This window comes from Microplitis demolitor, chromosome 1 (assembly GCF_026212275.2).
Source record: "Microplitis demolitor isolate Queensland-Clemson2020A chromosome 1, iyMicDemo2.1a, whole genome shotgun sequence".
Taxonomy (NCBI): Eukaryota; Metazoa; Arthropoda; class Insecta; order Hymenoptera; family Braconidae; genus Microplitis; species Microplitis demolitor.
The window spans coordinates 15,094,042-15,166,130 of record NC_068545.1 but is presented as its reverse complement, the minus strand read 5'-3'; the positions used below and the strand labels follow the sequence as shown (position 1 = coordinate 15,166,130).

Sequence of the window (72,089 nt, the reverse complement as noted above, 5' to 3'; positions counted from 1 at the left end):
ATTGAGACGGTTGAGGTGGCAATCGACGAGTCTTATTAACTTCTAGAGCTCATTAGATTTTGGAATCAATCTATCAAGCGAATTAAAAGTTATTAAAAAAAAACATTTTTGGAAAAATTTTATTTTTGGAATATCTTCGAACGCACTCGACCGATCAAGCTCAATTTTTTACGACTTTCAGATATTAATAAGTCGCGTCGAATGACATCTCAACAATCAAAATCGGTTCATCCGTTCAAGAGATAAATATTTACATGCATACGTACGTACGTACACACATACATACACTCGGACATCATCGTGAAATTAATCAGGATAGCTTCCTAGAACCTCAAAACGTCAAAATCTGATAGAAATTCTGTTTTCGAAAATCGGACCGAAACCAATAACTTCCCGAATTTTTGAAAATTGACAATTTTCTGAGTGGGAAGTTAAGAACCATTTTTTTCTCTAACGATACCTCTCGAACGAATTGACTGATTGGGGCGTTTGAGGTGGCAATCGACGCGTTTTGATGAGTTTTAGAGCTAATTACATTTTGAAATCGATCGATTGAGCTGTTCTTACAAAATTTCGAAAAAACTATAATGACTTGAGCGAATCGTTATTTTTGTAATTTTTATTTAATTTGTATGACAACGGTTCCTCTTGAATGAATGAACCGATTTTGATGGTTGAGATGGCATGCGTCACCGCCTATAAAATTTTAGAGTTGATAAGATTTCAGAATCAATCGATTGAGCTGTTTCTGCAAAATTAAAAAAAAACGATAAAGATTTAAGTAAATCGTTATTTTTGAAATTTTTAACCGGCAATATCTTTGGGAATTATGAACCGACTTTGACGTTCCAGGTGATATTCAACGCGATTTTTTGATTACTTACGCTAAAAAAACATATTGGCAGTTAGTTCAACGATTTAGATTTTATCAGAAAAAAACACTTTCAGAATTCTTTTGACAACGTTTGCTCTCGAACTGATTTTGATGATTAAGGTGGCATTCGACGCGGTTAATAAAGTTTTAGAGTTGATTAGATTTTGGAATCAATCTATCGAGCACATTACAAGTTATCAAAAAAAAACATTTCTGAACAAATTTTACTTTTGAAATATCTCCGAACGTTTGGTACCGATTATGCTTATTTTTTCAAAAATTGTTGAAATTAATGAACCACTTCGAACGCTACCTCAATGAGCCAAATCGGTTTACTGGTTCAAAAGTTACAGAAAATTTATATACGTACGTACATTAGTATTCCAAAAAAAAAAAAAAACAAATATGTTTTTTTCAACGTCTTATGAGCTCAAAAGTTACTTTACATTATTAAAAAAATCCTCACCGAATTTCAGCGAGATATCTTTAAAATTGAGCTATCACAAAGGAGGGCTCCCTTTCCCATTTAAATTACACGCGAAAATTTTTCATTTTAGTTTTTCGTTATTAAGACTATGAAAAGATTTTTTATTTTGGAGTTTAGTCCTTAAGAATCGATTTTCATATAAGGAGCCCGGTATGGAAAAAATATGAAGTGTAAGATCTACTCAACGAATGACCTCGTTACGTTTTTATGCGCAGCTTATTCTGCACACCTTACACTTTTCAGGCGTGAGCATATAGGGTATCATACGGGGCAGCGTACGAATGCATAGTATGTATACAACATACCTATATATATATATATATATATATATATATATATATATATATATATATATATATAAATATATATATATATATATATATACATATATACAAATTTTCTTTTATGGTATACAAAAATTTAAAGTATAATTAAAAATAAAAATTTTTATACCAATCCGGACTCTTAATAGTGATGTTAAGGTTTGCCTCAATCTATTTTTCTATTTTCCATTTAAATAATAAGGAAAAAAAAATTTTTTTTTAGAATTTTCTAGCTCCCAAACCAATCGACGGATTTTTATGCCCAGTGAATATTTTTGTAGAAAATTGAACGCTCTAAAAAAAAAGTCTCCTATCATGTTTGATAAATCCCACTGTTCAAAAGTTATTTAAGCTTCAAGTCAAATTTATAGAAAATTTTGGGATATTTTTACTTTTCCGGCCAATGTATCAGTCTTTTAAAAAAATGTCGTAGGAACTATTTTGTAGATAATTTTATTCCTTACAAATTATTACGAACAAAGTTTTTCGGAATTCCACATTGTTCACAAGTTATTTGTATTTCAATGTCAAGCTCTTAAAAAAATAAATTTTTAATTAATTTTGAGAAATTTTTCCGCGTTATTCTTGAGTTTTAAAACTTTAAAGTCGTTTTCTGAAAATCATGCATATTTTAATGTTCCTGAAAATTTGTGTCAACAAACTATTATCTATTCTACAACTTTTCAGGAGGTTCCGGTCGTGGGACCTTCATGGCTACTGTATTTTTTCGATTATTGAAAATTAAAAAAATTTTTTTTTTCATTATAAATTATTGTCCGTACCAATTTTTGACAATGTACACTTGTTTTTCTTACATATTAAACATTGATTTCCGTATTTTTTTTGTTCTGAGTAGGGATTTGGAAACAGTAAGCAAAAGCTAATGCTATTTATGAGCAGTGATAACAAATGTTTTCATTTATTGAGAAACAACTATTTTGAAGCAAGGAAACATTAGATTTGCTATATAATTCAGCAAAGACCATCACAGGAGATCAAAAATAACATACAATTATTCGATAAAGTGACGGAGCTATATTAACTAAGGAGTACTCTAGTTCATAAGACAATCGTTAATGTAAAATTTTTCAAAGACCACGAAAATAATTAAAAACATTTGTAATACAGTTTCGTTGCTTTTTCGAATAATTGTATGATATTTTTGATCTCTTATAATGGTCTTAGCTGAATTATATAGCAAATCTCATGTTACTTTGCTTCAAAATAGTTGCTTCTCAATAAATGAAAACATTTATTATAACTGCTCATAAATAGCATTAACTTTTGCTTACTGTTTTCAAATCCCTACTCAGAACAAAAAAAATACGGAAATCAATGTTTAATATGTAAGAAAAACAAGTGTACATTGTCAAAAATCGGTACGGACAATAATTTATAGTGAAAAAAAAATTTTTTCAATTTTCAATAATCGAAAACAAACAATAGCTATGGAGGTTCCACGACCGGAACCACCTGAAAAGTTGTGGAATATATAATAGTTTGTTGACACAACTTTTCAGGAACATTAAAATATGCATGATATTCAGAAAACGTCTTTAAAGTTTTAAAACTCAAGAATAACGCAGAAAAATTTTTCTAAAAAATCATTTGTATTTTTTTTTTTCAAAAATACAAGGAATAACGAAACTTTTTTATTCTTTGAATTTTTTTAATTAATATATTTTTCAAGAAGTTATGAGCAAAAAACCATGAAAAGAGCGGTTTTTTTGATAATTTCATATCTTTTGAACCAATGATCAAAAAAATCTCAAAATTTAGGAGAATGAGTTTTTTGATGAGTACTAAAAAATATAAAAAAATAACGGAATTCAAAAATTAAAATTTTTAAAACTGTCCAATTTTGCGTGGAATGGCCCATATATATATATATATATTAGGGTGGCGCAAAAAAACCAATTATTTTTTTTTTTCGATCTCGCATGAAAATTTGTTGGTTTATGATGTTTTAAGAAGCCTCTCCAAAAATTAGCTCGATAAAAAATTTTCAAAAGGTCGCTCAGGAATTTTGAAAATATTAAAAATGATTGAAATTCGAATTTTTAATTTCTAAATTTTTTCTTTCTCGTGGCAGCAATAGTTTATACTTGTAAATTGATGACTATGCTGAAAATTTCAGCCCAAAATTTAAATATTTAAACAGCTCTCAAGAATTTTGAATATTAACTGATAATTCGTAATTGATAGTTTGAATTTGTTGTTGTATTTTTTTATGACTCAATTATTTTCATTTCAGTAAAATATAACTTTTGCATAACCAAAAATATACAGGACAGTTTTAAACAATAAAATTTAGTAAGTTTTGAATAAGCGAAAAACCTACAAATTGAATTAAAAAATAAAAAAGTATGCAAATAACTTATTATTTCTATTTCTCGGGTTATATTCCGTTCACTGTGATGCCAATTGATGGTGAAAAAATCGAGAAGCTTTATTACCAATATTTCAGGGTCGCTCGAAAACGTTCAAAAGACAGCACTCGGAAACATTCAAAATTCTTGAGTGACGTTTAGAAATCTTAATTTTAGGCTTAAATTTTCAACGTAGTCATGTTTTCACAAATATAAACTATTGCTGCCATGAGAAACAAAAAAATTTGAAATAAAAAAGTCGAATTTCGATCATTTTTGATATTTTCCAAATTCGTGAGCGACCTCTTGAAAATTTTTTATCGAGCTGATTTTTGGAGAGTCTTCTTAAAACATCGTAAACCAACAAATTTTCATAAAAGACTCGAAAAAAAAAAATATTCGGTTTTTTTGCGCCACCCTAATATATGTACGAAATGTGTACGTGCAAATACTTGCGTGTATAATAAAGAACTTAGCATAAATCTGAATTAATAAAATAATAGAGAATATTGTTAATATTTGGCATGGCCTTACGCTTCTGATCCATAGATAATAATAATATAAGATATATAATTAAAGAAAATTTTCATTAAGACTCTGGTGGCGCCTGGATGTTGACCTTGGATGATAATTCACATCCATGCCTGTGGTAGGATGTAACCCAACGACGTCTTATGAAATTCTGATTAATTTGCCTCTAGATTTTCGGATAAAGGGTTGAAAAGTGACGAGGACGTAAAACATGCATGGCCGTATATGTTTTATTTTCACGGGTAAATATATGGTTAAAATTATATTCAATGTAGTTTAACAGATTTCCATCCTAAAAAATATGTATCGTACATGAAAAAAACAATATAGTAATGGCAGCTCTCTGGGATAGAGCTGAGTTTTTTCTGTAAAAGAAAAATTTCAGGCAGTACTGTATGCTATCTCGACTGTATCCGTTACTGTCCGGGAAAGTACTCAACACTACAACTATGCATGGCCATACATGCCCATCCGTGTACTATGTACGGTCATATACGTTCATATATATTTAATCAATCACGGGCATACATGGTCATATATAGTCATACGTTTTTATGTATGGCCATTAGGGTGTTCGTTATTTACCAAACTGATTTTTTTTAGCGACGCCCCCTAAATTATTCGTTTATGGCCTAAAAAAAATTATCAGACCCATATAAGCCCTTAATATTCATGTTAAACCGTGCCCTAAAGACATTACATTTCCCATTCAAATAACATGGGGTTTCGACGCGTTTTAAATTTAATTTTTTTTCTCCTAGGTTAGTTGATCTAAAGATATCAGAGATACATATTTTTGTCGGAAATTGAACACTCTACAAAAAAGGTCTCTTATGGTTTTTCGATATATTTACTGCTTTAAAAGTTATTTAAAGTTGAAGATAAACTTATAGTTAATTTTTGATTTTTTTACTTTAACCACAAAATTATCATTATTTCTGTAAAAGTAAACGGTTTATTGTGAAAAATCTTCAATTTTAACTGTGTTATTGAAAAAATTACCGCCAATAATTCAGATAACTGAAGAATAATATGAGTGGCGTGTTGAGTTAATTACAAAATTTTTCAATTTAACGGAAAAAATATGACAGATTAAATAAATTTTTTTACATATTCATCAACATTCTATTTCATCAAATATTCTTTGATGGAATTTGGAAATTTTTATTTGAAAATTGCTAAACACCTTCAAATAGTCATTGATACTGCAGAAAGAGCTGTCAAATTGACTGAAGAATATATTAATACTTTAGCCAAGAATGAAGATCGAAAACCATATGCCACCCGGGTCATAATTAAAACTTGATTTAGACTTGGTTTACCAAATCGAAATTTGGAGACGTTTTTCACAAGACAAACTGGACTTTTTTTACGAAGATTAAAAATACATTGAGTTTTCGCCTTGGTTTAGACTTAATTGGCTTACTTAGTCACGACTTAAGACGAAAAAGTTGCAATCAAGTCAAAACTGACTTGATGTAGACTCATTCGACTTCAATTATAAGGCGAAAAAGTCAAAACTAGGGTGAAATAATTTTTATATACTAAGGCGAAAGAAAGGCGAATAACTAAGATTTTTTCGACTTGGTTCATCAAGTCAAAAGTAAGGTGAATGATTATCGTGTTTGACATTAAGACGAATAAGTTCAAACTAAGACCAGAAAATACAAATTAGTTGAATATAAAACGATAAAAGTTCAAAAGTTGAAAAAAATTGAATTTAAGTCGAAAAAGTCGAGATCTTATCGAAAAATCGTCGGCAAATCGATAACTTCAAAAGAAAATAAGGTAAAGTGAGCCTGAATCAATTTTTATTTTTGACCCAGATGTTCAAATCGTACAGTAACTTTTTCTGTAACACAGTTAAAATTGAAGATTTTTCGCAATAAACATTTTACTTTTAAAGAAATAATGATAATTTTGTGGTCAAAGTAAAAAAATCTAAAATTAACTATAAGTTTATCTTTAACTTTGAATAACTTTTAAACCAATAAATTTATCGGAAAACCATAAGAGGCTTTTTTTGTAGAGTGTTCAATTTTCTACAAAAATATGTATCTCTGATATCCGTAGATTAACTACACTGAAAAAAAAGTTTTCTACGCCGCACGATCCAGTATCGCTACTGTCACTATACACACTTTACGGAACACCGGATCCTGAAATGGTGTCGCTCCTAGCACGATCTACGAATCGTAAACGTGAATCGCTATGGTCACTATCTAGTTTCGCTAATTTAGCGATCTATTGAATCGTACACCTAGCAGTATCGGAGAAACTGACTTTGCATAATTTATTATTTATGTTTTAAATAATGAATTATGTTATCAAGCTATGTTTTAAATATTTTATCCAGTTACAATGTTTAGTTAGTACGAAAATTGTTGTAAAGTTTTTTAGATAAATTATATTTCGTGTCTCATGAATCAAAACAGAAGACCTAACCTCTACCTGTCACAGCAAATAAACATCTTGTTACAATGTTATGCAAAAAAATTATTAATGAGTACTTTTCATTTAACAATATACAATATTGTCTAAGGAAAATGTGGAACCAAGAAAAGCACGATTTTATTATTTTATTAATTCTCCAAAAATTAACAGTAAGAACAAAAAACTAAGTATTATGATTAAAAAAATAACTGATATAATAAACTTTGACAATTAAAAAAAAAAAAAAAATTTTTGTCTGCAAATTTTTTTCTTTCTAAATTAATGTTAATTTCAAAATCATTAATTATTTATAATTTATTAGATGATAATGATAAAAATAATAATAACAATTATTGTTATTATTATTATTATTATTACTATTTTTGTTATTGTTATAAACATAATACTCAAAAATAACGAAAAAAATTAATACCAAGTGATAAAAGATTATTCAATTTACAAATATAAATACATGCATGTGCAAAATATAAATTAATTTAACTTACCTACAAATACACCCACCAATTTTTCAATATTCCATTCAATTAATTTATTTTTCACCCAATCATCCATGTTTATATAATTATAAATGATAAACAACAATAAATATTTTTTAATAAACAACAAATGAGGTTAGAAACTGACGCCGATGACTGGCGCTTCAAGCCTCGATCGTGACCGTCAGGATTCGTTTCGTTATTTTCGCAATTCGTTCGCTCACGGTAGCAGTACGGACCAGTATATTTACAATACAGTTGAATCGCTTTAGGAACTATTTATTAAATAGTGTCTCGTAAAAAAAGTAGTGTAATAATTACGAAACTTTATATCCCTGATGTTAGGATCTTAAGTATAGTTCATGTTCGTATTTAAATCGTTGATGTTATAATATAGTTTGGCGTTGATCAGGATTCGTTGCATGATTATAGCGATACGCGGTTCACGATACAACGGATCGTGCAGCGTAGAAAACTTTTTTTTCAGTGTAGCTTAAGAGAAAAAAAATTAAATGTAAAACGCACCGAAACCCCGTGTTATTTAAATGGGAAATGTATTGTCTTTGGGGCACGGTTTAATATAAATATTAAGGGCTTATATGGGTCTGATAATTTTTTTTAAGCCATAAATGAAAAATTTAGGGGGTGTCACTAAAAAAAATCAGTTTAGTAAATAACGGACACCCTAATGGTCATATATACTCATACATGGACTATAAACGGTCATATATGGCCATATATGTTTGATTAATCACGGACATACGTATAGAATGCCATGTTTGGCCATAAATGCTTTATATATGAACTATATATGGCCATACATGGCCATATATTTTTCATTTCTCACGGATAGTTTATTAATGAGCATATATAGAGCATGCATGGTCATATATAGTCATACATAGTTATATATGGCCATATATAGTAATATATGTTTAATAAATCACGGGCATACATGGTTATCTATAGTCTTACATGACCATATGTGCCCATACATGGACTATATACGGCTATATATGACCATATATGTTCAATTAATCACGGATATACATGGCCATTCATGGATTATGAACGTCTATATATGGTCATATATGTTTAATTAATCATGGGTATACATGGCGATATATAGTCATACTAAACCATGCATGGCTTTGTAAGGTTCATATATGGCCATGCATGACTGTATTAACATAGTTTGTATGCCCATATATCCTTCATATATGAACCATATACTGTCATGTATGACCATGTATGATTCATTTTTCACGGGCAGTGACTAGACTCATATGAAATACACAAAATTTTGACAGTAAAATTACTTCACCTATTGATACTCGGAATTACTCGTTGATCGAATCTTTCGTAACCTTGACTAGGCGATGACAAATATATATCAACGCTTTTCCTGTTATGCTTGTATTCGTAACACACATGGGATAATCCTCCATAAATAATGACATTAATTACCTACAGTGGTGTCCTATTTACATGTCATTATTCAGAATAATTGATGACTATTGGTTTTGGTCGTATTGAGACTCATTACCATCTAGGATATAGGCATTGGGTCATCACATCACATCATCCTCAATTCTAACTATTGCTTGTTCTTGAAAATGGAAATTTCATTAAAATATAAAAAAAAATTGGCATGCAAGTTGAGTACAGGGGTTAATGAACGATGATTTCAAAACATCGCGTATTCGAGTTATAGGGAAATAAAATATCGTTAGTAAATATCCGATTTTGTAATGTGTGCATCAATGCCTTAGAATTGGAATGTGTCGATAAAAAAAAAAAAACGATTTTTTTTAGCAAACAAGTCTTCCCTCACCATGCGACTAGCGATGTTCGGTAAAGAATCCGCGATGGACGAAAGATTAAAGAAAAAAGTTTACATGTATGGGGAATTTGAGCTATAATTTCGCTAGTATCAAATAAAGAGCTATTTTTTTGTATGTCTATTTCTTTAGTCAACTTTTTCCTAAAATATTAATATGAAGTATAAATCGTATTTATATGAAAAAAGATAAAATCAAAGTTTGATGAATAAAAACGAAGTAAAAAATGCTGAGCCTTGCGTTTTTTTAAAAATACAACTGCATTAGTTTAAGAAATGAAAAACTTTTTGCGAGAAAATATGCACTTGTATACACAATCGTTAGAATATATGAAGCTTAGTTTGATAAGAGTACATGGAAGATGAAAGCAGTAAGATGTAGACGCTTGGATAGATATAAGATACGAATAAACATACATGCAGTTCCAACGATATTGTAGCAGCAGAGCTCGTGTACTTCTGCATCTAATCTCACAATTCCCGGCTTACCCTCTGCTTATCCTAGTCTCCCTTTTTTTCTCTTTTTTCCACCTGACAAAACACCACCTATTCGTTTATACCGCAATGTAACATTCCTAGCCATGTAGTTTTGCCACCCCGTTGAGTTTCATACAACATAATTTGTAATTCCAAAATTAAATCAGCAACGACATTCTTATAATAGAATTTTGGTATGAATCGTTTATTAAAAAAGGTAAGGAAGGAGTAAGACGAACCCTTTTAAGATTCTATTAGTTTATTATCAAACTAACCAGCATATTTAATGATGAGTAACCAAAAACATAAGTTTTCAGTAATTTATTTAATGGATCTCGAAAGCTTAAAAATGTAGGAGTATAGTAGCTACCTTAAAAATATAAAAACAAAATCTGTTAATCAAATGACTCTGTAAGCCAACGAGTCTGGATCCATTAATTATTATAATAAGGGTGGTAGCTACCTGTGATGGCCGAAAAAATAAATGAATTTCGAGTTTTTTTTTACCGGGACAATAAGGAAATATGGGGATCACGCACTGAAAAAAATAATCGCTAGCTACTAGCGATTTTTAATCGCTACCTGTCAGCGAAATAATTACTTGCAGCGATAGAACGATTGAAAATCGCTAGCTGCTAGTGATTAATTTTTTTAGTGCGTTTTTTTTATGTTATTGAATGTACATTCGATATAGTTTTTATAAACTTTTATTGAAAAATATTAAATTTTAATAAAGGGGGCAGAGGCAGCCGATCAGTTCTCGAGTGGCTCGGGCGCGATCACCCAAGCTAAGCAGCATCGAGCATGATCGCTATTTGGATGGGTGACCGCTTAGCCAAGCGTTAAGCTCGATCGGGGGTCTCTGGCCGTTAGGTGCGGGATAAGGAGCTAGTGATCGGTAAAATGGGAATTTTATCGATCACTAGAACGTCACCCAAACCGAACTGTACTGGCAATGGTTTTCTCTGTGGTTTCCCTTGGCCCTATACTATCACAGCCAAAGGTAGGAGGTAGGGTATCACCGTAATCGTACAGTACAGTATAAGCACAAGTCAGGCCACAGCCGCATGAAAAAAGAGGAAGGAATAAAAAAAGGTAGTAATTTGCGATTAAAGGCAAGAAGTGTAAAAGGCATAAAGATGCTATACACCGCAACAATAATAAATATATATATATATATATATTGAATTTTAATAAAGTTATCGCCTTGAGCTCGAAAACAGTAGGAAATTTTAGGGTTGGCCTGCAGGGACAACTGTTACCCAAATTTATTTATAAAACCGACTGTTATGGGACTAGCCGGGGCACTAAAAATTGCCTGTATACTATGCTATCAGTTCTTGAAACTTTTTAACTTCCCGCTAAGAAAATCGATGATTTTCAAAAATTTCGGGAAGTTATTGTTTTCACCCCGATTTGCGAAAATCGAAATTCCAACAGATGTCGACGTTTTGAGGTTCTAGGAAGCTATTCTGACTAAATTCAAGATGATGTCCGAGTGTATGGATGTACGTACGTACGTATTCGATTCAAAACCGCGAGGGTAGCTTCACGACATATGTGACGTCATTAACTAAAATTCGCTTCTTATTTCATTAATAGTTTAATAACAAACTCATGATTGAACTTAAAAAAAAATGAATGCATTCTGAAATATTTAATTATTTGATACTTAATAATTCATAGTGATCGTATTATTGTAGCAAAAACTATAGCACTTTGAAAAATGATCACCATCTACGCCCGTGTATAAGAACGAATTTTGAAAATTTATTTCTCGAAAACGGTGTAGTGAATCGGTTTGAAATTTTAACAGTGATCCTTTTTCTTATAACTCTTTCGATGAAAAAATTTCAGAATTTTGGTATTAATTCGGTATCGAACCTCCTTAACCGTTTCGCACGCTGTCCACATGTCACGTTCTACATTCCTCCGTTTTTACAAACGCCTCATTCATCGTTACCCGCATTTACGCAAACGAATCATTCTCCGTTCCTCCATTTCTACAAATGTTTCGTTTTCAGTTCTTCCGTTTCTAAAAATCTCATTTTAACCAAATGTTCAGTTTGTCGAAGGGAACTTTATTCTGACATTACGTTCATCAGAACGGCCATTATACATCCATCAAGTTCTATCATTCCTACGTGTTCCTCCGAACGTAATTTTTATCTGTTGTTCGTTTATTCATAGGTGTCGCTAAACATTATTACTTTTAATGCAAGGGTGCGTTTCGTGAAACCTCCGTTAGGTACAGATTATGGCACCCTTTCTTTACATAGAAAAGTGCGGAAGAATAAGAATATTTAAGGTTGTTCAAACGGTTAATGCTAGGATATATCAATAAAAAAAAAATCGGTCTGTCGGTTGACTCTGCGGGCCAGCCCCAAAACTTCCCGCTGTTTTCGACCTCAAAGAGCTCGAAAACATTAGTGTAGATATATTTTCGAGCTCTTCGAGCTCGAAAATGCTATCACATGCAATTGTTTTTTTACGATCTTTTCAAGCTCTAACAAGTTACCTGTAATGCTGAAGTTTGAAAATTTAAGAATCGAAAATCATCAATGAAGCGGTTTTTAAAATTTAGTTCCTGATTATGTTCAGTAAAATGAGTGTATTGAGGCAGAAATCAATGTCAGGGATCAAAATCAAGATTTAAATAAGTTTTGACTCATGTAAGAAACAATAAAATATGAAATATCCGATAAAAATATTAAAAACTACGTTTTATCGATTTTTTTGTTGATAATATGATTTAAACTGAAAACCAAGTTCGATGACATTATATGATCGAAAGAAACCATAAAAAAGATGAGTTGGTATGATATCAGGCACATTTTAGTACGTTATATTCTGATTTATCCGGAAAAAATAACATAAAATGTTATTTTTTTAACTTTTCAACGCCGATATCTTTTGAACTAATCAATCGATTTTGATAGTTGACGTGGCAATCGGCGCGTTTTATTGAGTTCTAAAGCTGATTAGATTTTGAAGTCGATCGTATAAGTCGTATTTGAGAAATCAATAAAAAACTAAAAAAAAAATTTTTTTTTTTTTCCGTAATTCGCCAATATTTTCGAGTCTATTCGATCAAATAATCTGAAATTTTCAGGAAAGTTGAAGGCCAACAAGCTCTTTCGATTGCCACCTCAACCATCCAAATCGATTCATTAGTTCAAAAGTTACAAAGAGTTTACATACATACATACACACACACACACACGCACACACACACACACACACACACACACACACACACACACACACACACACACACACACACACACTCGGACATCATTCTGAAAATAGTCAGAATAGCTTCCTAGGACCTCAAAATGTCGACATCTGATGAAAACTCGATTTTCGAAAATCGGGGTGAAAACAATAACTTCCCGAAATTTTTGAAAATCGTCGATTTTCTTAGCGGGAAGTTAAAAATATATATGGGGCATTCCACGCCAAATCGGACAGTTTTAAAAATTTTAATTTTTAATTTCCGTCATTTTTTGATATTTCTTAGTACTCATTAAAAGAACTCATTCTCCTAAATTTTGAGATTTTTTTTTTTATTATTGGTTCAAAAGATTTGGAATTTTCAAAAAAACCGCTCTTCTCGAGGCTTTCGCTTATAACTTTCTGAAAATTTGTTAGAATAAAAAAACTCAAAGAATAAAAAAGTTTCGTTTTTCTATGTTTTTTCAGAAAAAAAATACAAGTAATTTTTTGAAAAAATTTTTCCGCGTTATTTTTGAGTTATAGAATTTTAAAGTCGTTTTCAAAAAATCATGCATATTTTGATTTTCTTGGAAATTTGTGACAACAAACTACTATCTATTCCACAACTTTTCAGGTGGTTCCAGTCGTAAGATCTCCGTGACTACTATTTTTTTTTATTTTTAAAAATTAAGAAATTTCTTTTTTTCCTATTAAAAATAATTAATTGCTATCTTCATCATTACATATTATTCTTTACATCATTTTCAGTATTTTCTCACAGTTCTACGCAATCAAATAGCTCGTTAAATTTGTTTAGTTTTTTTTACTAAATTTTGTTGGGAAGAAATACGTTTTTGAAAGTAAACAAATTTAACGAGCTATTTGAAAAATCTTTTGATCCATAGAATTGTGAGAAAATATTGGAAAATGGTGTGAAAAATAATATATAATGACAAAAATAGCAATAAATAATTTTTAATAGGAAAAAAAAATTTTTTTATTTTTAACAATCAAAAAAAAAAAAAATAGTAGCCATGGAGGTCCCACGACCGGAACCACCTGAAAAGTTGTGGGATAGATAGTACTTTGTTGTTACAAATTTTCAGAAAAATCAAAATATGCATGATTTTCAGAATACGACTTTAAAGTTTTAAAAATTAAAAATAACGTGGAAAAATTTTTCTAAAAAATCATTTGTATTTTTTTTCTAAAGGTACATGGAATAACGAAATTTTTTTGTACTCTGCACAGAAAAAAAGGTTGACTTGGCCCAAGATAATTTTCGCCTTCATTTTTTTATTCTTGGGCTGAGTAATTGGGGTTTTTTAAATCCGAGAACATTTTCTTCAACTAATATTATAAAAATATTGTATCAAGAATAATTAAATTTTAATTCAAGTTAAATAATCTTGGTTTAAGAATATTTATTTCAAGTCAAATATATTTTGTTTCTAACCAAGTAAAAAAAACTATCAAAACAAGATACTTTTCTGTCTTGGTTGGTGAGTATAGTAAATTGTCACAATATATATCAACATCTCAAACCAAGAACTTTTTTTGCGTGACAGAAGAACATTTACTCTCAGTTTGAGAAAACTACATTATCAACTCAAGACAACGGTCTATTGTAATGAGAAAATTTTAATTTTGATTTAAATAAATTATAATCTTAGCTTAATAAAATAACTTTTTTTCTTAATAGAAATATTAAATATTGTCAAGCAGGAAAGTGTATGCGTATATTTAGAACACCACAATACAGCAGTAGAGAGGATAAGGAATAAACTCTCTCGATTAAATGGCTTATGAACGAATTGAGAAAAATAAATTTTTTGTTCATGGTAGGAATCGAACCCAGACCGATTCGGCATCACGCGAGAGCTTTACCAGTTATGCTACCCGACCATTTCCTGAACATTCGTTCACTTTACCCATATCTAGTTAGCACACTGTACAATGTTGAGTCTAAACTACCGTCACTTTAGGATAGTACAGTTAGCTTTCCCAAGAGAATTTTTGCGTTGAGCCGTGAGCGCAGTTGCTGTTGGTTCAAACGTCTATGCTTACTTGCCGCAACACAACAAATACTTAAGCCAAGATATTTCTTACCATTGAATCGAGTACTTTTAATTCTTGACTCGAGTCACAAATCATCTCGATTCAAAATAAATTATTCTTCAAGAAAGAATATTTTACTTTTCGGAAAATTAATTATATATTGGGGCAAAATATTTATTTTTCTCACTTTAAGAAAATATTTTTTACTTCAAGAAACATACATTATATTGGTTGAATAAAAAAAAAACTTATGCCAAGATGACTAAATTTAAGAAAATTTTGCTCTTGAACCAAGAAAATTTTCGTTTTCATTCTGAATTACAAAAAATATTCTTGCGGCAATAAAAAATTTCTTACGCCAAGATATCCTTTTTTTCTGTGTGAGTTTTTTTATTTAAAATATTTTTCAAAAAGTTATGAGCAAAAACTCATGAGAAAAGCGATTTTTTTTGAAAATTTCATATCTTTTGAATCGATGATCAAAAAAATCTCAAAATTTAGGAGGACGAATATTTTGATGAGTACTAAAAAATAACGAAAATTAAAAATTAAAATTCTTAAAACCGCCTGATTTGGCGTAGAATACCCCATATATAGTCATTTAACATTACAAAGTGCCCGGTGAAGCGGGCTGGTAAGAGCTAGTTAACTATATTCTTCAATTAGTCAAATAATATAGATTCGATAAATTAAAAATTTTTAACAAGATAAATAAGTAAATCAATTTTATTCAAGATACAATTAAATGCAATTTTATATTATAGGCAATATTTTACTGGTACTTTAGAGGCGAGAGTTAATACAGTCAGCTGCATTTAATTTATACTCATTTTTTGCCGTACTTCTGCCTTGTGAATATTCTTGCACTTTTTTTTAATATTCCGCTTTACTACTCTGTTGCTAATCTTCCGCGGTAAAGACTATTTGTCATTGAGATATTTCTTTACAATGTTTCAATTTTTTCTTCTTTTTCCCTTCCTTTCCTTATTTCTTTATCATATTTTTTTTCTAAACTAACGACATCATTGATCGTAATATTAGTTCACCATCGCTTCGAATCTTTCTTATCTTTCATTTACTATTAAAAAGGCCATTTGGCAGCCGAAATAGACTGTAGATTTTTCAATTAATCAGTATAAAAAGTTAGTTTTATACATACATATCTTGTGATACATGTTAGTGTATAGTCATGATATGAAATTAGACTCGTTTTCTAAGAGCGAGGGTAAAAAAGACAGCGATTATTTTCGATAGAGAACTTCAGATAGTTGATTTGTCATAACATTATGCAGGTAATGAACCAAACTAACCTTCACATAAATAAAATATAGAAAATTTAATGAGTATAAGATCATAATTGTAATCGCTGTTACCATATCAAGATCAGTTATAATTATAAGATGTACAGGTACGATTGAAACAACATAAATGATAAAAGAAATACTTTTAAAATATAAAACAGCTGTGAAATTTACAGGTTATTTAGTTCACAATAAATTACACGTGACAAAATTGTGTTATAATGGGAAACGCATAAGTTATGTGGAATGAAAACCATATTTTCAACATTTTTTGATTTCATTAAAAATTTCAAGGCTATCAAATTATTGGAAGAAATGGTCAAAACATAAAGTTTAAGGTCATAAATTAAGGCTTGTTGTTAGACAAACTTTCAGATACTTTCTACGGAAATCGTCTATAAGTATTAGTTATAAAATTATATGAACTTGAAAGTGGAAAAAACTGATTTTGTAGAAAAATCGTGGAAATTACGAATAGCCATAACTTCTAAACTAATTGACCGATTGAGCCCATCTTCGAACTCAATCGTGATAATTGCCCATAGAATGAAGGTATAAAATTTCATTACGATCAGATAAAGATTGTAGGCGCAATCGTGTCCTCAAAACTTAGTTCTATACATATATGTATTAAGACAATGTGAATTGCCTTCGTCGTCCTCAGCCTTGCGGCTCCCATTTTTCCCCGTCTTGTTGCCGTCTGAAACTACACAAGTCATAGTGCCGTGGTCACATGATTCATTTTCACGTTGACGCATGACCGTAAGGGTGAAGTGGGGGCAGAGTCCCGAGGCTAGTCCTACGCCCAAAATTATCGGTTAATCACTTCGATCCTGGATCAATTAGCGTACAGACGTTTTTCATAACACTTATTCAGAATCATTTCCGGCAATTGACTTGCAAAACCTAATTGTAACTCGGGTAATTAACTTGCGATATTCTGTATATTACTGGCAATTATCTTGTAATTATATTTTATTGTTTAGTTATTGATTATTATAAATAAAGTTAGTTTAATTAATTATTACTGTACGTTACTGACGATATATTCGTAACATAAAATTATACTGTGCTACGCATCTCTCTACATTACATCCAGCGCTTGTATCTTCTTGTAAGTAATTTTTATTATTATAATTGGCAATAAACTTATACATATTGTAAATCATTCATTTTATCTACTATTTATTCATCTTATTCATATCCCATTTTACTGGTGAGATCCTTCAGTAGTTTAATCGAAGTATTATTAATTAAGTAAGAATTCATAAGTTCATCAACAATAAGAAACCAATTGATAAGTAATAAGTCGTGAGGTAAGTTAGTGAGTTTTACATACGTTGCCGTGTTTAAATAAGTGCGGGTCTTTGCTTTGCAAGAACCCCAGCCCACTGCTCTGTCCAAGTAAAATCAAATATTGTTAGAGGCCAGCCTAAGCCAGAGTTCAACTCGCGAATTCTGGTGGCTGCTGTTTAAAGTCGCGAACATAAAAAGCGATTTGTCTGAATATATATAGCGGTTAAGGGTAAAAATTAAATATAACAAAAAAATTATTTAAACCAACTAATAATGATAAATAAATGTTTCATTTATCCAACGTAATTAACACAGTAAAAGAAAAGTATGCAAAATGAAAATGCTTGAATGCGTGTTCGCAGCTCAGCGGTGTATCTTGTAAAATCTAATGTCTCTACGAATGAGGTAGAGATGGAATATGTAAAAATCGATGTTCGGCGTAAATTGCCGAAATTGATCGATCGCAGTTATTGTAGCAACGCTACAGAATTCCCTTTGTTTTTTTTTTTGTTTTAAATTGAATACGCGATAATTTAAGTAATGGAATATTTACAAATGATATGAATAAATAAGTAAATGAATGAGTATAATACAGTGGTGAATTCTTACTTTGTAAAAAAAAACTTTTATATAAAGAAAAAAAATTTTAATTGTGTAAATTTTTTAAATATGAAACCGGACTCGGCGTTTTTGGGTCTCGGTTGCTGTATTATTCGGCTGGGAGTTAGTTGTCGTCATTGTCGTATCGATTGGATTCGCCTCGTAAACCGGCTTCAATCTGTCCACTGAAATAGCGATATGTCGTCCACGAAAATCGACGATGAAGTATTTATCGTGTCGGATTATTACACGATATGGACCTTCGTATGGCACTGTGAAAGATGGTCCAACCTGGTCATTCCGTACCAGTACATGACTGCAAGTACTAAGGTTCCTGAAACAGAAAACAGAATGCTTGCTGTGACGCGACATTTCGGCCGGTGCCAATAAATTAAAATGACGTTTTAGAGTATTGACAATGTTATGAGGAGTTGTTTTATTGCTGGAAGTGAGTAACTCACCAGGCAAACGAATTGGCTCACCGTACACTAATTCAGCCGGGGTCGTGTGGATGTCGTCCTTCCAAGCAGCGCGTAAGCCGAGCAAAACGGCTGATAATGCGTCATACCATGACTCTCGATGATACAAAAGTGCTGCCTTTAGCTAACGATGTAAACGTTCGACGAGACCGTTGGCTTGCGGATGATACGGCGTAGTATGTAGGTATTTTATTCCATACTTTTTTAAGAGCGATTGGAATAACGACGATTCGAATTGCGGACCTTGGTCCGAAGTTCTACGTTTCGGTACTCCGTGGCGAAAAAGCCAGTGCAGCGATAGTGCATGTGCTACCGTCTCTGCAGTTTCATTGGATAACGAGACAGCCTCAGGAAACCTAGTGAATCAGTCGATGATCCTTAAGCACTGATTAAAGCCTCTTGACGATTTTAAAGACACTAAGTCGATGTGTATGTGCTCAAATCGCTCAGTTGAAGGTTGAAAACTGGCGATTGGCGATGACACGTGTCTCTGGATTTTATTCTTCTGGCAATCGATGCAAGATTTTGCCCATTCACGGCAATCTTTATTAATCGACGGCTAGACGTATCGTGTGTAGCGAGTTGAACACTTTTTTTCTCAGCGGTCCTGAAACGTATGGACGCACTGTACCTGACGCAGTGTCACAATACAGGGCAGGTCCATTATCGAGTTGAATTGTTTTTAAATCAAAGCAATTGTCTGACGTAACAACGGCTAAAGTTTGTCGTCGGCTTGTTGAGCGTCGGCAAGTTCTTGCGACTTGAGAGCAGTAGATACTGCTTCAACACGTGACAATGTGTCAGCGACAATATTGTCGGTACCTGACGCATGTCGAATATCGGTCGTGAATTGGCCGATAAAATCGAGTCGACGAAATTGCCAAGGCGATGCTCTTTCGGTGCGCTGTTTGTTAGCGTGCTGAAGCGGCTTGTGGTCGGTGTAGATCGTAACATGCTGGCCTTCGAATATGTGCCGAAAGTATTTTACAGCCTTGTAGATGGCGTTTAATTCGCGGTCGTACGTCGACAATTTTTGAATCGACGGGGGCACTTTTCGACTGAAAAATGCCAGTGGTTGCCAGTTATTATCCACTTTTTGTTGTAAAACGGCTTCAATACCAATTTCGGATACGTCGGTGAATATTGCCCAGTCAGAATCGATTTTAGGGTGTACCAAAAAGTAGCATCCGCGAGAGCTCGTTTAGATGACTTGAAAGACTCCTGAAGTTCAGTTGTCCAGTTGACTGGATGAGAGCCTTTAACTTTGGGTCCTTCCAAAATTTTATTTAACGGTGCTAGAATTTCTGCAGCGTTCTTGATGAACTTTCTGTGGAAATTCATTGTGCCGAGGAATCGACGAAGAGCTATTACGGTGGTAGGAGGCTCGAAATTGACAATAGCCTCGACTTTTTCCGGTAACGGCTTAATTCCATCTTTAGTGATGACATGGCTGAGAAATTTTACTTTCGGTAGACCAAACTGGCATTTCGGTACGTTGATTACCAGTCCGTATTCACGGAGACGCTCGAATAACGTTTTCAGTTGCTTCATGTGTTGCTTCTCGTCGTTTGATGCGATTAAAATATCGTCAACATATGGAAAGACGACGTCCAGGTCACGAGTGACCTCGTCGATGAATCTTTGAAATGTTTGAGTCGCATTTCTTAGCCCAAACGTCATAAATCGGAACTCGAACAGTCCGAACGGTGTAATGATCGCCGTTTTCGGCACGTCTTCCGGTGCAACGGGTATTTGCAAAAATACTTTTGCAAAATCGACGACTGAAAATATATTTTTACCATGCAAAAATGCTACAAAGTCGTCAAGATAACGCATTGAGTAATTGTCGATTAGGGTTCGATCGTTGAGTGGACGGTAATCACCGCACGGCCTCCATTCTCCGGACTTCTTCTGTGCCAAATGAAGTGGTGAAGCCCAAGCGCTGTTGGATGGTCTGCAAATACCTTCCTCGATCATTTTGCAAAACTCGGCTTGTGCAATTTTCAGTTTATCTGGAGCCAGGTGCCTTGCTTTGCACGAAACTGGCGGTCCAGATGACGTTCGGATGCAGACTCGGCAAGTTTATCAAGTGTTGAGTCGCTGATGGCTTCATGACGTACTTGGCATCTCATTTGGCATGTGCAAAAACCAACGTGCTTTAATTATAGCGTCATCAATGCCGAGGACTAGTATACGCAGATGACGTAGATGTTGCGAAGGAGTCCGGTTGCCAAGTCTCTCTCTGTCGAGGAGCTGAGTAATTCGTGCTTCTTCGGATCTCGTGAAGCATTTTATCAGAGCCGTCTTGAGATCGTTGTACGGAGTTGTCGCAGGGGGCTCGTGAATTAACCGCTCTACTTCTGCGGCAACGCGAGTGTCAAGCAATGGAGTCACCAAGTCAAATTTGGCACGCTCGGTTGTTACCTGGAGCGTTGAAAATTGCGCTTTGACCTGCGCAAACCACAGTTTCGGATTCTCCGTGCTGAACTGGGGTGCTTTGATATTCACGGCCATATTTGATTCTGCTGACGTAAACGATGATCCCGATGATTGAGATTTGATTGTGTCTTCGTCAGATGACTCGGATTTTATTTTCTTGTCACTGTCGGTTTCAGAGCCTGACATCACCCAAGAAAAATGTCTGTATAATTCGGTAGAGTGCTACCGAAAGATAAAGATAAAGATTATCGATGATAATGTCACTACGAATGAGGTAGAGACGGAATATGTAAAAATCGATGTTCGGCGTAAATTGCCGAAGTTGATCGATCGTAATTATTGTAGCAACGCTACAACATATATGTATATATATATGTATATATATATATATATATATATATATAAATATATATATATTATAACACAAAATCTATGTATATGCTATACGCTAAATTTTGCGCTACAACTTCGTTCTCTGCCCTCAGCCTCTAGTATCTATACAAATAGGGCGCCAGGTAATTTTTATCACCGACATCATTAAACCAGTAAATCATTAGAATTAGATAATTTTTGATCTGTGGAATTATCTTAAAACCACGCATGAATAAAAACCGGATAATTTTTTATCTGTGGAATTATCTCAAAACTACGCAAATCTAAAACTAAAATGCTCAGAACTTATAAGCAAAAACAAATACAGAGGCTAGAAAACCAAGAGCAGAGTTACGGTATGCCATGGTGTCGCTCAGTGTGTAGGTTTATAGAGAGAGGGAGTGGTCCGGGTTACATCATTCCAAATTCCTGTAGATTATTAGCGAATTAGCAATTTTTAATAAACAACTAACAATCTCAAAAATCTCTATTTAACAATAAATAAAATACTGTAGCATCGTACAAATAATTCTTCTTTATAACAAATTACTGAATTCAATAATAATAAAATTAATCTTAACAAAAAGGTAAATTGACATCTAAATGATACGTAGCAATTAATTAATCACTAGAGCTAAATAACAATCTAATAAAATTCGGTAAACCATAACAATAAATTATAAAATCCGTATTCTAGAACATCTTCTTGAACAAAACTAGTAAAACTTACGTACATGGGTCTCATATTGCCGTTAATTAGACAACAATTGGTTTAATAATTAAACATATTTCTTATAATTATTTCATAAAATAATACCCGAGTCGAAATTCAAGAACCGGTTTAATCGTAACAGTTTCCAATCGCTTTGAAGTTTCATTCACCGCCTTAAGAAACACCTGTTTTGACCGTGCAAGATGAAATATAAGAATAAGTGCGATCAAACCAGGCCTAAAATAATAATAATAATAATAATAACAACTATTTTCAAAAGTAACTAGTGAGCGTGAGTACGAATACCACTTAGATTAATTCTTTTTTTTTTTTAATTTTTTATTTGTTTAAAAACATTTCTTTAATAATCTGTAAGAAAATAAACTTCAATTACATAAAATTTCATGAAATTTTAGGTTTTTTTTTTACAAATTTTTACACATCTCATAAAACATTTTAAAATCTCATGAAACATTTAAAGATTTAGTGATATTTCTTATATGAATTTTACTTTTTTTTTTTTATTAAAATTCATGCTATTTTTTATTCCAATTCGACATTTTTTTTTTTTTTTTTTTTTTTTTTATTATTGAACTTCTTACTATTTTTTTCGTGGTGATCTCAATTTCATTTAAGAGTAAAATTTAATTGATTTTTATAATAGTCCCCTAAATAGTACGAAATTTTTCAAAATTTTGAACGCTCAGCAAAAAAAAATCGTTATAAAAATCTAAGTTTTTATATATTAGTATGACATTTTATAAAGTTCGGTAAACTATTAAAAAATTATATCAATTATAATAACAATGTTTGAACTAAAAATATTTTTAATTTATTCTATTTCTGAATCTTCCTAAAAGTAGTTTATTAAATAATATATTTTACCCCGAATATAAATTACGGAGTCAACCATGATATCACGATCTTAACGTTTTTTCATAAGTTATTTTTTCATATTTCAATAAATATACCATTTACTTAAATGCGATCACGCACGTAGGTTAGCGCAGTGGATAGCAGCAAGGACAGAATCGGATGGATCCGATATATCTTCGCCCAATAGATCCAAGAATATGTCTAGATAAAATTTTTTTTTTTGCAATTTAAAATTAATTTCAAAAATAATTTCTATTCTTAAGATTTTAGGGAACTCTATAAAATTTATTTGGAATTTATTAAATCTTCAATTATAAAATAATTTTTCCTCGGGTTGTTATAAAATGAAAGAGAAAAAAAATTAAAACATCTTTGTGGGTTTTGAACCCACGCTTGCTAGGTACTTTTAAAGATGATTATTATTATTATTATTTTTACTAAAGCCTGGTTTGATCGCAAAGCAGTTAAAAGTGGACAGAACTCCACTAGTTACGATGAAACCAAGCGTTCTATCGTATAGACACTAATGCTGTAGAAATTCGTTTTGATCGTCAAATACGGGTATTAACAATAAATCATGAACATGACTCTAAACGATAACAATATTCTCATAATTCTCTCAGTTCTTAAATCTTTCCTTTAATTAAAACAGTAGCATATGTTACATACTGGAAAATTTCCAATATTAATTAAAATATTTTTAAATATTTAATTTTCTATTAATGTCCAGGTCTGGCCTCGTTAGAGTGTCTATAGAACCCTGGTGGGCCGTGGTCGTCGATTATTTTATAAATTATTATTTTTATTTAATTTTCGCGATTTAAAATGTAGTATCGCGCGACCCGGTTTCCATATTGTTTATAAGGGTGTGGGATTTGGATAATCCTGTACAGCCGGTGGCAGCGCCCAGGACTGGATTAATTATTAGGTCGCCAGTATCAGCGTTCCTAATAGCAGGACAGGAAGTGAGGACCGTCGGTATCAGCGTTCTCTAATGTACGGGTGAAACCTTGGAGTGCCCATGGCACCCCAAAATAAGGAGTTAATTGATTTAAAATTAATTGTGGTTTATTAATTGTTTATGGAGAGTAGAGGTTCGAGCTCTATGAGCTCTCTCGTAAAATTGACTATTTAATCATTATAAAAATATAATAAAGCCAACAGAGTTGACAAAATGTTGACGCTGCATCTCAGATTCCCTGTGAGAGAATTTTCGTGGCCCGAGTCTCATGCCTCGTCATCTGTTTTGACTACCCGTGAGCCACGGCGACTCTTCTATCGTAACCGACTTCCGTTACATTACATAAAATCAATTAATTGAAAATAATTAATTTAATTTAATCAATAAAACATTACGGGAACGTAACACATAATATATTAAGACTTTGACTCGAACTCAATTAATTATTAATAATTATAATAATTAGTTCACACCTGATTACTGATGAATAAAATATCAAGTAACGTCTTACACTGTTTTAAATAATACTTCTGTAACAATAATCTTAATCTGTAGCTTTCCGCAATGCCATGAACTGTAGCGTCATTACTGGACACGTCTGCTCGCTTCTAGCGACCAGAGCTGAATGCTCACGTCCGTACTCTTCGAAGGCTTCCCTTCACCTTCTTTCTCTCAATTCCCAAAATCCAAAACCTCAAACTAAATCTTATCATTATCTATAACTGACCTCTATATTCTTAATTCATAAATCAATTCCCAAATTCTACTATATCGGTAACTGAATGCTCAAGTCCTCACCAAACATACTCACTAACCCTGATTCTGAGTATGGATATCCTTGGTAGTTGCTCTCCTGGAACAGACTTCAGCTGGGATCGTAAAACTTATAAACTAAGTGACCTATGACTTCCTCAGCGGTATAAGTGGTCATAGCTTGTCCTCTCAGGCTTGTCAGACTAAATAATTGAAAATGACCAAATGGCTTCCACAACAGCAACAGTCACAACATTACTGTTGATGCCTGCTAAACCAAAACTCCAAAAACTGATCCCATCCTGCATCCGTCAAATTCCTTATATACTGGAGCGCTAACGGTAACACTGACTTCTCTACATATTCAAAATACCCAAACTGTAAATCCAAAACTCAATTTCATCATTTTCCAAACTTCAATCTCAAACCATACTCCATATCAAATTACCATAATTCTGATTGTAATTCTTTACTTTAATTTTCTCTTAACAAAACCCATAACTTTAGCCAAACGTTACTCCATATTAAATTCTTAAACTATAACTTAAATCTGTAACGGCTAATTTCCGGCTCAGATATACTCACCGGTGTCCAGGATATTTCAAACGGAAATTTAAAACAAAACTTTATGTAAAAATGGACATAAGTATTTATTTAGATACTAGTTAATTAACAATTCGTAAACAACAAGCATTTATTTAGATAAGAATTAATTAACGATTCTTGAACAATAACTATTTATTTAGATACGAATAACCTCTTTATTACCTAGTTACAATTTTAACCTACTGATTAATTACGCGGCGCGATATATACAACTATTCCAAGAATAATACGTGATCTATATCACCGGTTACTGGTTCCCCAGGTTGCCACGAGGGTAACTAGTCGTCACCCCTAGGCCCTAGCTCGATCCCCTTCTCAAGGAATGAGCAGTCTCCCACTCAGTCCCACCTACTCGACTACTGTCACCTACCACCCCTTGGCAGAAGGCCTCAGAGTAGGGAAGTCCACTTTCTCGTGGGTTACTAGCTATCACTTACCTGGGTCTCAGTCGGACGACGGATAACTGCAGCTTCCTAGGATTTATTCGGCTAGAAGTCTGTCGTCGAGTGGATCACCCAGAGAACGAGTTGCCTCCACGGGCTTTCCCGAGCGGTCTTATTACCTGGTCCGTTCTCCGCAAGTATGAAAAGAATTCGTTTCATCGCCCTTTAGTGTTGCTCGCACAAGTATGGCGAGAATAAAATTATTTTAAGTCCCGGGCGAATAATTCAAAGGGAAACAGAAAAACGACGAAATTGTGTTCTTTAAAAGAATTAAACGATTTAGAGAATTGTAAAAGAACGAAATAATATTCGAAAGACTGAAATTCTTCTAAGTTCTGAGCGATAAAATCAACGAGAATTGAAAAAAAATAATTTTTATCGAACGAAATCATGAAACGAAAGAAAAAAAATGCGTTTAAGAGTTTGAGTAAATTCCAAATACGCAGAACTTGGCCAGCCGAGCAAGCACTCGCGACGGTGGTCGGGCGAATGGAAAGAGAATCAAAGAATCAGCGATTAAAACTTAAAGTCACTTTACGCTCTCACATATATTTTTTCATATTTTGCCTTATTTCACAACTCTTTCAATCTCTTCGATCTTTTAAAAGATTCATCCGGAATCTATTTTTACGTTTTTTTTTACTTTTCTCTTTGACTTCACTGACTCGAGAATAATTTTCACTCGAGGCGCATTGATATTATCATAGTATACACTCGTACAAATGTAATTTTACAATAAATTCAATCACAGCCATAGTAAATAAGATAATAATAACTAATAGTAGTAATAATAGTATTAGTGTTAAGAGAAAAAATCACAAACATAGTAGTAATAAGAAAATCATAGTAGTTATATATAGTTGTCGGAGGGACAGTGGGCTTGCTAAGTTCATTGTTAGGTGGACAGGCAAATATGCAAGGCTTAATAACGATGATCACCAGGACCACGATCCTCTCCGATAACTATAAAAATTGTGCTCAATGGGCCCGGGTATAATGGCTAACATAAGCTGAGTGCCCGGTTAAATTCAATTATTATTATTATTATTATTATTATTATTATTATTATTATTATTATTATTATTATTATTATTGTAAGCGATTTTCATATTAGTCTAAGTATATTTATAATCAAGTATTTTTTCAAATTTTTTTATAATAATTACGTAGTATTATCTTTTTATATTTATCATTTTAATACAACGATTACCAAATAGTGAATAATTTTTAGTTTTATCCTAAATTTATGCATACATTATTGTAAAGTATATTAAGATTTTTTGGTTAAATAAAAAAAATATATACTTTGATTAGTATTCTATTTATTTCATAATTTATACATACATTTCGTAAAGTAGATTGTGATTTTTTTTTTGATTGAATGGAAAATTATATATAATTTGCAACATTGCTATAAGTTTAAATGGTTTAAATTATTTACAGATATAACTGTTAAGTATCTAATTTATATAATATTTAGAAATAATGATAATAATTTAAATATATATTAATCTCGATAAGCCATTTCAAAGTCATTATATTCATCGCTAAAGAAAGTGAGGTAAAGCTTATGATATATGGTATGGGGTTGCGCGACTTCGAAATAATTAAGATTCTTTGTTATCTACGCTGACGTTCTTCTTGGTAAATATACATTGGATTCGTTACTAATGGATGCAACAACTCTTAATCCGAATTTCGTATTGACATTTTCGAAAGTCGTTATTTGATAATCCCCATTTCTTTCCAATTCGTTCAGCTTTTTGGTAGGTAAAAATACCGATGTTACATTCAGGCTAATCTATTTATTAGACAGGATTTTTTTATTGACCAGGTTGACTTCGTTAGGGTGTTGATAGACCCCAGGTGCGTCAGCGATTAACTTTCTTTTATTTTATGTAAGGAAAAGTTTTAATGACTTGCCATGGTGGAGATTATGGGCCCCATAAGTCGGCCCAAATAATCTCTTTCTTACGTAGTTTCTTCTCCACCGGTGCGTACGCGTCCCTGCCGGTGGCCTTGAAATAGGCCTGTAAGTAATACCTGTAACGAGGGTCGTGAAAAGGGATGCTCCCGCTAGGCGGATGGATGGATGGAACGTCTACTGCAACCAACTGCCAACCCTCACTGATGCCAGTCTCTAATAATAATAATAATAATAATAATAATAATAATAATAATAATAATAATAATAATAATAATAATAATAATAATAATAATAATAATAATAATAATAATAATAATAATAATAATAATAATAATAATAATAATAATAATAATAATAATAATAATAATAATAATAATAATAATAATAATAATAATAATAATAATAATAATAATAATAATAATAATAATAATAATAATAATAATAATAATAATAATAATAATAATAATAATAATAATAATAATAATAATAATAATAATAATAATAATAATAATAATAATAATAATAATAATAATAATAATAATAATAATAATAATAATAATAATAATAATAATAATAATAATAATAATAATAATAATAATAATAATAATAATAATAATAATAATAATAATAATAATAATAATAATAATAATAATAATAATAATAATAATAATAATAATAATAATAATAATAATAATAATAATAATAATAATAATAATAATAATAATAATAATAATAATAATAATAATAATAATAATAATAATAATAATAATAATAATAATAATAATAATAATAATAATAATAATAATAATAATAATAATAATAATAATAATAATAATAATAATAATAATAATAATAATAATAATAATAATAATAATAATAATAATAATAATAATAATAATAATAATAATAATAATAATAATAATAATAATAATAATAATAATAATAATAATAATAATAATAATAATAATAATAATAATAATAATAATAATAATAATAATAATAATAATAATAATAATAATAATAATAATAATAATAATAATAATAATAATAATAATAATAATAATAATAATAATAATAATAATAATAATAATAATAATAATAATAATAATAATAATAATAATAATAATAATAATAATAATAATAATATAATAATAATAATAATAATAATAATAATAATAATAATAATAATAATAATAATAATAATAATAATAATAATAATAATAATAATAATAATAATAATAATAATAATAATAATAATAATATAATAATAATAATAATAATATAATAATAATAATAATAATAATAATAATAATAATAATAATAATAATAATAATAATAATAATAATAATAATAATAATAATAATAATAATAATAATAATAATAATAATAATAATAATAATAATAATAATAATAATAATAATAATAATAATAATAATAATAATAATAATAATAATAATAATAATAATAATAATAATAATAATAATAATAATAATAATAATAATATAATAATAATAATAATAATAATAATAATAATAATAATAATAATAATAATAATAATAATAATAATAATAATAATAATAATAATAATAATAATAATAATAATAATAATAATAATAATAATAATAATAATAATAATAATAATAATAATAATAATAATAATAATAATAATAATAATAATAATAATAATAATAATAATAATAATAATAATAATATTAATAATAATAATAATAATAATAATAATAATAATAATAATAATAATAATAAAATAATAATAATAATAATAATAATAATAATAATAATAATAATAATAATAATAATAATAATAATAATAATAATAATAATAATAATAATAATAATAATAATAATAATAATAATAATAATAATAATTAATATAATATAATAATAATAATAATAATAATAATAATAATAAAATAATAATAATAATAATAATAATAATAATAATAATAATAATAATAATAATAATAATAATAATAATAATAATAATAATAATAATAATAATAATAATAATAATAATAATAATAATAATAATAATAATAATAATAATAATAATAATATTAATAATAATAATAATAATAATAATAATAATAATAATAATAATAATAATAATAATAATAATAATAATAATAATAATAATAATAATAATAATAATAATAATAATAATAATAATAATAATAATAATAATAATAATAATAATAATAATAATAATAATAATATAATAATAATAATAATAATAATAATAATAATAATAATAATAATAATAATAATAATAATAATAATAATAATATAATAATAATAATAATAATAATAATAATAATAATAATAATAATAATAATAATAATAATAATAATAATAATATAATAATAATAATAATAATAATAATAATAATAATAATAATAATAATAATAATAATAAGAATAATAATAATAATAATAATAATAATAATAATATAATAATAATAATAATAATAATAATAATAATAATAATAATAATAATAATAATAATAATAATAATAATAATAATAATAATAATAATAATAATAATAATAATAATAATAATAATAATAATATTAATAATAATAATAATAATAATAATAATAATAATAATAATAATAATAATAATAATAATAATAATAATAATAATAATAATAATAATAATAATAATAATAATAATAATAATAATAATAATAATAATAATAATAATAATAATAATAATAATAATATAATAATAATAATAATAATAATAATAATAATAATAATAATAATAATAATAATATAATAATAATAATAATAATAATAATAATAATAATAATAATAATAATAATAATAATAATATAATAATAATAATAATAATAATAATAATAATAATAATAATAATAATAATAATAATAATAATAATAATAATAATAATAATAATAATAATAATAATAATAATAATAATAATAATAATAATAATAATAATAATAATAATAATAATAATAATAATAATAATAATAATAATAATAATAATAATAATAATAATAATAATAATAATAATAATAATAATAATAATAATAATAATAATAATAATAATAATAATAATAATAATAATAATAATAATAATAATAATAATAATAATAAAATAATAATAATAATAATAATAATAATAATAATAATAATAATAATAATAATAATAATAATAATAATAATTAATAATAATAATAATAATAATAATAATAATAATAATAATAATAATAATAATAATATAATAATAATAAATAATAATAATAATAATAATAATAATAATAATAATAATAATAATAATAATAATAATAATAATAATAATAATAATAATAATAATAATAATAATAATAAATAATAATAATAATAATAATAATAATAATAATAATGAATTTATTAAAAACCGTACGATGGACGGTGGAGTTAAAGTTACTTCATGATATAATGTAATTTAAGAGTTATTATACAAAAAATTACATTTATCATTAGAAAAGTGTTATTATTAGTAAAATAATAATAATAATCATTATAATAATAATGATAATAATAATAATAATTAATTTTACCATGATCGGGCTTCAACCAATCCTGCATTATCATGAGCAAGTCCTCACCAAATCTACATTATCACCAATGAGAAAAAGGTCCCAAAATATCATTAATACAAATCTAGATTATCATCAACAACAAAAAGCGCCCCAAAATATCGATAAATTAAATCTACATTACCGATATGAGCTCCAAATATCGATAAACAAATCTACATTACCAATGACGGACACTTATCCTAGGTCGGTAATATAGGCCACTGGTTCGATTTGGGGGGCGGAGTCCCTCTTTCTCATCTACTGAGCAACTCTGAAACCACTTAGGTTTCACTCTGAAAAAAAAAACACAAAACTACTCTGAAAACATTCTGAATTTATTTACATTCGGACTGTGATTCCGGTTCTTGCAACCGATTCTTTTGGTTCTACTGACCAATTTCAGGGGACAAAAAAAAATATTTCTGAGGGATGTTACACGAGTGTGTGTACGAGTTTGCGTGTGCGTGTATATGTGAGCGCGAGTGTGTCTGCACGTGTGCGTGTGTATGTGTGTGTGTATGTATGTGTGTCCGAGCGTGTGTGTGTTCATGCGTCTGTGTGTGTGTGCAAGTGCATTTGTGGGTGCGGGTGTGCTTGTGTGTGTGAGAACGTGTGGGTGTGCGTAACTGATACCAAAAAAAAGTTGGCATACACGCGTTGCGAAGCGTCCCCATTTACCACCCAGACGACACTCTTAGTCGAAAATCGACTTAGGTGGACGTTATTCGGAGGTATAATCAAAAATCCTCATTGCGCGTTTTGTCTAACTACAGCTACCACCAGTCCTACCTCTTTTGGGCCAAACATTGCTCCCATCTCAGAAAATAAAGAGACTCTGGTCACAGTAGGCTTGCAAAGGACCCCCGTGTTACCAGACTCCCAGCTCTTTTCAACATCATTGCGTAGGATTAGTGATGGGGTGTGAGTTCTGCCCATACCCTGTGTGAAGGGCATCCTCCACTTATTTCTTTCGGGTTTCCAACAAGCAATTATCCGCGTGTTCATCCTCTGTTAATTAGGTTACACTCTAATTATTCAAGCCAAATCTCAGTAAGAAAGCACTCGAGGTGCGTAACTGACACCAAAAAGAAAAGTTGGTTATAGCTACCGAAATAATCGGTAGCAGCTACCGAAATAATCGGTAGAAGCTTCCGAAGAATAATTCGTTGCCACTAACAAAGAATAATCGGTAGCTGCTACCGATTATTTTTTCCGTGTACAATTTCTCACTAACAAAGAATAATCGGTAGCTGCTACCGATTATTTTTTCCGTGTACAATTTCTGGTCCAGTATGAGGATTAAAAACGATTCATGGCGATTTGAAATTTTTAAACGTCATAAATCGTCTTTAATCGTAAAATCATATTACACTTTCTGGTTCAGCATGAGGATAAAGAATAATTAAAAATTTCAATAGTATTAATCCTCTTTAATCATCAAATGATAATTCGTGACGATTCAAAACGGTTAAAGATTTAATCGTTGTTAATCTTCGCTTATCATAAATTGACGATTCATGACGATTAAAATATTTTTAATCCTCATTAATCGTATTTTCTAATCAGGGCTTGTAAATGATTTACGTGAGCTGACTTTTAAAATATTTGAATCAGAATGATATGTGTATTATCGAAGTACAAATTTCCAATCTTTTGGAAAGCTTCTAATGATTGACAATCTTACTTTAATATAATTTATAGTGGTGAACCCTACAGTAATGACCAACTAGAGAGAATGTGAAGCATCTTGAGATACGAGCCATGTCAAGTGCGTAATTGGGTTCACGATTCAGCGAGTGAGATTATCTCGAATATCGTGACTCCACATACTGTAGCCCTCATAATATGTTTGTAAGTACCTCCGTGTTTACTCATTCACATGCACTCTAAAGAATACCGATACTTAAGCATCACCCAAGAAACATCATGAAACTATTAACATTGCGATTGACGAATTAAATACTGGAGGATACAGTTAAATAACTTAAGCTCACACTGAGCCACTTCCCTTAAAATACTCAAAAAATGAAACACAGTAAAATTCGAGAATGTACGACTACGAGTATATAGATTGTTAACTTCGTTAGGGGAGAACTGTCCATTTGCTGTCATGTCAAAACAATGGCAACGTGTGACTTATATTTTACTGTTGGCAAACTAGATTTTTTGGCACTATCAAATTTTCTGTCTTAAATGAAAATAATCTTTATATTGTAACGAATGTGAAACTGATGTTTTAAAATATTTGAATAGCTAGAAAACAAATGCCTTCTTCTCTTGTTTTTATAGATGCGCGACTAAGTCAGTCAGTCTTATATTGACATCTTAACAGGAAACATCTGTATATCAATGAACTATATATCTCTTTGCTTTCATTTACTGCTGTTAATTGTGGTGTTATTATTTCTAATATAAGTGTGTTATTATTGTAGTGTATAAGTGATATTAATTTAAGATATCAGTCACTACAATATTATTGTAATGAACCGGTTGCTATTATCCATATATCAATAATAAATGATGATTAATGATTGAGATGATTAAGGCGGCAATCGATGTATTTTTTTTTTAGTTCTAGGGCTGATTACATTTTGAAATCAATCAATTCTGTCATTTCTAATAAATTTCAAAAGAACTGAAAAAAAAAATGCTTTTTTTTTTCGTAATTCTTTTATATCTTAGAGCCTAATGAATCGATCGATTTGAGATTTTCAGAAAAGTTGACAGCCAATAAAATCTTTCAATTGCTGAAAGAACCATTCCGGTTAGTTAATTAGTTGAAGTTTTAGAAAGTTTACACAGATACAGGCGACCAGTGAAAATGTCCAGTTCCAGAATATCCAGTGACAATAATGTCCAGAAACGAAAATGTCCAGTGTCAGAATATCTTGTAGAAAATGTCGAATGACGTGTACAAGATATGCATGAAAATTACTGGCCAAACCGTTAAGATAATAATTAGATGAATGAACAATTAATTAATTCATAAATTAATAATATGTAAACGTGTCAGATTTACACTGATTATAATATCCTAATAGCGGCATACAGCTTCGGCGGTTAGAATCATGGTCAAACATCTTATCATGTTGGATATAGTCGTTATTGGATATTGTTGCCATTGGATGTTTTTGTTTTGGATATTTCCACCCAGCGCCACACATACATACAGACACTCAAGATCATCCTGAAAATAGTCAGAACAGCTTCCTAGGACCTCAAAACGTAAAAATCTTATAAGAACTCGATTTTCGAAAATCATTTTTTAAGTTCTAGAGATAATTTAATTTTGACAATGATCGATAGGATCGTTTCAGAGATATTTACATATAACCGTTTTGAACTATTTCTTTTTTCAACGATATTTTTTAAACGAACCAACTGATTGAGGTGGTTCTAGAAACCAGCACGTATTTATGACATACAGCTGATTCTCTTCTAAAATTGATCAATAAAGTCGTTTCATACGGTAATTGGAAAAAATAGACTGGAAAAAATAGATCGAAGAAAAAAAGATACAGAAAAAATAGGTCGGGAAAAAATAGACCTGGAAAAAGTAGGCTCGGAAAATCAATTTTTTAACTGATTACCGATCTATTGTGGAAATTTGCATTCTGCCTTAATATTCGATCGCATCATGTCATACATTGTCTTTCAATTCCTCGTTAATTTTTTTCACGGAAAAAAAGTATTCCAAGGGGGTCCAGGGACAAAACTCCGGTGGGGGCTGGGAGGCGAAGCCCCCCCCCCCCCGCCCTAGATGAAAATAAAACTTTTTATGATTTTGCGAACGTAACAGCATGGCCTGCCCTATTTTTTCCGATTACCTAATCTACTATTATCTAACTGTTATTATTTTTGAATGAATTTTATTATTATTATTATTATTATTATTATTATTATTATTATTATTATTATTATTATTATTATTATTATTATTATTATTATTATTATTATTATTATTATTATTATTATTATTATTATTATTATTATTATTATTATTATTATTATTATTATTATTATTATTATTATTATTATTATTATTATTATTATTATTATTATTATTATTATTATTATTATTATTATTATTATTATTATTATTATTATTATTATTATTATTATTATTATTATTATTATTATTATTATTATTATTATTATTATTATTATTATTATTATTATTATTATTATTATTATTATTATTATTATTATTATTATTATTATTATTATTATTATTATTATTATTATTATTATTATTATTATTATTATTATTATTATTATTATTATTATTATTATTATTATTATTATTATTATTATTATTATTATTATTATTATTATTATTATTATTATTATTATTATTATTATTATTATTATTATTATTATTATTATTATTATTATTATTATTATTATTATTATTATTATTATTATTATTATTATTATTATTATTATTATTATTATTATTATTATTATTATTATTATTATTATTATTATTATTATTATTATTATTATTATTATTATTATTATTATTATTATTATTATTATTATTATTATTATTATTATTATTATTATTATTATTATTATTATTATTATTATTATTATTATTATTATTATTATTATTATTATTATTATTATTATTATTATTATTATTATTATTATTATTATTATTATTATTATTATTATTATTATTATTATTATTATTATTATTATTATTATTATTATTATTATTATTATTATTATTATTATTATTATTATTATTATTATTATTATTATTATTGCTTTTTTTGTTAAATGCTCAGGGAATTATCCTCAGTAGTTTATTCTACCGAAGGCCTCACGTGAGCGCCAAATCGTTACTGCTGCGATGATTCATCAACAAGATGATCAACGTGCGCAGCAGGCCAAGTTTCGTTGCCTAAATAGACGGAGGGATCCGAGAATCACAGCTTTCTGCATCCGCGATGCCAACAATTCAACTTGCGCTGAACAAGTTGGTATTCTATCCAACGCAGATACGAAAGACTGTTTCATTCCTCCTAGGACGCCAACAATGAGTACGACAAGATTGACGCGGTCAAATGCTGGCCATCAACTTCAGTGAAAATTTCAGATCATTTGATCAAGTAAACTCGAAAATATTCGCAAATTATGGAAAAAAAAAATTTTTTTTTAGTTTTTTAGTGATTTCTTAGAAACGACTGGAACGATCGACTTCAAAATCAAATCAGCTTTAGAATCCGATGAAATGCGTCGATTGCCGCCTCATCCATCCAAATCTATTTTTTTAGTTAAAAAGTTACAAAGAGTTTACACACACACACACACACACACACACACACACACACACACACACACGCGCGCGCGCGCGCGCGCGCGGACATCATTCTGAAAATAGTCAGAATAGCTTCCTATGACCTCAAAACGTCGACATCTGATGAAAACTCGATTTTCGAAAATCGAGGTGAAAACATTAACTTCCCGAAATTTTTGAAAATCGTCGATTTTCTTAGCGGGAAATTTTTATACGCCCTTATGGCATCTGTAACGTGATATGTTATATGCCTCATTATGGAATTGTCAATTCTGCAAAATTATATAAAATCTTATCAAATTGTATCAAATTTCGTATGAAAGTTTAAACCTCCATATCTCGATAGATATACTATTTATTCATTCACGATCACATATGTGACTCGGCGCAGTGGATAGCAGCAAGGTCTTCAAGTCGAAAGGACGTAGGTTTCAACCCAGAAATTTTTATTCGTGATCTAATATTTTTTTCGAAAAATTAATGATGACTGTAGAATTTTATGAAATTTCGTAAAATTTTATAAATTTTCATAAAATTTTATTAGGCCTTTTTTCAGCATGAAATTTTATGAAAAAATTTTTTCCCGGGTCGAATCAAAATTTTTTTCCCTTAAGTCATTATATTTTTATGTGTAAATTAGAAAATTTTCACTAGTTTCAATAGTTTTTGTTTTTTTAATAAGAGGGAAAAAAAAAAAGAATTTTTTTTTAACGTCAAAATGAACTGTATTTTTTTATTGAACAATTGAAGCAGAACATAGTAAAAAGATTAGTCATTTAACAATGCAAGTAGTTGTAAGCCTCATTGTATCTGTTATAGAATCTGAAGATTGCTTGCTAATAAAACCCAAAAATATTAAAAGTATTTTTCAGCTTATAAGAGTAAGACGGCATAATCACCGTATAAATGCGGCATAACCACTATATTAATACAGTATAAACACCATATAAATACGGTGGAAATATTGTATGAATACCGTGTAACCACTGTGTAAGTGAAATATAGCAACCGTATAAATACGGTATAAACAACGTTTAATCACAGCATAAAAACCATATAAATGAAGTATAATCATCGTACAAATGCGGTATAGCAAGAGCGTAAATACGGTATAGTCACAGTATAAATAAGGTATAGTCCCTATACAATTTTGGTATCAACAGAATATCATTAAAGTATTAATACGATAATAAAATTTCATAAACATACCGCATTTATACTGTGGGTATACCGTAATACTACCTATACCTAAAAAATACTAGGAAAATATCGTAGAAATACTGTCATGGTAATTCCTTGAGGGGAATCTTATTACAGTAGACGCTCAATAAAGTTACGCTTTCAAAAATTACTTCCCCCCTAAATAAGTCCCCCCCCTCTATTTTGTTCTTTTGAAGGAATTAAGGGGAAATTGGGAATGGGCGATACTTTTTATAGTAGTGTGGTAAATGTATGTGAGTCGGTAAGCTAGAAGTCTGACATGGTTAGTAAGTAAAAACATAGCCTAACTTTTATTAGGCATTAAAATGCGATATAACTGTAGAACGTAGTAAATAATGGTTTTCAATAATTATTGTTAATAATTACTCATATTATATGATTGTTATGATCACAAATAGATTATAATTTAGTGTTTCCTTCTTTGTTAATTTTCCATACATTTTCAAATTTCGCGGGAATAAGCACATTTACAAGTTTTGATTAGGTGTGTTAGTGAATGCATATTATCGCTGGCTATTGACTACAAAATCATTTGCCACGCCTCTCAAGATCCGCTTTGAAAAGTTACACTACCCCCGAGAGTGTAAACTTTATTGAGCGTCTACTGTATTCTTTATTGAAATCAATAGAACACATTTTTATCTAAATGAATCGACTCTAATTGGAAAATTTTTCTGAAAGAAAAAACTGTTTTCTGATCAAAAATGATCAATTATAACAGAAAATTTTTCTATCGATTTCAATCAAAAAATAATATATATTTTAGGTATTATGCACTGAAGAAAATTGATTGAAATTTTTCTTGTTGGTTTTGATCAGTATTTGCGCAATACTATTTTTTTGTGAGACCGATTGGATTCAGAGTTGGATTTCAATCGGAAATGCGAGGGTGGCTTGGAAGCATTTCAAAATAACAAGTTCGACTGGAGGACGATCTCACATAGGGAATCATGTATGCCTGTGTATGCGCAAGCGTGATTATGCGTATAGTCACACACGAACGCATTAAAATAATTTATATATCTTTGTATGATGATTATCAACGCTCAATAAATACCAATGCCTGGTTATACGTGATGTGATGATTTTTCCATGGATAGTAATGAATAAGAAATCAAACATGTAAGTCGATACTCGGTTCGAAGATTGACAAGCCTACCATCAAATGTTGAAAAATTAAAATAAAATTCTTCGTTCTATTTAAAAAAAAAAAAAAAAAATATTAAAATTAGCCAAAAACAAATTTTTAGCCATTAATTTTAATGTGGTGCTCACCTGAAATAAATACAACAAATTATACTTAAAAGTACAAACTTTGGTGTCAAATTATACTATCAGGAATTCTTACACTAACTTTATACTACAAAATATTCAACAACAAAAACAAAAATTAAAGAAATTGAATTTATTGATATGTATGTACAATTGTATTATTTACATTTTTTATACTTATGTGATTTGAGAGAATTAAAAGTTAACGATGATCGTTCACATAATACTACTTATATTTTTACTGATTACTTTAGTGTATTGATATTGGGAATATTATTGGTCGTGATAGTAAATGTAAACGATAATAGTTGAATTCACCCGAATGGATGTTTGTTACTTCCTTTAAATTTTTACGGGATAGGTAATTAATTTTACATTAGTATTATATAAAGTAAAAATAAAAATATTAAATACATTGATTTAATCTCGTTGTTCTGGTCATTGCCATTTCCATGATGCATCGCAGCGGGATGCTCGTCTGTAAAAAAACAACGTATGTATGTGGAATGTATTTTTTTTTCTTCGACGAATTTATCAGACAAAAATTATAATGAGAAGCAAATAGTAATAAAAATATACCCTATCAAAAAATCTGTACGAGAATCTAGCCTAGACTCTTCTGTGGGTTCCCACATGGCGTTTTCGAATGGATTCATATATGGATTCCTATAGGAGTTAACTCCATGCCAAATTTATATGGAAATCGTATGGAATCCCATGTGTATTTTTACCTCGATTTCTCATGGAAATCTGCACCATGCCAAAATAGGAATCCAGGTACTCGCAGATTCCTATGTGGATTTCCCATATGCGAATCCAGATATACATGGTTTCCCACATGAATTTTCATATAAATCCATACACTCCTATATTAATTCCTGTGGATTCTTACATAAATCAATACTTTCCTATATGGAATTCTATGGGTTCTCATGCAATCCCACATGAATTTTTTTGCTAGGGTAGGAACTATTCTCTCTCTTTTCAAAGTAATCTTTTTAAACATCTACAGCAGACTCAATGAATGACATAACTTGAACGAAAAACCAATTTGTGAAACTAAGTAGAATATCATTTTAATTTTCAAAAATAATGATAACACAAAAACTTTTGCAAACATCTCAAAATATTTTCAGTCTAAAATTTCAAATAATTTTAGCAAAGTAAATATACTATTCTTTTGTAAAGATAAAATTTATGAAGACCCGAAAACAATAATGTGAATATTGAATAAGCTTACCTTTGACCACATGCACTCTTATGCTACCAGGATTCGCATTGCTCGGCTTACAGGTGTATAGCCCTGAATCGCTTGACATCGCATATTGTATCATCAACCGACTTGAAGTTTCTCGGCCTTTTTCCGTGACAAGACTGATACCACCCCGTGGTGAATCAAAATTGATATCCTAAAATGTTAAGAAATTAGACAATATACTTTTCATAAATCTAAGAATAAAGTCATACTTTTTTCAGTGTCATTTATTCAACTACAACAGTTTTAGTTTTATCATCGCCCGTCTTAATCGAAAAAATTATTTTTTTCAAGCATATCGAAAGTCAAAACCTTACCTCACTATTGTGACGCCAGGTCATCGTGGGCGGTGGATCTGGAGCATATTTGACGAGGCAAGTTAAATTAATGGTGCTTCCTTTATTTACAAAAAGATCGGGTTGACCGACTATGATAGTGATAGGTTCTGCAACATATTTTTGCCTATATGAGCGATGAAATTAAATTCGGATATTATATTTACAAAACTTGATCAGATTTATATCTAAGATTTGATCTAATGATCTATTGGTTAGCATGAGTTCGATAAAAAAATTATAAAAACTACACAATTTTTACCGTTCAATTCAATTTTCATGTTTCAATTCAATTTTATGGTCATATAGTCAATATTCTTCCTTTACTTTCCTGCTTAAAAAATCCGATAGATACTTATAGCTGTATGTATAAGGCCCTCCCTGGCAGATCCAATATTACGGCAAATTACGATAGGTTACAGTATATTACCGTAGTGCCTTAATCTATCGTAATCTGACCGTAATTTACCGTAGTTCTACCACAACTGTACCGTAGTCGTACCGTAATCCTACCATAGTACTATCGTAATTTACCGTACTCTTACCGTGGTGTGCCGTAGTCCTACCGAAATTTACCGTTTTTCTGCAGTAATCTTACCGTGATCCTTCCGTACTTCTACCTCGATCCTGTCATTTGATGACTGCAAGATACGGTAAATCGACGGTTCAACTATGATAAAAATACAATGCCCATTTGTTTCCAGATTCACTTTCAGTCTGATTGCGGCTGTTTCCAACACAATGAAAAAACTATATATAAACATTAAATAAATTCATTTTTGCGGAAGTCATTTCTTTATCTTTCATTTCTAAGTCTTTTACTGTACTATCATCGTAACTCTACCGTAATAACATCAGAATAGATCTTTATCGCATTTCTACATTTAAAGAAGCAACCGTACGTTTAATTAACGCCGTTGCTTTATCGTTAGTTTACTGTATCTTATTCTGTAATTCCAATCCGACAGGGCTATATCTGAAATATTTTTAGTCAACGAACCATCAATTTTTTCTTTTTTTCATTAACTCCACTGTAAGCTACACTACAAACTACCGTAATATTAGGACCGTCAGAAAAAATTGTACTGTAACTTTACGGAAAGTCTGCTTTTAACTATGGCACAGCTCTTAATTAACCTAGAAATGTCGGAATTCATGGTCCACCAAGATGCTCACAGTAGTTTTACCGTGAATGCTTTAAGGAGATTTACCTGATTCTTACGAAAAGTTTACCGTTGAATTACAGCATATTGATAGTACTGCTGTGGTAACTGTACAGTAGACTGACCGTAACACTATTGTAATTTTACAATAACCCTGCCGTAAAATTACGGTAGAGGTACTGTAAGTTGTGGTAGTATTATGGTAGTTTTACCGAAACTTGCGGTAGTAGTACCGTAACTTACGGTAGTGTTACCGTTATTTACAGTAGTTATACTGTAATGTACGGCAGTGTAACGATAGCTTTACCATAATTTTATGATAGAGCTACCGTTACATTACCGCAGGTTACGGTACCTCTACCATAAGTTACGGCAAGACAACCGTCAGCCTACCGTAATATTAGATCCGCCAGGGTTATACTTAACTATAGCACTTCTCATAGAACTCATTCGTTCTTATAAAATCTCTATGGGAATTAATGAAAATCTATTGGATTCTATGATATTCTAAATTGGGTAGTTTAATGTATAAGCACAGTACAAAAATATGGATAACTATCGGTGGACGAGTGATAAAGTACGATCTCTATTTACGCAATATTTAGCAATCAATAATTATGAATTTAGTGTTGCCAGTTGGCTGCATTTCATTTTGTCTATTGAAAATTTTCTCGATTAATCAGTTTAATATAATTTCTTTCTGACTGGACTGGTCATTCCTATAATAACTTTTGAAACAATGATTTTTTCCTTCGTTTATTTTCTATTGCTTAAACTTATACACAAGAATATGGATCAAAGTTTACGGGTTTGTTGACAAAACCAACGTTCTAGATCCCAATATTCGAAAATAAAAATTTTGGTAAATATTCAATAACTTCCCATGATATTAATGAAATCTATTCTTTACTATTAATCTTATACTTAGTAAAAAAAAGTGAGCCACAATTTAGTGCTTGCTACAAGGTTCGTCTATCCTTGATTTATAATCAATTTTATAACTTAGGCTAAATTCACTAATATTGATATACTCTACGTAATTTCGAATAATCTCAAATAATGATCTATAAATCAATCATACCAACTATGGTCAGATATACGGGATGCCCAATAGGTGGAGTAGTAGATATTTGACATTCGTAGAAACCAGAATCTTTTCGCTGAGGATATCGAATTTTAAGAGTCCACTCCTCCGTATGCGGATAATGCTGAGCTTCGAAACGCTGGTCACTTGTATATGTATATCGCCCAACCGTCAACAAATGAATATCTCGGTGTCTCACCCATGATACCTGTTAACAATCACAATGAGCAGGTAAAAAACAGTTATTGAATATAAGATTTAGAAAAATCTGGGCGTCGGTTGACCCTGCGGGCCAGCCCCAAAACTTCCCGCTGTTTTCGACCTCAAAGAGCTCGAAAACATTAGTGTAGATATATTTTCGAGCTCGTCAAGCTCGAAAATGCTATCACATGCAATTGTTTTTTTACGATCTTTTCAAGCTCTAACAAGTTACCTGTTATGCTGAAGTTTGAAAATTTAAGAATCGAAAATCATCAATGAAGCGGTTTTTAAAATTTAGTTCCTGATTATGTTCAGTAAAATAAGTGTATTGAGGCAGAAATCAATGTCGAGGATCAAAATCAAGATTTAAATAAGTTCTGACTCACGTAAGAAACAATAAAATATGAAATATCCGATAAAAATATTAAAAACTACGTTTTATCGATTTTTTTTGTTGATAATATGATTTAAACTAAAAAACAAGTTCGATGACATTATATGATCAAAAGAAACAATAAAAAAGACGAGTTGGTATGATATCAGGCACATTTTAGTACGTTATATTATGATTTATCCGGAAAAAATAACATAAAATGTTATTTTTTTAACTTTTCAACGCCGATATCTTTTGAACTAATCAATCGATTTTGATAGTTGACGTGGCAATCGGCGCGTTTTATTGAATTCTAGAGCTGATTTAAATTTGAAATCGATCGCGTCAGTCGTTTCGAAAATATTTAGAAAAAACCGTTTTTCACCATTTCTTTCTCCCGCGATAACTCTCGAACGAATTATCCGATTTTGATGTTTGAGGCGGCAATCGACGCGTTTTATTGAGTACTAGAGCTGATCAGATTTTGAAGTCGATCATATAAGTCGTTTTTGAGAAATCAATGAAAAACTAAAAAAAAATTTTTGTTTTTTTCGTAATTCACAAATATTTTCGAGTCTATTCGATCAAATAATCTGAAATTTTCAGGAAAGTTGATGGCCAACAAGTTCTTTCGATTGCCACCTCAACCATCCAAATCGATTCATTAGTTCAAAAGTTACAAAGAGTTTACATACATACACACACACACACACACACACACACACACACACTTACATACACACACTCGGACATCATTCTGAAAATAGTCAGAATAGCTTCCTAGGACCTCAAAACGTCGACATCTGATGAAAACTCGATCTTCGAAAATCGGGGTGAAAACAATAACTTCCCGACATTTTTGAAAATCGTCGATTTTCTTAGCGGGAAGTTAAAAAAAAGATACTAAAAACGGTTAAGCCTGTAGACTCTCAACGAGGTTTCTGCTGTTTCTGAGATTAAGTAGCTCGAAGACTTTACTGTCAATACATTTTCGAGCTTTATCGAACTGCATACATCCTTTCCCACAACTGTGTTTTTGAGCTCAAAGTATGGATTTGTGGTGACTGTGGTTAGATTTTCAAGCGGCCCAAGATGGGTTACAATACCTCACAGCGGCTCTGGACACAAAAATAGCCCTCTAAGGGATTAAATCTGCACCAACTTTTCTTTTCGAGGATCGATTGACCTTAAATCGTTTCTACATTTTCAGTGGGCGCAAAATTGAGTTAAATAAATGCTATATATAGTAAAAAAAAAATTATTAGGAGGCTCGAGATGAGTTACAGCATTACCCAGTGTCCATGTTCCGTATCTCCGAGATACGGAACGTTACGGACCAAGGACACTTTGCGACTGTTATCTTTGAAGGACATGGCTGAGCGAAATTTATTTTCTGGGGGGCCGTTTAACGAAAAATGAATCCTCAGGCATCTGTTGGCACGAGTACGAAAGGTATCAACTCATTTTCTTAGCAAAAAATATTTTGGCGCAGCCCGAGACAAGTTACAGCATCTTACACCACAAAAGTAGTCCTCTGAAGGGTCAACCCTGCACCAACTTTTCTTTCCGAGGATCGATTGGCCTTGAATCGTTTCTAAATCATCCGTGGGCACAAAAATGAGTAAAATAAAAGCAATTCGTGGTCACAAAAAATTTTTTGGTGGCCCGAGATAGGTTACAGCATCTCGCAGCGTCTCACAACATAAAAGTGGCCCTCTGAAAGGTCAACCCACCACCAACCTATATGTCCGGGGATTGGACTTAAACCGTTTCTCCATCATTGGTGAGTACGAAAATGAGTATAATAAATGCAATTCTTAGTCAAAAAAAATTTCACGTCGTCCCAGATGAATCACAGCATCTCACAGCGATTTACAATACAAAAGTGGCCCTCTGAGGGGTCGACCCTGCACCAACTTTATTTTCCAAAAAAATTTCCGAAAGTTTTTTTTTCAATAAATCATCTTTACAATTACATAATCTCAAACAGTTATCATTTTACAATAAATTCTCAGGATGAAAAAAAAGTAGTTTACCATCTGTGTTTTGTTATATGTTGATGATTATTTTCCAATTAATTTGACCATAAGCTTACCGTGCGGTTTCCAAGGTTCTTCACTTTGCACACAAGATTGACAGTGTTACCTACAAGACCGGTAAAATTGGAAGGCATCGAAGTATCAAAATGTGGCCCTGTTCCAGGCGTTGGCCATTCTTCCAAGAAATCCGTCCGAAAGTTTCGCAAACAATTTACAGTGCTACCTGTAACATAATATTAAGACGCGTTTTTATTTGTATCTTTATTCGCACTCAAATGAATAAACGGTACTTCATGGTAAGAAATGCATGGCATTCAACACCATGCTGGTATGGTCTCAAGACAGATACTAAAATATTATGCAAAATATTCCAAGACAGTATTGTAATGAGTCCCAGAAGCAGAGATCGGCAAAAAAAAAAATTCTCATTTGCCATTTTTTAATTATTTCAGTCACCATAATATTAACTAAGAAATTTTTGATTAATCAAAAATAAAAAAATTATGATTTTTTATTTTAAATTTGTTCATTAATTAAAAATTGACATTGCGGCGCCCGCGACAACTATCGTCAATGTTACTATTTTCGCAATGGTCGAATCATCTATACATACAATTTTACAACGTATAAAAACCTTCCATACCATACAGTATGGCGTTCACGCCTATACTGGCAAAGTGATATCCGCAAAATATTTCTTACCGTGTTTCTTTGTCGCACTTGTACATACAATGGGAGCTTTGTCCAAGTTTTTCTTGTAAACAAATAGAAACTATCAAAAAATTGAAGTACACTTTGCTAATTCATAGAGTAAAGCATCGGTTCTGTGTCAATATTTTGCATTTAGAACTTTTATTTCTGAGAAAAGCTTGGACAGAATTATCTAATAACCGTTCTTAAATGAATACCCTCACGTCATTGCCATAACGGTATTCCTACCGTATTTTCCTAGTGTTTATTACGTATAAGTATTATTACGGGGTTACGTGCGTTGATATCCCTGGGCAAAATATCCCCGGACATAATATTCCTGCGACGAAATATCCCCGCGACAAAATATCTCTGCGTCAAAATATCTCAGGTACACTATATATCTCTGTGACGAAATATAAAAAACAAGTGGTTTTATTATTAGATTCAATCCATTGTCTTTTGGGTCCAAGATGGAAAATTTCAGGGATGGCCTGCAAGGTCTATTGCTTTCTCTTTGTCTATTAAAGCATATAAATAAAAAATTGTCAATAAATTAGAAACATTAGTAGAGAACATTAATTAGCTTATTATCATGATGGGCCCAAAACACGTCACACCCCAAGATTGGGACTTTTCTTTCATCAAGAAGAAAACCATGTCAGGGATGTTATAATAAATAACATCAATATCGTTCTTACCACGTATTATCTTTCAATCATTAAAACATTTTTTAATAAATATAAACCAAATAATTTCTAATCTATAATGTATTTATATTACTTTTATCATATTTACTCATTTCAACTATTAATATCATAAAACAAAACCTTTTTTTTTGTCGCTTATAAATCAATAGACAATTATTGTTGATCCACATTAAATAATAAATAATTATAGTAAAATAAATGATATTAACGAGAAAATAGTTCTTAATTAATACGTAGAACAAATCTAATAATATTGTTTTTACTATCAATAACAAAGTCACATTTTTTTTTAGTCATCTTGAAATCGGAAAACACTTCATTGATAAACAATAAAGTTATAAATAATAATAATGAAATTAATAATATTAACGAGAAAATAGTTTAAAATTAATACATAGAACAAATATAATAATATTGTCTTAACGATCAACAGCTACTACTTTAACAATCCTTTATTAATAACATCTTGATAATTAATAAGGTCTCAGTAATTTAATCATTACGGAAAATTTATGACGATTTCATTACGACGTTTTCGATTATCTTTCAATTTCCCAATCCAAGTGGCTTCGAAATATTCCAATAAATTTTCTAAAGTATCACTATTACGGACATAATATTCGGTTGCAATCAACTCTCCATGAGCTAAAACAACATCACCTGGAGGAACAAATGCTGAAGCCATAATCATACGGATATTTTTAGCAAAAAACAATATTCGTATTGTATTTTTTTTTGTAAACCATTAGGCTGTACGTGACGCCACACTGATTGGGAGAAGTGGAAATAACAATCACTAATTTCTGTCGCATCAAAGGTTAATTAAAAATCATCTATAGAAGCTTTTTCAAAATCAACCGTTAACGGTTTGGGGGAAAAATTTTGAATACTTTTCCGTAATATTTTTAAAAAATTAACATTGAGACAATGTGGATTGTTTTCGTCGTCCTCAGCCTTGCGGTTTCTATTTTTCCCCGTCTTGTTGCCGTCTAAAACTACACAAGTCATAGTTCCGTGGTCACATGACTAATTTTCACGTTGACGCATGACCGTAAGAGTGAAGTGGGGACAGAGTTCAGAGGCGAGTCCCAGGCCCTCAATTATCGGTCAATCACTCCGATCCTGGATCACTTAGTACTTAGACGTACCTTTCTTATTAATTTGCGATACTTATTAATTATATTGAAATATTTCTATTACTACTCTGGCAATTCTACTTGCAATATTATTTCATTATTTTTTATAAATTGTTATAAATATTCTAAATCAAGTTTTAATAGAATTACTAATATTGTACGTTACCGGCGATTCACTCGCGATATTAAATATTATAATATTAAATAAGAAAATTTTATGTACAACAGCGTCATTCCACGTGAAAGAATATTGTATCCTGCATCTACGAGGATATTCTCTATATTGTTAAGTGCGGAGCATTTATTGTAAGTAACTGAACTTTATTATAATTGGCAATAAAACTTGCATCTTTCTAATTAAATCCTATCACTCTATCTTTCACTCACATTATTTATTTTCCTATTTTACTGGTAAGAATTATTAAATCGTCTATTAAGAATGTTATTAAGTAAGAACTAATAAATCTACACTGAGAAAAAAAAATACTTTTGTTAAGAACATTTACTTGATACAAGAACATATATTCTTGATAATTTTCAAGAATATATAATTTTGTCTCAAGAATTCGTAGAATCGAAGGAAATAATTTTTATTCAATTCAAGTAAAGCTATTCTTTTGTTTACTTATAATATAATATCAAATTCATATAATGACAAAAATAAATTTGATGCTCTTTTCTCAAAAAATTGATAATTAATAATAATAAAATAAATATTTTGAACGGATTTCTTGAACCAAGAAATTCTTGTTTCGAAAATAGTACTTTTTTTTCTCAGTGTATTCATTATAAGAAATCTATTGATAAATCATAAGCCGTGAGGTAAGTTGGTGAATTTTACGTACGTTGCCGAGTTTGAATAAGTGCGGGTCTTTGCTTTGCAAGAACCCCAACCCACTGCTCTGTCCAAGTAAATAAAAATTTGTTAGAGGCCAGCCTAAGCCAGGGTTCAACCCGCGAATTCTAAAAATCGCAAAGAGAAAAAGCGATTTGTCTCAACATAAAAGCAATTACTCTTATTTGGAGCCAATACATACACTAATTGCAGTGACTTGTTATTTTTATGATCATGTATTACATATAGTTGATAAAATATTGATGGTACACATTTAAAAGTACTATCACTTAGCCGCCCTGCTTAAAAAATCCGATAGATTCTCATAAAAAAATTTTTATGAGAATGAATCGGTAAAGTGTCCCATCGAAAAATGATAGTCCATATTAGAACCTATGAGAATATTCAAACTCGAGCATAATCCGATAGAAACTTACCAAATCCTTCAACTTATGTCTCATTCATTATTATATAAAATTTGTTGTACATATTCACATTTTTATCAGAATGATTAGGAATGCGTCGTACGTATACATTTCGTAAAAGAATCAATTGGAAATATAGACGTCTTGTTTCTTCTTGTTGTAAAAGAATGAATGGGAAAATAGTTTTATTTTTTCACGTGAATTCGTAAGTGGCATTCTTATGGGAATCTATGAGATAATAATTTGCAATGTGTCAATTTCTTATAAGATTCTATGGGTACAAGTTTATACCACTCTTACCGCTGTATAAGAATGAATGAGAAAATAGTTTTATTATTTTTACGTTAATTCGTAGGCGACATACTTATGGGTTTCTATGAGATAATAATAAAAAAAATGAGAGAAATATCGTATGTTTCTGTTTCCTAAGATAATTAAAAATAATTTAGAGTAATTTAAATTTTGAAATTATTTTCAGTTAAATTGAATAAGAAAAAAAAATCATTTATTTCTTTGTTTAAAAAAAATAATTTAATTACTAGTTGACAACTCATTTTAACCAACTGAGAGTTATACAGTAGACTCTGGTTATAAGTTACATCGGACGCTGTACTCACTCTCACGTCAATTTCATTTTTTCCTGTAAGTGAGAGTATACACAGAAATACCCGACTAGAAATTGTCCCAGTACTTATATTGGGGCCCACTTGGGATTTGATAGGGTAAGCCCAATAGGTCTATCCCATTCAGGGTCCGATTGGGAACCTTTTGGGATAGCCCAACGGAAAAATCGATAATTTTACAATAGTTCTTCCCAACTAGGGCCTAATTGGGAACTTATTGGGAAAGCCCAAATTAAATTAAACGATAAACACATCGGTTTTGTCTGAATGGGCCCTAATTGGGAACGCGTTGGGATAGCCCAATGTAATAATAAATAATTATTAAGATTATTCACATTATAATCTTTACTATTTTTTACCTTATTGGGATCTGTTTAGGGCTCATTTGGGATATCTTTTTAGATTCTAATTAAATAATTTCAAGTTTAAATATTAATAAGAAAAATTTTTGGACTAGAAAAATAACACCCTGTAAGTATTTTTTTCTTAAAATTTCAGACCTTAAAAAAGCAAATAATTTTGAAAAATTTGATTGCTTTGAATGAAACAAATATATTTTTGATCTAAGTACAGTTGATTGACTGAAAAAATTTTCTACTTTATTAAAAACTATCAAAATTTTCTTTGTTAAAGTTATTTCCTTATAATAAGTAAATATGTAAAAATTAAAAGAAATATAATTTCCAAAATAATTTTTAATTGAAAATTCAAAACACTTGCTTAAGTATTAATAAACTTTGCATTTTTTACATAATCTATTTTTCCCTTTTAATATTATTCTTTTCCATTTTCATTTGTATTACAAGTATCAGTTGTGCATTTTTGAATTTTCCGCGCTTTATCTATTTAAAATATCTTACCAGATGGCGCTGGGGAAAGTTTATTATTTTTAATCATAATAACTTAACCTAATAATAAAAACATATGTGATAAATAAATAATATATACGATCGAGTATTGAATGAAAATAAGTGAATTTCTCGTTTTCTTTTTATTTTGAAAAATTCAACATCATTCGATATTATCAAATTTTTCTAGTGTATATTTACGCTTAATTAAATTTTATTGTTTTGAAGTGTAATTTTTTTTGTGTACAGTTTTTAGTGTAATTGAAAATGTCAATTGGAGATCGAGCTTATATAAATCGTCAACTAGGACGTTTACGAACAATAAATATCAACAGTAAAATACCACAGCTTCATAGTAAGTGATTATTCACATAAGTTATAAACTAACAATAATAATAATAATAATAATAATAATAATAATAATAATAATAATAATAATAATAATAATAATAATAATAATTGAACTTAAAAATTAACTCAATTTAACTATAAATGCAATAAATAAATCTAAAAAATAGAATTAATTATATTAATAGATTAAAATTTTACAATTTATTTTCAGAAAAAAAGATTACGAAAAATGATAAGTCCGAAACACACTACAGTAAAAAATATGGGTGATGTTTTACGAGGATTTTGGAACCGTGATGTTGCTTTAAAATTCGTTCCAGCGAAATTATCATCCAAGGATGTGACAAAAAAAATTTTTAAACATACTAATTTTTACTCAAGCATTCAAGGTAAAAATTTTGATCACAAGTTGTATCTTGATTTAAAAAAAAAAAAATAAGTTCTTTCATTAATACTTTTTTTTCTAATAATTACAGAAATCTTTAGTAAAAAATTAGCTTCCAGTCCTGAAAATCCACTTGACGACAAAGCAATTTTGTCAGCGATGACAACAATAATTCAAGGTGCTCGAGATTGGGATGGCCATCGACTTCTTCGCTTAAAGAAATGAATTGTAATTGATTGGATTTGTTACATTTTTATAAGTTTACAAATAAAAAAATTTGCTTGGTAATTTACAGTTTATTTTTAATTTGTAAACCTATACTAGATTTTAAGCATTTTTTGAGCGGGATCAGACCGGGATTACTCGATCGGGAATTCATAGGGCTTACCCAATCGGGAACCTATAGGGACTGCCCAATCGGGAACCAATAGGGATTGCCCCACTGGGCCCCAAATACGTTTCTGCGTTACGTCCCAATTTGGGATCCCCATTGGGAAACCAAGTTGGGTCCCAAATGGGAGTACATGAAAATTTCTAGTCGGGTATAACTTATAACCAGAGTCTAACTGTACAATATTTTTCAACTTCTGTAAAGAAGAAATCTTTAATTATTTTCCAACATGTGATGGGACTCGAACTGATGACCCTTCGATTGAAGCTCTGAAAACAGTTCAAGTCAAGTGCTTTAGCCCGCTCGGCCACCACATGCATTTGGAAATCGAAATTTATTCTTTTACTTAAAGCTATCCAGTACTATATATGGCCAAGACTAAGCTTAAAAAAAATTATTGTTATTTATTATTGAAATTTTAATAATATGATGTTTTCTTTATTTTTTGTAATAGTTTTAAATTCATTGAATGCATTTTTTTAAAGAAAGTTACTCAATTGTTTCTTTTCTTTGTTCATAATCTTGAAAAATGTCAGTTTTAAACTTTATTAAATTGATTAAATTACAAGAAAAAACAGATAAAATTCGACTCAAATATTCCTAAAATGTTTTCCGATAAAAAAAACACACGGTTGTTTTTACTATTTTTTTTAGTATTTAAAAAAAATATAGCGTAAAAATTCATTTTTTTACAACAAATTGTTTGTTTAGTAAACAAATGAAAAATTATTTTCTTATAAAACAAGAGAACATGATAAATTATAATTAAAAAAAAAAATAGTTCATTAATATTAATACTAAGCAACAAAAAAAATTGTTAATTAGCAAATGCGCTTTTTAGCAATAAAAAAATTTTTTTACGGGACAATTTTTTTCTTAAAAATCATTATTCTCATCAAGCATCTTATTCCCAAAAAGAAATTTTTAAAAATCTTATTAACAATGCATTTGTTTATAATAATTATTTGAACGATGTAAGTAAAATTTTTTTAAAATTATTGTTAAGTAGCTTTTAGCAATAAAAAAACAAAATAATCAAAAAAATTTTTTTTTTACTAAATTGTTAATAACTTACAATTTTTGCTAGGCCCAAATTTCCACTTTAATTTTTTTTTATAGATGCCATTTCGAATCAAATCAGACCTTAATCATAATTTTCGGTGGTCTTGGACAGATTTTCGTCAAAAAGGCACTTGTTGACTAAACTAATATGTTTATATGCGTAAATACCGTAACTTACATGAGACAACAAGTCATTGAACATACAAACGGGAATACGATGAATTTTATTATTTTCTCATCCCTCGCGGTTTTGGAAATACCGAAATAATACCGGAATTGTACGGTATAAATATCGCATAAATATGGTATTACTCGAGTTATTTTGGCTAGTTTTTTTGCCGTATTATTACCAAAAATTTATGAAATAAATTCAGAATATTTACGGCAATAAATCAGAAAAAATACGGTATTTTCACAGCATTAAAACCATAATTATACAGCATATTTATAGTGTATTTTTGGCATTTTTGCAGCATCTAACCGTTCTACCCAGAAAAAAATTTATACATAATTGTATAAAATTTTATGTAGTTATATCTTATTTTATATAATTATATAACCTTATAAAGTTATATGCAATAACTGTCACAAAAAAAAAAAAAAAAACTCCCGTCTATTCGTGGACTCGATCCCGAGACCTAATTATTCAAAGTCTGATCTGGTAGCCATTGTGCCAAATAACTTACTTGAAAGATGTTAGTAATTGTATTTAGATGAATACAAACGAACTTTAGAAAATTGAAAACATCAATTTTCACAGATAGTTATTTTCACTTACATTTTTTTGTTTAAGTAAGAATTGTGTGAACCAATAAAATAAAATAAAAAATATTACATTTTGCACATTTTCGATGATGTTAAATGCAGAAGCGAACAAAAAATAAAACCATATTTTTTACAATTTTCTATTTCATCAGCGTAAATCTGGCAAAATTGCAGGATACTGACAGTATTATTATCACAAAAACAACGATTTCATTATTATAACATTATCGTATGATAGTTTTTATACAGCATTTTATTGGTAAATGTTCGGTATTTTTACAGTTTTTTTACAGCATTTTTTTGGTAAAAGTTCGGTATTGTTATAGTTTTTTTGCAGCACTGTAGTAACTTTACAGCATAAGTACAGAAAGTATATGGCATAACTACAGGAAAAAAACTGGCCAATATAACCATATTAATACCAAATTATTACGGTAAATTTACGGCATTCTCAAAACCGCGAGGGATAAAATTCAATTATTAATGACAGGATCATTTTCTCATGCGTTCTTATTAAAACAGAAATTTTGTAAATTTTATTATTTTCTTTTAGAATCAAACTGTGACTGATAAAAATATTTTCGGATACGTTCTCATACAAACGGGAAGTTTATAAATTTTATTATATTTTTATTGGATCTAATTATTAGTGACAGAATCATTTCCTCATACATTCTCATTAAAACAAAACTTTTGCTAATTTTATTATTTTCTCATAGATTCCAGTTGTAAGTGACAAGATCATTTCCTTATACATTCTCATCCAAATAGAAATTTTGTCAATTTTATTATTTTTTCATAGAATCCCATCATTACTGACGGAATGATTTCCTCATACGTTCTCATTGAAACAAAAATTTTGCTAATTTTATTATTTTCTCATAGATTCCATTTGTTAGTGACTAAATCATTTCCTCATACATTCTCAACTGAATAGAAATTTTGTAAATTTTATTATTTTCTTATAGATCCCTATAAATCCCGTGAATATCTTATCCCATCCAACCTTATAAAAACTCTTTTTTTATAAACATTTGTATTTTTCGATAGATTCTTATAAAGAATCCCTTATCAGAATCTATGAGAAAATAATTTTTTTAAATACCTCCTATACAATCTCATAAAATTCAGTAAGTTCTATGAGAAGAGGACTCCCGCTTCCCATAGAACTCATTGATTCTTATAAAATTCCTATGAGAATTTATAAGAAGCTATCGGATCTTATGAGATTTTTTAAGCAGGGCGCTGTTCACAAGTTAAATAATTCAAATTTTTTTGAGTTGTAAAAACCAAACATCTATTTTTGTTGCCGCCACTGTCGTGCAATAAAAATAATTCGCCTCCGTCAGTATATTTATACTCATCATTCAGAACAAAACCTCCACGACTTTGGGGATTAATAATGGGAACAATGGTCTTTTTTCTATCGCGGGGTTCTTCAGAATCAGTATGATTTATAGCCTTACAATTTTGCGTAGTGCATAACCATGTAATTGAATTTTTATTTAATTTCTTTCTACTGTAAACCACACCATAATAAAATAACAATAATTTTCCATTCTGTGAATTAATAAATTTTAACATCATTTTTCTCAATGAAATATACCAATGACTCCATAATTAAAAATTCTGATAATAAACAATAATAATCAATTTTGATCAATAGTATTTATCATATCGCATCATACAACCGATCACCGCTAGCTACAAATGGACACTTCCGAAAATCTTAAGCCCTTATAGAAATAAACTATTTCAAAGGATAGTTGTAAATGAAACAATAGATATCACTTTAATACAATTCTTTAAATTTCAAATTCTAACAATAATATATTTACATTGAAACTTATTTATCAACATGATTTTTAATAGAAATTTTTAACTATTGTGATATTTTGTCGGGGGATATTTTTTCGGGGATATTTTGTCCGGGGATATTAACGCGTGTCACCTTATTACGGTATACCCATGGTATAAATGCGGTATGGTTGTGAAATTTTACTACCGTATGAATGCCGTAAATATATTGTGTTGATAAAAAATTTATATTAAGACTATACCGTATTTATACTGTGCTTATACCGTATTTACTTTCTCGTTATACCGTATTTGTACGATGATTATACTCAATTTATATAGTTTTTATGCTGTATTAAACGTTTATTATACCGTATTTATGCGGTTGCTATACCTCATTTACACAGGTAGTTATACGGTATTCATATAATGTTTGCACCGTATTTATGCGGTGTTCATGCTGTATACATATGGAGATTATGCCATCACACTTTCACAAACTGAAAAATATTTTTAATATTTTTCAGTTTTATTCACAAGCAATTATCAGATTCCATAACAGATACAATATGTCTTACTATTACTTGCATTGTTGAATGATTTATCTTTTTACTATGTTCTGTTTTTAATTATTCAATAAAAAAATACAGTTTATTTTCACTATAAGAAAAAAACACTTTCAAAAAAATTTCTTTCATATTAAAAAGTATAAACTCTTGAAAATTTTTCAATTTAAACATAAAAATATGTTGACTTAAGGAAAAAAATTTTAATTCAAGATGAAAATTTCAATATAATTATTTACATCGTGCAAGAAAATTTTGGTTTTTCGAATCCTTGAAACAAAATTTCTTGAATCAGAATTTTTTCTTTTATTCGAGTTAACTGTTTTTTCTATGAGGTAATAATTCGCAAGAACATCAGATAATTTTGAAATACATTTTGGATCAATATTAATAACTAGAATTATTTTATGATATAAAAATTATAAAACTTCTTCAACTTAATCATGGTTAAATATGCAGTGTTCATGTAGTATGGGTATTTTATCATAAAAGTTTTTTTTTAGCTGATAAGGTTTTTTATTTGTACTTTATGAAAACCGGCCCGCGTATTTTAAATTTTAGTTTCTCAACACAGAAAATATAGTTAGCTTGAACCAAGAAAAATATTCTTGATACAAAAAATGCTCGTGACTTTGAGTGTGGGTGCACGTGTGCGCTCGCGTGTCAGCGTGCGTGTGTGTGCTCGTAGCTTGAGTGTGTGCGCTAGTGTGTGTGCTCGTGTTCTTGAGTGCGTATGTGCGTGTGTGCGCTCGTGAGCCTGAGTGTGTGTGTGCGCTTGCGTGCTTGAGTGTGTGTGTGGAGATATTCTATGAGTTTTGTAAGTTTTGAAAACTTAATGCTCCAAGCGGGCGTAGTTTACCCCACTTTTACACCAGTGTTACTCCACTTTTATACCAGTTACTCCGAATTTACATTGGTTTAATACCGGTATTTTAACACCGCTGAATTACTTCTCCAACACCGGTTTAATTTTATGTTTACACGGCGGGGAGTTAAAATGAGTCCATTTTTAAGACCGCTCGTTTTACAGTGTATGCTCCAACCAAGAAAAAAGAGTTGTTCGAGCCGAGAAAAAAATTTCTTGGGAGAAAAGATATATATAGAGGAGAGGAAAGTCACTGGTGCTTAGCAGTAGCAGCGATAATAGTTCGGAGCTTATCACGAAATCGCGCCAAACCGCTTGTAGTGTCCCTGGCAAGAAATTAATTTCAGAACTGTTAAATTCTAAACTTGAGACTATTCTGGCCCGTGGTACCCTCCTCCATCATTTGATAGAGTGATAAGTATCTTTTTCAATAGTAATATAGTATATTACATAATGACAAAAATATTTATTATCAATGTTTCCATGAATAATTCACAGTAGACGCTCAATAAAGTTTACACTCTCGGGGGTAGTGTAACTTTTCAAAGCGGATCTTAAGAGGCATGGCAAACGATTTTGTAGCCAATAGCCAGCGATAATATGCATTCACTAACACACCTAATCAAAACTTGTATATGTGCTTATTCCCGCGAAATTTGAAAATGCATGCAAAATTAACAAAGAAGGAAACACTGAATTATAATCTACTAGCTATGATACTCGGCTTCGCTCGGGAGTTGATATGAGATTACGTGGTAGATGAATTAAAAAAACATACTATGACGTAAAAAGTAAAAAATATATTAGGTGTACAAAAAAGTTCTACCCGTTTTTCAAAGATGGAGTTATCTAACAGCTATTTATAGGTTAGCTATGAATACGTATATGTACATGCACAGCTGTTTGTACTCTTTAAATTCATCAAACTTTTAATATATTAATCTTCGATATATATATTTTTTTATTAAGTTAAAAATGGAAGTAAGTAATGAGCATATCCGCCATTGTCTTTTATATGAATTTCATCAAGGAAAAAGTGCTGCTGAAGCTCAAAGAATAATCTGTGCAACTTATAATGACAGTGTTATTGATGACAGTACTTGTCGAAGATGGTTTCGGAAATTCACAAACGGAGATTTTAATTTAAATGATAAACCACGCTCTGGAAGACCTTCAACAATCAGTGACGAGAAATTGGAAGAATTACTGAATCAAGATTCTGCACAAACACAACAAGAACTTGCGAAAAAGTTAAACGTTACTCAACAAGCTATTTCTGAAAGATTACATGCTTTAGGTAAGATTCAAAAAGAAGGAAAATGGGTACCTCATGAATTAACTCCAGAACAACGAGAGAGACGAGTTGACACCTGCCTGTCGTTGCTTTCACGACATAAAAAAAAAAAGTTTTTTGTGGAAACTTGTAACAGGGGACGAAAAGTGGGTTTACTATGAGAATCCTAAACGTCGAAAACATTGGGTAGACCCAGGACAACCAACGACATCAACACCAAAACGTAATGTTTTTGGGAAAAAAATATTGCTTTGTATTTGGTGGGATGAGTGGGGCGTGCTATATTATGAGTTACTCAAACCAGGAGAAACCGTTACTGGAGAACGCTACAGTTGTCAATTAAAAAAATTAGCAGATGAAATCAACAGTAAAAGACGATTTGCGGGACAAAAACCTCGACCAGTGATACTGCAGCATGATAACGCCAGGCCTCATAGAAGTTCAATCGTCCACCACACTATAAATGATTTACAGTGGGAAGTTTTACCGCACCCGGCGTATTCACCAGACCTTGCAACGTGTGATTTTCACCTATTCCGTTCATTGCAAAATTACTTGGCTGACAAACACTTACAAAATGAAAACGAAATGCAAAAAACAATAGATGATTTCATTTCGACAAAAGATCAAGCCTTTTATCGCCGTGGGATCCATCAGTTGCCTGAGCGTTGGCAAAGGGTAGTAGATGCTGATGGTGGTTATTTTGATTAAAATTTGTATTTTATTTAAAATTTTTAAATATATTTTTTTTTGACAAAAAACGGGTAGAACTTTTTTGTACACCTAATATTTTGAAAACATTTTCTATATTTACATGTATTTACATTTTCTCATTATTTACATTACTTGTTTATAAACAACATTTTTCATTTTATTGTCCAGGGTATATATATATACATAAATTTTTCGAACTTCCTACTCTTGAGTAAGCTACATATAGCTGACCGTGAGAGAAGCAGGATTCTTTGAGGTTGATGCCACAATATTTTTAAGTTTGCCCTTGCAAACTTCTTTCTTTTTCGTTTCGAAATCGCTTGTTTCGCTATTCAAATCAAACTAACTCTGGCGGGTGACACCGGGCTCTTATATATTCAGAAAGCTAGGTTCTAGGATATTCGAGAAAGTTGGCGCTAGAATATTCGAGAAAGTTTGGGAATACATTCTTTTTCACACCTTCTAAATAGAATGTTCTCGACATTATCGTCCGCCGTAACAATAGGAGCTGCAGCTGTAGCATATGCAGTAAAGGCGCGAAATTTTAAAATGTTTTCAAAAGTAATTTGAATAACTAAAATGATGTCGCTTTAACTCCATCATATAAGTTAGCTACTGCTGTATAAATACACAAAATTTAATAACTTTATTATAGTAACAAATGTAATTTAAGACTTTATTGAAATTGGAATTTTAAATTTCGCGCCCCAAATAATCGTTCTTTTGAGTCCATATTGTGTACAATGAATGGAATTCAACTATTCGACAACAGATGGCGCCACTTTGGACAATGAATGAAGTTAAACTACTCGACAACAGATGGCGCCACTAGACTTACTTTCCAAGTTGAAGGGTTGGAAAAGCTCTTATATCTTTAAAGACACACCTTTAAAGATATAAGAGCTTTTAAACTTTAAAAAAAAAATATTTTAATCAAAAGTCTATAGAGTCTTTTCTATATGTTTAAAAATATACGAGTGACATAATACATTGTAAATCAGTATATTTATACATAGATCTGTATAATTATGTAGAGCCATTTATCATTAATAATTATATATAATTTTTTTTACCCTTTACTGGATAAATTCCGTATGAACACCATATTAAATCAGTAGAATTGTCGTGTGAACTCCGTAGAAATGCCATATTAATAAAGTAGAAGTACCGTATTATCACGATAGAAATTACGTAAGCATCTGGTGAGTTCCTTTAGCCCCCCTTCATAGTTATTCTAATTCTTTCAATGATTTAATTTTTTTTCTCATCTCCGGACGAAAAGCGTCAACTTTCGTCTCGCTGTGCAAAACGAAGTTGCCGCTTTTCGCCTCCGTCGAGGAGAAAAATAGTATATACTCCTTGGGAAGTAAAGTAAGAAATGTCTCAGATCACATGTAATTGTTGGCTGAGGCGAAGCCGAGTAATATACTATTAATAATATAAATCATATAAGCAATCTATGTTCCTGGAAAAAATGTCTGGGTTCGATTTCCCCACTGAGCAGTCAACTACTTTTTTTTAAATTTGTTTTTATACAACTCACTGAGAAAATTCTTTCCTATCTCAAGAAAAAAATAGTTGGATCTGATTATATATAATTCTATTTGAATGGTTAGATAAAACTAAATCCAAATATTGACCGAATCTAGATATATATAACTATACATAATTTTTCATGATCATATATGATCAGATCCAATTATTTTTTCTCGTATAAATTATAGTAATAAAGTTAATAAAATCAAAAAATTAATTTATATCATCACAGTTATGTGTCATAATGATCAATAATTGAAATTTTTCGGAACTATTTACTTCTTTTGTCAATAAAAATTGGAAATGATAATAATTACATTTTCATGTATAGACATGTATGATTATATATGATCATGATCAGATATGGTTATACTTAATATGACACAATTATATAATACTACGTATAACTCAATACAGTCATAGAAATCATACCCTGTTTAGAAAATCTTATAGAATCCAATAGTTTCTCATAAATTCCTATAGAGATTTTATAAGAATGCACGGAAAGATTAGAACCCGAGTGGTTACTGTTCTGCACTCGACTCAGTACGGTTCTAGAAAAAAATGAAAGAAAATTGAGTTAGCACCCGACTGAGTGATGTGTGCACACGACTCAGTCAGGTTCTGCACAGTATCCAGTGTGGTGCTGCACCACAATCGGAGCACAGTAACCAGTCTGGTGCCGCACATGAATGGCTCGGGTGCGCACATGAATGGTTCGTGTGCGCACACGAATGAGTAGTGTTCTGCATACATAAATAAAAAATCAACTTGTCTTTAATAAGCTTGCACCGTATTTTTGTTACCTTAAATGAAAATACCTCGGAATACTTTAATCTAATTTGTTGTTCTTCATATAATGCAAATATTACAGATATAAGGGCTTTAATGTGAGAAGCCCGTAATACGACATATTTTTTTTTTTTTTAAATTAAATGAGCGTTGTGAAGCGTGTACTTTTTTGGATCAAGGTTAGAAATAGATTGACGTATGAAGTAAAGAAAGGAGAATAATCAAATGTAATTGTGTTTTTATTAAAAAATAGTTTAATTTTTTTATTAACAAGCAAACAATAAATCATATTATTTTTCTTTTTAAATGTCAAATTCACACCCAGCGTTTCGGAATAAATGATTCATCAACTTCAACAACTTCACTCATAGTATCTAAAACGCATAAAAAAAAAAAAAAAAAAAGGGAAATAAAGAAGAAAGTAATTAAAAAATGTAAAATAATTTGCAGCCAATTTAATTATCACAAAAAAAAATTGGTATTGGAATTATAGTGTTCCTAAGATTAATAACATAAATTAAAAGTAAATGAAACAAAATAATCAAAGATTGTTTAAACTATTTAAAAGATTATAAATTAAAATATGTTCGATTCTATTTTTTGGGATTATATTAAGTGAAATGATTTTGTGCTCGAAAATCTTCGGCTGAGAATTCTCAAGACATTACTTATTCGTGTGCTGCACCCGAGCCATTCATGTGCGGCACCAGACTGGTTACTGTGCTCCGATTGTGGTGCAGCGCCACACTGGTTACTGTGCAGAACCTGACTGAGTCGTGTGCGCACATCACTCAGTCGGGTGCTAACTCAATTTCTTTTCATTTTTTTCTAGAACCGTACTGAGTCGGGTGCAGAACAGTAACCACTCGGGTTCTAATCTTTCCGTGTGAATGAGTTCTATGAGGAGTGCTATAGTTAATTATAGGGACCCGGGAAAAAAAATTTATATATAATTATATAAAATTTTATATAAATGCTTAGATAAAATTAGATATGAGTTTTGGTTTGATCTAATTTTATATAGTAATATATAATTATATATAATGTTATAAAGTAATATAGACAATAATTGTCATGAAAAAAAAAAAAAAATTCCCGGCGACTCATGAACTCGGACCCGGATCCTTCTGGATCGAAGTTTAAGCTCTTATCTATAATGCTGTATTACACAGTTGTCAAGAGAAATTAATTGTATTTATTTGAATTCAAATGAAGTTAAGAAAATTAAAGACATAAATAAATGATTGATTCTGTTATTATAGCATTATTATAGTAAATTATATTATTGTTCATACAGGAAAGAGACCATTAGTGGTATACCCACTAATAGCGGAGCGATAGACTTCTTTTGGTAAATTAAATAAATCAGAAGTTAAAATTTTTTAAACTTAACTAAAATTTTTTTAATTTTATATCTCAGTTTTTTATGACTTTATTCATTGTTGAAACTTCGAAACTTTTTGCTGTCATCCTGCTTTTGGCGTTGTTAATGTGTTTCCAAGAAATTTGAAAAAATTTGTATACTTAATAGCATTTATAAATGCGATAAATAGAAAAATTTTATAGACTTTATAAAATTTTATAAGTCATTGTAAAATCAGTTATTCCGAATAATCTTACATTATTTGATCATATCTAAATTATTTCAAAAAATGCTATGATTCCACCCACACAGTTATAATATTCACTCAGAAATTCTCATTAGATAGAATTTCTTAAATTTCAATTATATCAAATTTTATATAACTATATAAAATTATGTAAAAAATTTTCGACCGAATGTACAAATAAGATAATGCATAAAATAATATAATTATATATAGTTATATAAGACTATATATGAATTTATATAATTTTATATATTTGTATATGATTATATATTTTTATATATAATTAAACATAAAAAATTTCTAAAAATTAGATATAATCATATATAATTGTATAAAATTATATAGAATTTTATATAATAATATATGATTATATTTAATTGTATATAAAATTTTTTTCCAGGAGCCTTATACTTACAGCTATTAGAATCTATCGGATTTGTTGAGCAGGGTGCAGGTACTTTAGATATAATTATGTATCTTTTTATATAATCATATCCGATCGTGTATAGTTATATATAATCATTTTGTTTTCACTTTTTGTCATATCTGGTTATATATAATTAGATATGATTGTATATGTGGCATTCCACGCCAAATCGACTACTTTTAACCCCGACCCCTTTCGATTTGGCTGAAATTTTTTTTTCCTTTTCTACCCTATAGCTTCTTTAAAAATTGACGAATTGGGACTTTTTTTAAAATTTTTGTCTTTGAATGTACTTTTTAAAAAAAATACAAAAAAATTTTAAGATGATAAACTCTATGAAATTTTCGGCTTTTATGAGAAAAACCGTTATTTTGATAAGGTTCGTCATTTTTTATTTTGTTTTTATTTTCTCAAAAAAAAAACTACAATTAATTCTGCAATTTTCCCCGCCAATCCCAGAGTGGCCGGATTTTTCCTTTTATTTTTTTTTTATCAATTGGAAAAAAAATTTTTTGCCTAGTCTGGCTTATTTTACAAAAGATCACTCTGGAAATTTTTGAGGATTTATAGACAACTTCGGAATTTGAAAAATTAAGACGAAAAAATTAATTGAAAGTGGTAATCCTCGAAAAAATTTGGATTTTTTTCAAAAAAGTTGAAAAAAAATTGAAGATTTCTAAAAATAATCTTATTCTAATTTTTTTTTTTAAAACTACACCTGAAAACAATGAAATTAAAAAAAAAAATTGCCATTTAGTTTATTTTTGACCAAGTCACAGGCTTTTGAAATAGCGATGTGCGTTAGATTTCGAAAACTTTTTGAAAAAAATAAAAAATATTGGCGTTTAAATTCAAACTTTTCTGTATCGAACCTTGAAATCATTCGGTTGTATACAAATTCATTCATCATCATTAACTTTCCCAAGATTTCCATAGTCATTGTTCCCAATGAGAAATTTTCACGATTTCCGACAAAAGCCCTAGAAACTTGAAATTTTAAATGAATATTACCTGACATTCAATGGCGTACATTTTTTTAGAATAACAACTCATTAGGGGGTCCGTGAGAGCGTAAAAAATTAAAAATTTAATGTTTTATAGCCAACAGATCTACAGAATTGGAATTACTAATAAACATTATACCTATATGATACGAGGAAGTTAATGAGGTAAATTTTCTTTAAAAATTCGACTTTCATAGGGATTTGCAGGAGTATCCAAAATTAAAATTTGGACGTTTTTTGAACAAAAGACCTAGAATTCGAAATTTTAAGTAAACATATTACCTACGATACGAAAAAAAAGGTGAATTGTTTTGAAAAGTCGACTCTTATGGGGGCTTATGAGATTTTAAAACTGGATATTTTTACATTTCTTCAACCATAAGACATACTGTCTAATAATTTAACATGAATATTAGCTTCGATGCGAGAAAATCAATAAGTCAAATGTGTTTTATAAAATCAACTATTACAGAGTTTTTGGGACCGTAAAACATCGAAATTTTCACGTTTTTCGATTAAGAGATCTACTAACTTAAAATTTAAATTAAATATTAGCTATACTACAAAAAAACCAATGGTCAAAACATTTTTTAGGAAATCAACTCTTACTACGGAAGTTCGTGGGGATCGTTCCCGCATGGAAAAGCTATACATTGTTAAAAGTATATAAAAAATATATGGTGAATATGTGATAAATATATAGCAGCAAAAATATCTATATTGAAAAATATATGTTTTTGACTTATATTGGATTATATATTTATAATAATAAATTTACCCATATATAATGTTGTGTATTTTTCTATATCTATTATCTCATATAATGCTCAATATATTCTTGCCATGTATGGATAGTATATATATAATTTATAAGTATAATATAATAAACTTGATATATACTTCCATATATTTTGACCCATATAATTAGTGTTACATGGTCTCTATATAATTGATTATATAAGAAAGAATTTATATGTTTAAATATATGGTTCGCAGTATATTGGAATTAAATTTTTCCAATATATTAAAACTTATATTTTTCACAATATATTGAAAATTTTATTTTTTCAATATACTTTTTCAATTTCTACACAATTTCACAAAAAAAAGTCAAGTTGATTATTTTTTTTTCTTTTCATTGATCCTGCATTTACTGAATAACTAACGCAATAACCTAAGAAAAGTAAAAAAAAGTGCCATATATTTTACAATATACTGAAAATCCTATATTTTGCAATATACTGGAAAACATATAACAAATACAAAAAATACTATATATTTATTAATATACTACTTTCAATATAATATATCAATATAAAAAAAAATTTATTTAAATATATATGTAAAACATACATAAAAAAGTCATATACTGATAAATATATTGGTAATATATTCTAGCAATATATGTTTATTCAATATGTTATCATATATTAATACGGCAAAAATATTAATATTATTTCATATATGTTGTACAATATATCACATTATAATATTCATAAATTTTATCATATATGTTTTCACATATAAAGCTTTTTCATGCGGACTGACATAGAAATTTTTACTTTTTTTAACCAAAAGACCTCTAGACTTGAAAATTTAAACAAACAATAGCTGCGATACGGAAAAATGAATGGCATTAATTTTTTTTTCAATTGACTTTTAAAGGGGTTCATGAGGGTATCAGAAATGAAAATTTTCACGTTTCTTATCTAAGAGACCTACAGGTTTAAAAGTTAAAACAGATATTATCTACACTGTAACAAAATCAATGGCCAAATTTTGATTGTAATAGATGCTTTTATAGCATGAGCAGTGGTGATAACAATTAACTTTTACCCTACATTATTACCGATTAAAATTTTTTTTCTATAAATAGGGGAAAAAGAGTAAAAATATTGACGAACATATTTGCAAAGTTAATGCACTTCGATATGACTAATTAAAATAAAATATAGTTTTTTAACGTTATTACAAAATGCCCACTTAGGCAAGCGAGTAACAGCTAGTATATATTTACAAATATATATAGATTTCAAGAAACTTTGTGGCATTAACTATGAAACTATCAATACGACTGCGAGATTTTATTGCGTTGACAATCGAGAAACACTTAATTTTTCAATAAGAAATAACGATGAATTTTTAAATTAGTTTAAGTAAAAATATGTTACTATTTCTATTTTAACTATTACACAAAATGAAAAAAAATTTTAAAAACAAACTTAAATACGATCAAGGTGAAAAAAATATCAAATTAAGTATGACTACACTATAAAAAATTTTGAGTCCGCAATGTTCTGTAAATGATTTAGCATTAAAATTTTCAATACTGCTGGTGTAAAAAATACATGACGGACGGTGTTAAATTTCGGACTGTTGGAATTAAAACGTTCACACCACCGATACCCTGGTAGGAAGGGACCACTGGACAAGGCTCGGACCAGGCATTGGCCAGTCGTCATGCCAGAGTTCCGACCCTTGGCGCGACCCTTGGCTAAACATCGGGCCGAGGATTAGCCCAGGCCTAGGATGATAGCTATGTCGCCAAGCCTTGGCAAACAAAAAAACCAGGCTTGGGACAAGCCTTAGGAAACGAAAAATCGAGCCTTGGCCAAGGCTTGGGAAACAAAAAATCAAGCCTCGGCCAATGCTGGATCTAAAATATTATTATTTAAATGAATAAATATAATTAAAAAAAAGTTTGATCACATTTTTATCGGCATTACATCGGAGTGTAATTAACTAATTTCTGAATTAATGGGAAATTACAAATAAAACTATTTGGGCGCTACCGAGGTTTGAACTGAGATCCTTCTGTTTACTAGGCCGGGACGGTATCCACTGTGCTAAATCTGATGTCCAGATAATCATGATTTTTTTGCTTGTTAAATTATTTAAATACAATTTAATTCAATAATATTAGATCGTAAAGATGAGGTGACATGTAGTTTTCTTTAATGAACTTAAAATTGTCTGTTGAGTAATGGAATATATTTATCAATTTGTAATTCCATGATTTGATATAAATAAATAAATTAAGAGTAAGATCAAGTAGCACTATTAAGAAAGGGGGGGGGGGGCAAAAGGGGGTAGAGTAGGCAAAACGGAGTACTCCCAAAGTATTAAAAAAAAAAAAATTTGTTTTTTTCGTCTAATTGCTATAAATCCGATATATTTGCGCATTTTTAGCCCTACACATGACACCTGGGGCAAAATGGACCATCCAAAAATTCTGAAAAAATGATTCATATTTTTATCATCAAATTAAAAAAAATTTAATATATTTATCCATTTTTCGGCTGATTCTCTATACCTGGGGCAAATTCAGCCACTAAAAATATTCGAGAATAATATTTTATTTATTAATTGATAAAATTTTTGAAATAATGCTAAATAATCTGTAATCTAAAAAATAAAAAAATACGTTTTTTGGGTTCGAAATAATGGCAAATAAAAAATTTAAAATTGTTTTTTTTTTTTTTTATTGAATAACAATTAGTAATTAAGCTAATCGAAGGGAAACGATTTATTAAGCCAATGATGTGAAATGTTATTTATCTTCATGTATATTACATATAAAAAATTTGAATTTAATGAAATTCGATCAACTTTCAGAAATTTTTTTTTCCAACTTTTTTAAAGGATACCCCATTTTGCCCGCCAAAAATAAAAATTTCATGTTTACCAAAGTTTTGTACACAGCAGTAACTAATCAAATGGAAATTATTGATATTAATCGTATACTCGGTAGACCGTTATGCCCTGGTCTTCTTTATATACATATATATATATATATATATATATATATATATATATATATATATAAAGTTGATAATTTGAATATTAAATAAAAATTTAACCCAGGTTGAGGCATTGGCCAATGGTCAGTTGCCAAGGCTCGGCTTGACAAAAATTAAACTATCGGGCGCAGCCTCGGCCGATCCTTCGGCCAATGGTCAGCGGCCAAGGCTCGATTTAACAAAAATTAAATTATCGGGCCAATGGTCACTACCCAAGGCTCGGCTTAATTTAATGAAAACAATGCACCAAGCCTCGGCCTAGACTTGGGCCAATAGTTAGCTGCCAAGGCTTGGCTAAACGTAATCAAACCATCGGGCCAAGCCCTGGCCGTGGCTTAGGCTAATGGTCAGCTGCCGAAGCTTGGCAAGGGACAACAGAGCCAAGGCTCGGCCTATAGTCATCCTTGGCGATTCCTACCTGGGTAGTGTGAATGTATAAGTTATTTATTTAAAACTCTTGATAACTTCGACACCCAGGATTTAATTTTTATTTTTAAATAATCTACTTCAATGATAATAATAATGATATACTAGTGTATCGTGTTAAAAGTACACCGCTTAATATTTAACGCCAAGAAAATTTCACACCTTCAATTCACACCGAGCAGACCGTGTAAAGTCTTCGAGAATTATTTTTACACCCAAAATTTTTCAGACTATATAATACAACAAAATATTAAATGAAATGGTCTATTGCTTGTACTATTGCAATTTTCGTTCACAAAAATCCGAAATGTTAATACTAATTCTTTATAAATTCTAATAACTCAATCTGAGATGTATAAATATTGATGAGTGCTGTTACCTACCAACATAAATCATAAAGTAGACGAACATTGGAAGAGAGGCAGACATCGCTTGAAATTCGCGAGATTTATCACATGCTTACATATTATCTTGATAACATTTTTATTTATTATTTTCAACGCAAAGTTAAAATGAAGAATATAGTTTTCGATTCACTATTCCATTACTATTATAGTTGTATGCTCAACTTGTTCTTTAAACATAAGTTTTATATATATTGAATAAATTAAATTTTTTCTTAATTTTATCAAATTTATGAGTATTAAAATATCCAGTAGCTGATATTATTTGCACTCACAATTTTATTTTGCATATTTTATTAGACAAATAGTCTTTCTTACATTTAACAGTTCTTTAATTAGAACCATTGAAACAAAAAAATACATTAAGTATTTAAGAATAACTGTTCAGTATTTTACACGCGCAATAGAAGCGTTTTTATGATCATTTCCTAGAAAATAGTAATAAATAGCTTATAAAAACACAAAAGAACATCAATGTATAATTATGATAATAAGAAGTATTAAGTCTTAAAATTTCTGTTCACAATATTTTAGTCCACTTCCGAAATCAGAACCATTAGTTCTACTACAAAAAAATAACTAAAAAAAAAAGAATAAGATTTTATCAAATGAAAGTAATTTTTGTTTTTATAGAACTATGTAATTTGTTAGCACTTTTCAATTCAGTCAGAACAAGATTGCAATCATAATCAGAAGATTAGAATGTTCTTTTATTGAACAAGTTATACATACTTCAGTTAACACTTGAACGGAATCATTCACTTGCGAGTTATTGCAACTATTTAAATTTTAATATTGACTGAGTCATAAGAATCACATAAAACCATAGGAGAAAAACTTGCAATTCATTTTTTGACGAAATTGCAGAATGACGTGAATTCGATTGACGAAGAATGCTAGCAAAAGCTCAAGGGATAGGACGTGCTTTCTCTAAGCTCAATACTCCCGTTTCGAGGACAGTGAGGCAACTATATTGCGCGAGCGCTACTCAGGGCTGAGCGCGCAGATTCCCCCATGCAGATGATATTGTTTTATACACAAATGTATCATAATATGATACATATTATATACAGTCACCTTGTTCTCTACCTCATTGCTACGTTTTATCTAGTAAGTACTTTTTTTGAGATGAAAATAATGAGCCATTGTAATGTACTGATACAGAGGCATTTGTTTTCGGCAATTAAGTACAGTCGAATTTCAATGAATACCCATTTTAGTTGATAGAGGGGAGAAGAGAAAATGTTCTGACCATAGGTACTTACGCAATTCCCCCTCCCTTCTTTCTTCTAATAAGTTTACAATTAAGCATGCGCGATTGAAAAGCAATTTATACAATAATCCAATACACAAATATAAACAATTATTGTATATTTCCAATATCCATGCAATCAAAAAGAATTATATATCTTGTGTAAATATTATTGTTAAAAATAACTATATTGATTGATAGACAAAAAAACAACCAAATTAAATTATTTCATTAGTTAAAAAAGTTATAGAGGTTATGAGGAGAAAGCTCTCATGGACGATGCACACACACACACACACACACACACACACACACACACACACACACACACACACACACACACACACACACACACAAACGAATGACTAGTATCGAGTCATTAAGTAGGAGACAGCAAAACTCATAGTGGCGATCAAAGTTGAAAAAGAGCAGGTTGTTGTTGGATGGAGATACTTGGAAGACTCGGATTGTCTATATATTCAGAGTCCATAATTCATACCGTCCAAGGTTATGAGCAGACCAACAGACAACTCTCTATAGAAGATCTTAATACAAGACAAATATTAAATTTACTGCACCGAAAAAACAGTTAACTTGAATCAACAAAAATATTCTAGATTTAAGAGATTTTTTTTTGACTCGAAAAATCAAAATTTACTTGCACCAAGTAAATAATAATCTTAAAATTTTTTTCTCACGATATCATATTTGTACGATTGAATCAAAAATTTTTCACTTGTTTCAAGAGTTTATATTTCTTAAATAAAATTTTTTTTAGAGCGAGATCCATTATTTTCTTTGAAACATTGTATTGTTGCACAAAAACAAAAGTTGCATAAACCAAGAAAAAAATTTCTAAGGAGAAAACATAGACATGGAGGAGGAGAAAGTCATCCGTACTAGGCAGCAGCAACGGGAGAAGTTCGGTACTTATCATGAGATCGAGCTCAGCTACTTGTCCCTAGTAAGAAATATATTTCAGAACTGTTATATTCTAAGTTTGAACACAATTTTTTTCAAGATGATTAATTTAGGTTTTTATATAATTTTTCCCTAAAAATTAAATGAAAACCACATCACATAAAAAGATAATCAATTCAATAAACTATGAATAATGTGAGTAAAATTAAAAAATGTATAAATAAGAATCGCAAATTGAGTAATTCTACATGGGGCATTCCACGCCAAATCGACCACTTTTGACCCCGACCCCTTTCGATTTGGCTGAAAAATTTTTCTCCTTTTCTACCCCATTAAAATCATTTTTCAGGAAATTTTCAAATTTTTTTCACCCAACTCAAAAAAAGTTATGAGTTTTTCAAAAATAAGGCTGTTATTTTTTCAAATAGCTATAACTTCTTCAAAAATTGACGAATTGGGACGTTTTATTTTTCAAAATTTATGCTTTTAAATGTGCTTTTTGTTATACTCGCTCCAAAGGTTTAACTTTTGGGCGCTAGGTGGCGTTGGTAAAGGGACTCTTTTTTAGAGACTCTACTGTATCGTCTTTTTTTCACGGCCTAGGCAGTGAAGTTTTACCCCCTCCTTTTTTTTACTAACTTTTTGTGTACAGCCAGACGAAATTGAGAGAAATCGTAAAAAAAAAAGTCGCATTCTAGTGTACCAACCAATGAATTTTAGTAAAGTTTAAGCTTAGTT

The 72,089-nt window shown here is 29.8% G+C and overlaps 1 protein-coding gene and 1 long non-coding RNA gene across 2 annotated transcripts; one reads left to right on the top strand and one right to left on the bottom strand.

The window, feature by feature from the left end:
* Positions 1-39,467: 39,467 nt before the first annotated feature.
* LOC103573710 (zwei Ig domain protein zig-8) lies at positions 39,468-69,355 on the bottom strand. Its single transcript, XM_053737434.1, has 6 exons — positions 69,158-69,355; positions 45,779-45,945; positions 43,107-43,317; positions 40,845-40,972; positions 40,513-40,681; positions 39,468-39,750 (listed from the first exon to the last, which is right to left on the bottom strand). Exons 1-6 carry the CDS (start codon positions 69,201-69,203, stop codon positions 39,644-39,646), a joined length of 828 nt encoding a protein of 275 aa, XP_053593409.1. The 5' UTR covers positions 69,204-69,355; the 3' UTR covers positions 39,468-39,643.
* On the top strand, positions 51,092-51,931 carry LOC128667459 (uncharacterized). The gene is made up of 3 exons (XR_008403401.1): positions 51,092-51,344; positions 51,552-51,729; positions 51,817-51,931. It is a non-coding gene; the product is annotated as an uncharacterized LOC128667459 (long non-coding RNA).
* Positions 69,356-72,089: the final 2,734 nt, after the last annotated feature.

Bases quoted from the DNA above. Each gene is read 5' to 3' on its own strand.
- LOC103573710 (XM_053737434.1), bottom strand. From the start codon at position 69,203: ATGTCTGCCTCTCTTCCAATGTTCGTCTACTTTATGATTTATGTTG. The intron at 45,946-69,157 runs GTAGGTAACAGC...ATTATGTTACAG, and splicing joins CTACTTTATGATTTATGTTG to GTAGCACTGTAAATTGTTTG. The intron at 40,973-43,106 runs GTATGATTGATT...AATATGTTGCAG, and splicing joins CGTATATCTGACCATAGTTG to AACCTATCACTATCATAGTC.